This window comes from Rhinoderma darwinii, chromosome 11 (genome assembly GCF_050947455.1).
Source record: "Rhinoderma darwinii isolate aRhiDar2 chromosome 11, aRhiDar2.hap1, whole genome shotgun sequence".
In the NCBI taxonomy this organism is placed as follows: Eukaryota; Metazoa; Chordata; class Amphibia; order Anura; family Rhinodermatidae; genus Rhinoderma; species Rhinoderma darwinii.
In genome coordinates, this window is record NC_134697.1 from 86,578,107 (window position 1) to 86,650,195 (window position 72,089).

The 72,089-nt window shown below is 47.3% G+C and overlaps 5 protein-coding genes and 1 long non-coding RNA gene across 6 annotated transcripts in view; 5 read left to right on the top strand and 1 right to left on the bottom strand.

Annotated features, from left to right (window-relative positions):
* Positions 1–24,066: 24,066 nt before the first annotated feature.
* On the bottom strand, positions 24,067–24,460 carry LOC142663776 (histone H2A type 1-like). The gene has a single exon (XM_075842610.1). It carries the CDS (start codon positions 24,458–24,460, stop codon positions 24,068–24,070), a length of 393 nt encoding a protein of 130 aa, XP_075698725.1. The 3' UTR covers position 24,067.
* A 319-nt stretch (positions 24,461–24,779) lies between these two features.
* On the top strand, positions 24,780–25,160 carry LOC142662985 (histone H2B 1.1). Its single transcript, XM_075841277.1, has one exon. It carries the CDS (start codon positions 24,780–24,782, stop codon positions 25,158–25,160), a length of 381 nt encoding a protein of 126 aa, XP_075697392.1.
* Positions 25,161–31,223: 6,063 nt separating this feature from the next.
* LOC142662986 (histone H2A type 1-like) lies at positions 31,224–31,616 on the top strand. The gene has a single exon (XM_075841278.1). The coding sequence runs from the start codon at positions 31,224–31,226 to the stop codon at positions 31,614–31,616; it is 393 nt and encodes a 130-aa protein (XP_075697393.1).
* Positions 31,617–51,045: 19,429 nt separating this feature from the next.
* LOC142663789 (histone H4) lies at positions 51,046–51,814 on the top strand. The gene has a single exon (XM_075842624.1). It carries the CDS (start codon positions 51,046–51,048, stop codon positions 51,355–51,357), a length of 312 nt encoding a protein of 103 aa, XP_075698739.1. The 3' UTR covers positions 51,358–51,814.
* An 8,599-nt stretch (positions 51,815–60,413) lies between these two features.
* LOC142663765 (histone H2A type 1) lies at positions 60,414–60,806 on the top strand. Its single transcript, XM_075842597.1, has one exon. It carries the CDS (start codon positions 60,414–60,416, stop codon positions 60,804–60,806), a length of 393 nt encoding a protein of 130 aa, XP_075698712.1.
* A 1,570-nt stretch (positions 60,807–62,376) lies between these two features.
* LOC142663812 (uncharacterized) overlaps positions 62,377–72,089 on the top strand; it is a 9,801-nt gene continuing 88 nt past the window's right edge. The window contains exons 1-3 of the long non-coding RNA XR_012851142.1: positions 62,377–62,453; positions 62,594–62,693; positions 71,988–72,089. The exon at positions 71,988–72,089 is cut by the window's right edge and continues 88 nt beyond it. This is a non-coding gene — a long non-coding RNA (uncharacterized LOC142663812). The remainder of the gene's footprint in view (positions 62,454–62,593; positions 62,694–71,987) is intronic.

Sequence of the window (72,089 nt, forward strand, 5' to 3'; positions counted from 1 at the left end):
TAATGTATATAAGTGTCCAGCATATAATGTATATAAGTGTCCTGCATATAATGTATATAAGTGTCCTGCATATAATGTATATAAGTGTCCTGCATATAATGTATATAAGTGTCCCGCATATAATGTATATAAGTGTCCCGCATATAATGTATATAAGTGTCCCGCATATAATGTATATAAGTGTCCCGCATATAATGTATATAAGTGTCCTGCATATAATGTATATAAGTGTCCCGCATATAATGTATATAAAAGTGTCCCGCATATAATGTATATAAGTGTCCCGCATATAATGTATATAAGTGTCCCGCATATAATGTATATAAGTGTCCCGCATGTAATGTATATAAGTGTCCCGCATATAATGTATATAAGTGTCCCGCATATAATGTATATAAGTGTCCTGCATATAATGTATAAGTGTCCCGCATATAATGTATATAAGTGTCCTGCGTATAATGTATATAAGTGTCCCGCGTATAATGTATATAAGTGCCCTGCGTATAATGTATATAAGTGCCCTGCGTATAATGTATATAAGTGTCCCGCATATAATGTATATAAGTGTCCTGCATATAATGTATATAAGTGTCCCACATATAATGAATATAAGTGTCCCGCATATAATGTATATAAGTGTCCCGCATATAATGTATATAAGTGTCCTGCATATAATGTATATAAGTGTCCCGCGTATAATGTATATAAGTGTCCCGCGTATAATGTATATAAGTGTCCCGCATATAATGTATATAAGTGTCCCGCATATAATGTATATAAGTGTCCCGCATGTAATGTATATAAGTGTCCTGCATATAATGTATATAAGTGTCCCGCATATAATGTATATAAGTGTCCCGCATATAATGTATATAAGTGTCCCGCATATAATGTATAGAAGTGTCCCGCATATAATGTATATAAGTGTCCCGCATATAATGTATAGAAGTGTCCCGCATATAATGTATATAAGTGTCCTGCATATAATGTATAGAAGTGTCCCGCATATAATGTATATAAGTGTCCTGCATATAATGTATAAGTGTCCCGCATATAATGTATATGTGTCCCGCATATAATGTATATAAGTGTCCCGCATATAATGTATATAAGTGTCCCGCATATAATGTATATAAGTGTCCTGCATATAATGTATATAAGTGTCCCGCATATAATGTATATAAGTGTCCCGCATATAATGTATATAAGTGTCCCGCATATAATGTATATAAGTGTCCCGCATATAATGTATATAAGTGTCCTGCATATAATGTATAAGTGTCCCGCATATAATGTATAAGTGTCCTGCATATAATGTATAAGTGTCCTGCATATAATGTATATAAGTGTCCCGCATATAATGTATATAAGTGTCCCGCATATAATGTATATAAGTGTCCCGCATATAATGTATATAAGTGTCCTGCATATAATGTATATAAGTGTCCCGCATATAATGTATAAGTGTCCTGCACTTCTTTTGACGAGGCTGACAGCTGTCAAACGACGACGCGTAAAAATACAAACGACGACGCGTAAATGACAGGTCGTCGTATTGTAGCCTTATTTTCAGACGTAAGACGAGGCATAATACGCCTCGTTTACGTCTGAAAATAGGTCGTGTGAACCCAGCCTTACACTTGAAGATCTCTGACCAAAAATGGAGCCAACTCAGCGTTCTGTAAACAAGTCAACTTTATGGTCGAGTCAGGTAATGTCCTTGTCAGAGGTTATAATGTTGTCGGTCATTATAATGCCTGAACTGAAGTGTCCACATCTCACCTGACCCAGCTGCTCTCCAGACACTGATACCTTCAACATGCTCAGAACTGACGCTGTGCCGAGAAAATCCTGACAATCCACCAAAAACTTTCACCAAATATTTGTTATCAATGCCAGATTAGGGGCCGTTCACATATGACCGTTGCTCCTGTCAGTTTCCCTCCGGCGTGTTGCAGAACAGCCATAGTGAAACTGATGCTAGAACGGATCCCATAGCTTTCTATGGGATCTGTCCTGGCACAGGGAACATCAGTTGTGGCTCCGTACAGTGATAGACCAGTGCAGGAACCAGGATCCAAAAACGTTACCTGCAGTGTTTTTTTGTCTGGCTCCCAGGATGTCCGGCGCCGTATCCTATCTATTTTAACTGTGGCCGGATGAACGCCAGGTGCTGCCGCATCCACCTTCCAGCAGCACCCGGCGGAAAGGCGGCCAGGGGTATGTCCCGCTGTCAACTGTATCTGCATCCTAAGGATGCAGATAGAGTTGAACCCAATTCTGAAGCAGGGAACCATCAGCTCCCTGCTTCAGAATTAGTTCAGAGCGGAGAAGCAGAGGGAGCTCCTCCGCTTGCTGAGGACTCTCTGGCCACAGCGCTACCTACGGGGAAGCCCTTGACGCCACTGTCCATATATGGACAGTGACGTCAGTGGCTACGGATTGGGCGGAATCCCCGTTGCCGATGATCTTGGCTCCTAGAGGAAACCCCTGAGGTTAATGTCCATATTTGGACATTGACGTCAGGGGTCTCCTCCTGGAGCGGAATCTCTGGCCAGAGTCGGCAAGGGGATTCCACTCAAGGAGTAGACACTGACGTCAATGTCCATATATGGACAGTGGCGTTAGGGGGTCCTTATGGAGGCAATCCCCGGCCACAGCATTGGTAATGCTGTGGCCGGGGATTCCGTTTGAGTAACCCCTGACGCCACTGTCCCTATATGCTAGAGGGAGCTTGAGTGGTGCTATCTACAGGAGAAGGGGGGTAGCGCTACAAACAGTGGAGGTGACGCTATCTACAGGGGGGCGCTGTGTGGCACAATCTACAGTGGGCGCTGTGTGGCATTATCTACAGGGGAGTGTGGCATTATATACAGAGGGCACTGTGGCATTATCTACAGGGGGTGTGGCATTATATACAGAGGGCACTGTGGCATTATCTACAGGGGGTGTGGCATTATATACAGGGAGTACTATGTCATTATATACAGAGGGCACTGTGGCATTATCTACAAGGGGTGTGGCATTATATACAGGGAGTACTATGGCATTATATACAGAGGGCACTGTGGCATTATATACAGGGAGTACTATGGCATTATATACAGAGGGCACTGTGGCATTATCTACAGGGGGGGGTGACATTTTCAGACCCTAGACGACCTTTTTGGTGGACCATTGTGGTAAAAACTGATGTTAAATACGGATGACAACGAACGACAACTGAAGGTTTTGTAGTAAAAATTGTGAAAAAGTCTGATGCAACTGATACATTTTTGAATCGGTTTTTGCATCAGTTGTAATCACTTGAGACAAAAAAACTGATGATGATTCAATTGATATATGTGAACGCACCCTTAGATGGAACTTCAAACAATGTAACAGTGGCCATCAGCTGTTAATCAACTGTTATGGGGGACTTTGACTGTTGCTGTTATGTGGGCACTGTGATTGTCACTGTTATGGGAGCACTATGGCTGTCACTTTCCTGGGGGAGAGTTGGTTGTCCCTGTTATGGAGGACTTTGACAGTTACAGTGCCCACATAACAGCAACAGTCAAAGGCCTCCATAACAGGGACAGCCAACTCTCCCCCAGAACAGTGGCAGCCATAGTGCTCCCATAACAGTAACACTCACAGTGCCCACATAACAGCAACAGTCAAAGGCCTCCATAACAGGGACAGCCAACTCTCCCCCAGAACAGTGGCAGCCATAGTGCTCCCATAACAGTAACACTCACAGTGCCCACGTAATGGGAGCACTTTGGCTGTCACTGTTCTGGCAGAAAGGTGGTTGTCCCTGGTATGGGGGCCCTTGACTGTTGCTGTTATGGGAGCACTATGGCTGTCACTGTTCTGGGGGAAGAGGTGGTTGTCCCTGTTATGGGGGCCCTTGACTGTTGCTGTCATGTGGGCACTGTGACCGTCACTGTAAGGGTATGTGCACACGACCTGTTTTCAGACGTAATGGAGGCGTTTTACGCCTCGAATAACGCCTGAAAAGACGGCTCCAATACGTCGGCAAACATCTGCCCATTGCCTGCAATGGGTTTTACGATGTTCTGTTCCCACGAGGTGTAATTTTACGCGTCGCTGTCAAAAGACGGCGCGTAAAATTATGCCCGCGTCAAAGAAGTGCAGGACACTTCTTGGAACGTATTTGGAGCCGTTTTTCATTGACTCCAATGAAGAACAGCTCCAATTACATCCGTAAAAGACGCCGCAAAAAACACGAGTACATGCAAAAACGTCTGAAATTCAGGAGCTGTTCTCTTCTGAAAACAGCACCGTAATTTTAGACATATTTTGCGCTGTCGCGTGAACATACCCTTAGGGTATGTTCACACGGTCTATTTTCGGACGTTTTTTCCGGCCGTAAACTAGCAAAAAGCGGCCGAAAGATCGAAAGCAGAAACATTGATTTCAATGGGAAAATGGTGTTCTGTTCCGACAGAGAGTTTTTTGCAGCGTTTATTTACGCATAAAAAAACAGCCGCGAAAAAGAAGACAGGTCACTTCTTGGGACGTTTTTAGAACCGTTTTTCATTGATTCTAGCGAAAAAAGCTCCAAAAACGGCCGTAAAAAAGCAGCGAAAAACGCAGTGAAAATCGCGAGTGGCTTAAAAAACTTCTGAAAATCAGGAGCTGTTTTCAAGGGAAAACAGCTCCTGATTTTCAGACGTTTTTTGAGCCACTCACGTTTTTGCGACGTTTTTATGGCCGTTTTCTGATCTGTTTTCAATAGTCAATGAAAAACGGCTCCAAAAACGCCCCAAGAAGTGACCTGCACTTCTTTTGACGAGCCGTCATTTTAAGCGCCGTATTTTGACAGCGACGCGTAAAATTACACCTTGTCTGAACAGAACATCGTAAAACCCATTGCAAGCAACGAGCAGATGTTTGTAGGCGTAATGGAGACGGTTTTTCAGGCGTAAATCGAGGCGTAAGGCTGGGTTCACACAGAGTTTTTTGCAGGCGGAATTTCTGCCTCAAAATTCCGTTTGGAAGTTTAAGGCAGATTTTCCTCTCCCTGTACGCCGATTTTCACTGCGTTTTTCGCCCGCAGCCATTGAGCGCCACAGGCATAAAACGCCGCGAAATACGCTTTCTCTGCCTCCCATTGAAGTCAATGGGAGGTCAGAGGCGTAAACGCCCGAAGATTGGGCATGTCGCTTCTTTTTCCCGCGAGGCGGTTTTACCGCTGGCGGGAAAAAGACACCTCCTCCTCCCATTGAAATCAATGGGAAGAATTTTCGAGCCGTTTTTGACAAGTCTTTTTGGCGCGGTTTCCGCATCAAAAAACTTGTCAAAAAAACTCTGTGTGAACATAGCCTAAAATGCCTGAATTACATCTGAAAATAGTTTGTGTGAACATACCCTTATGGCTACACTGGTGTTAACACGGTTACATAGGAGAGGGGGGTGTCACAGGGGCTCTGAAAAAAGATCAAATATCTGTTTTATATCTCCAAAAAGTGTGAGGTTTGATTCTGGAACATGTAAATGGTAATAATATAATAATGTTATGTCATAGCGCCACCTGGTGGCCATAGTACAGACTGCGTTCATCATCCGCCTGATAAGCATTTTAGTAAAAATCTCACATACAAAGAAGCTGAATATGTTTATACTACGCGCATCATGCGTCACACACTGACACGTAATAAACGGACAGGAAAGATTCTGACTGTAAATACCTGAATGATTGCCTCGCTTCAACCCAGAAGTCATAAACGTCATTTCCTGTTTGTGTGTTCCAGTCATTTTTCTTCCGGGTACTCAGATGGCCTACCAAGACAGTTGCCACAGTGACCACACGAGGCCGCTGTTGCTACTGCACATCTTTTGTGCTGTCTGCATCATATAAAACTAGGTCTATAAATTCCCTGCAGTATTGCTATATTATTGATTAATATATACCATATCGGAATAACTTGAAAGTAAAAAGTTCCCTGCAGTGACCACACGATGGCGCGCTGCTGCTCCTTGTATCACTAGGCTGCCTGCATTAAATTGAATTTAGTGAGCATTTCACAGCATTGACCACACAATGGCGCTGCTGCTCAGCGTATACCTAAGGCAGCCTGAATTACATTGAATTTATTGTGCATTTCTCAGCATCGACCACACGATGGCGCTGATGCTCAGCGTATCACTAGGCTACCTGCATTATATTGAAATTATTGTACATTTCTCAGCATCGACCACACGATTGCGCTGCTACTGCATGAATTACATTGAATAAAGTGAGAATTTCCCAGCATTGATCACAAGATGGCGCTGCTGCACAGTGTATCACTAGGCTGCCTGCATTACATTCAATTTAGTGAGATTTCTCAGCATTGACCACACGATGGCGCTGCTGCTTAGCGTATCACTAAGGCTGCCTGCAATACAATGAATTTAGTGAGCATTCCCCAGCATTGACAACACAATAGCGCTATTGCGCCGTATAGCCAATGCAGCCTTCCATAAGTAATAAGGTCGTAAAATATAGTCAGTAGTACCAGTGATGACCACATAATGGCGCTATTACTTCATCCATGAAAGTAAACAGTTCCCCGCGGTGACCATACCGTGGCGCTCTACATTATACTTTGTAAGTTTTTTCCTGCAGCGCATCATCTATAGAGGCTGTTCCACTTGCATTATATAACTAGACGAGACACTAGAGTCTGCTGAGGGGCGTAACTAGGAAAGACTGGGCCCCATAGCAAACTCTTGGCCCGGGACCCCCCCTTATAAATAGTGCCCCCTGTAGAATGTGCCATACAGCCCCCCTGTAGACAGTGCTATATAGCCCCTCCTATAGACAGTGTCACCCCATTTGTAGATAGCACCCCCACCTCTCCCTTGTAGAATGCCATAAAGCCCCACTGTATATAGTGCCACACAGCCCCCCTTAGTAGAAAGTGCAGCACAGCCCCCCCTTAGTAGATAGTGCCACACACAGACACCTGTAGATTGTGCCACACTCAGCCCCCTGTAGATAGAGCCACATCCCTCCCCCTTGTAAATAGTGCCATACAGTTCCCCCATGTGTATAGTGCCACACAGCCCCCCTATGTGTATAGTGCCACACAGCTCCCCCTTGTGTATAGTGCCACACAGTCCCCCTTTGTGTATAGTGCCACACATCTCTCCCCCTTGTGTATAGTTCCACAAGGCAATGGCGCATCCGAGAAAATTGTATCAGCCAGGGAGATGTCACTCAAACATGGAAAGGTGGGTTTGGAGGCAGGACTATGTGACTCGTGAGGATATCGGCACCGCTCCATGACCCTCTAATGAGTAATTTGCATATAGTGTGCGTCGTTTTAAAAGTGGATTTTAAGGATTTTGCTGTATCTGAAAAAAACATACAGGGGAATACTGTCAGATCATGTATTAACGCATGGTGACGGTTCAAGGGGTTAAAACTACCAGACAGGTTCCCATGAAATATACAATGAATTGAGAAAAATGCCATCTGCCCTACAATTTTGTTATAAATATATCCTATATAATTACAGCTCCAGAACCAAGCTCTGACATATATACAGCACCAGAACCAAGCTCAGTACATATATATACAGCAATAGAACCAAGCTCAGTACATATATACAGCAATAGAACCAAGCTCTGACATATATACAGCACCAGAACCAAGCTCTGACATATATACAGTACCACAACCAAGCTCAGTACATATATACAGCACTAGAACCAAGCTCAGTATATAAAAAGAGCACTAGAACCAAGCTCTGACATATATACAGCACTAGAACCAAGCTCTGACATATATACAGTACCACACCCAAGCTCAGTACATAAATACAGCAATAGAACCAAGCTCAGTACATAAAAAGAGCACTAGAACCAAGCTCAGTACATAAAAAGAGCACTAGAACCAAGCTCTGACATATATACAGTACCACACCCAAGCTCAGTACATATATACAGTACCACAACAAAGCTCAGTACATAAATACAGCACTAGAACCAAGCACAGTACATATATACAGCAATAGAACCAAGCTCTGACATATATACAGTACCACACCCAAGCTCAGTACATATATACAGCACTAGAACAAAGCCCAGTACATAAAAAGAGCACTAGAACCAAGCTCTGACATATATACAGTACCACACCCAAGCTCAGTACATAAATACAGAACCACACCCAAGCTCAGTACATAAATACAGAACCACAACCAAGCTCAGTACATATATACAGCACTAGAACAAAGCTCAGTACATAAAAAGAGCACTAGAACCAAGCTCTGACATATATACAGCACCACAACCAAGCTCAGTACATAAATACAGAACCACAACCAAGCTCAGTACATAAATACAGCACTAGAACAAAGCTCTGAAATATATACAGCACCAGAACCAAGCTCAGTACATACATACAGCACTAGAACCAAGCTCAGTACATAAATACATCCCCAGAACAAACCTCAGTACATAAATACAGCACCAGAACCAACCTCAGTACATAAATACATCCAGCACCAGAACAAAACTCATTACATATATACAGCACCAGAACAAAGCTCAGTACTTACATACAGCATTAGAACCAAGAGTAGTACATATATACAACACCAGATCAAATACAACTCAATTTAGTGCAACCCCTGCCGTATAGGTTTGTACGGTGTAAAACTACAGCTCCCAGCATGGCCTGAACATGGTGAGGATATTCTGGGAGATGCTGTTTCACACAAAAAATATCATACCACCCATCATCTCGCTGCAGATCATACAGGGACTACAGTGCTGATTAGAGGCAGAATAAACATTCACATTAAGTGACTCACCGGTGACGTCTCAGATTCGAGTTCTTCTCTTCTCCCTCCGGTCCAGACCTCTATGATGGATTTCTACCGGCCATGACCCATTTCTGCAGTTTTCCGCTCAGATATCTTCAGCTTCTCACTTCCAAAATTCTCAACACCTCTAAATATAATAAAGCACCATACACTGCACCTCTAACTATAATAGCGCCATACACTGTGTCCCTGATTATAATCGTACCATACACTGTCACACACACCGTGCCCCTGTAAATAGTGCCCCCATAGCCCCCTATAAATAGTGACCCCCATAGAGCCTCTGTAGAAAGTGACCTACATAGAAGCCCCTGTAGATAGTGTCCCACATACAGCCCTCTGTAGATAGTGCCAACATATGGACTCCAGAGCTGCAAGGCAATAGTGCTAACCACTGAGCCACCATACATATAGCTTCCCCTATAGACAGTGCCCAATGTATAGCCCACATCTGTAGATAGTCTCACATATAGCTCCCCCTGTATATAGTGTCCCAAATATAGCCCACCCCTGTAGACAGTGCCCTACATATAGCCACCCTGTAGCTAGTGCCCCACAGGTAACCCACCCCTGTATATAGTGTCCCACATATAGCCCACCCTTATAGAAAGTGCCCGAAAAATAGCTCCCCTATAGATAGTGCTCTACATATAGCCCAGCCCTGTATAGTCTCACATATAGCTCCCCTGTATATAGTTCCCCGCATATAGACCCCCTGTATATAGTGGCCCACATCTCCACATATAGACCCCCCTGTAGACAGTGGCCCAAATATAGACCCCCTGTATGTAGTGGCCCTCATATAGACCACCCCAGTATAAGGTGGCCCAAATATAGACCGCCCTGTATATAGTGGCCCACATCCCCACATATAGACCCCCCTGTATATAGTGGCCCACATCCCCCACATATAGACCCCCTGTAGATTGTGCCCCACATCCCCCACATATAGACCCCCCTGTAGATTGTGCCCCACATCCCCACATATAGACCCTCCCCTGTATATAGTGCCCCACATCCCCACATATAGACCCCCCTGTATATAGTGGCCCACATATAGACGACCCCCCTGTATATAGTGGCCCACATATAGACGACCCCCTGTAGATAGAGCCCCCACTATAGATAATGCTACTCACAGATTTATGAGAAAAAAACTTTACATACTCACATGACCCCGTTCCCACCCTGTCCGCTGACAATGCAGACATGCTCTCTTCTGAGCGGGTCTGCAGGAGCTGAACGACGCGTCGTTCAATGACGCTGATTGGCGGGGCAGAATTACTTGCCCCGTCAATCAGCACCTTTCAAGCACGGAAGCGGCGCGATGATGTCATCGTGCCGCTAGCCAATCAGTGTGATTGTAAGGCGCTGAATGGTCAAGCACGAAACATGCCCGGCCATTCAGCGCTAATGCATGTATTTGACTGTCGCTAGTATCGGGATCCCCTCCGGTGGTAGCGATGTCTACGGGCATGAGAGGGCCTGTGTCGTCCTGCCCATACTTGTTAGAGGCTCGGAGGCGTGGGCCCCATAATAGCAGCACTACCGCTGTACTAGCCATAATGGCTGCTAGCGGCGCCACCGAGCATATGGGGGGAGCGTGTCAGCTGGCGGCACTGGCCCCCACAAGCCGCGGGCCCCGTAGCGGCTGCTACCGCGGTAGTTACGCCAAACAGTCTGCTGCTACTTTTCTACAACAAACCAGCACAGACGAGACACCACAGTCTGCTAATCATGTGTAACAATAAAGATATGTTCACACGCAAACGCAAAATACGTCTGAAATTACGGAGCTGTTTTCAGGCGAAAACAGCTCCTGAATTTCAGACGTAATTGCAAGAACTCGCGTTTTTCGCGGCGACTTTTACGGATGTAATTGGAGCTGTTCTTCATTGAAGTCAATGAATAACGACTCCAAAAATGTCCCAAGTAGTGTCCTGCACTTCTTTGTCGCGGGTGCCGTCTTTTGACAGCGACGGGTAAAATTACAGCTCGTCTGCGCAGAACATCGTAAAACCCATTGCAAGCAACGGGCAGATGTTTGCAGACGTAATGGAGCAGTCTTTTCAGGCGTAATTCGAGGCGTAATACGCCTTAATTACGTCTGAAAATAGGTTGTGTGAACATACCCTAACAAGACATACAAAACACCATAGTCTGCTCCACCTGTACTACAATAACTTGACAGACAAGACACTGCAGTCTGCTTCATCTGTATTACAATTACACGACATAGTCTTCTTCACCTGGATTACATTAGGGGACACACTGCAGTCCACATATCCGGCACCTCACTGGAAGACCGACGTGATACTGAAGCCCCTACCCCCGTGTATATAGAAGTAGAAGGTCGCTGCTCAGATTATACACGAGCGGTCACCAGCAGACATCATAGCTGATCTATAGAGGATGTGGCGGCTCTGAGAAGAGCCTTTGTGTTGTGTAAGATGGAGCAGAGCAGGAGCGGAATTAACCTCCGAAGCCGTAGAGAGTGCGGCCCTGGCGTTTGAGCGCGTACACCACGTCCATAGCGGTGACGGTCTTCCTCTTAGCGTGCTCGGTGTAGGTGACGGCGTCACGGATGACGTTCTCCAGGAAAACCTTCAGGACGCCGCGAGTCTCTTCATATATGAGACCGGAGATGCGTTTGACGCCTCCCCTGCGAGCTAGACGGCGGATTGCAGGCTTGGTGATGCCCTGGATGTTATCACGGAGCACCTTCCTGTGCCGCTTGGCACCGCCCTTTACGAGTCCTTTTCCTCCTTTACCACGACCAGACATCCTGTAAGCTGGAGCTAAAGAGAACTATTGTACCGACAACCGCGGGGCGCGTCTTTATATAGACCCTGGGAGGACCAGAGAGAGAACTGTAATACATGTCACTTCCGGGGCGTTTCTCTCAGCAAATTCACATTACCGATCCCTCCCGCTGATTGGCTTAGCGATCGGGCGGGGTGTCAGAAGTTTGGGGGTCGGAGCACTGCCGTCACTATCACCTGTCAGAATTTATTTGACCGTTCAGTTACCCTGTAATCCAGGTGAAGAAGACTCTGGTGTCTTGAGTGTATGTCGTGTAATTGTAATACAGGTGAAGCAGACTGCAGTGTGTTCTCTCTCAAGTTATTGTAGTACAGGCGGAGCAGACTATGGTGTTTTGTATGTCTTGTTATTGTTACACATGATTAGCATACTGTGGTGTCTCATCTGTGCTGGTTTATTGTAGAAGAGTAGCAGCAGACTCTAGTGTCTCGTCTAGTAATTGTAATACAATTGGAACAGCCTCCAGTTCAGGGGTCTCAAACTCGGCCGGGTAAGTGGGCCACATATAGGAATAAATAGAAGTTGACGGGCTGCATTTCAGCAATTAAGTGTCGCTAAGCGTTTGGCAGATACACAAATGCCATGATTGGGCAGCCCCTTTTAATATAGTGCCACAGAGCCCTCGGTAGATGCTGCCACAGTGCCCTCTGTAAATTATGCCACAGTGTCCTCTGTAGATACTGCCACACATCACCCATAGATAATGCCACAGTGTCCTCTGTAGCTGCTGCCACAGTGTCCTCTGTAGCTGCTGCCACAGTGCCCTCTGAAGATGCTGCCACAGTGCCCTCTGTATATACTGCCACAGTGCCCTCTGTAGATGCTGCCACAGTGCCATATATGGACAGTGATGTCACAGAATCCCGGAGCAGAGCCTATACTAGCGCTCTGCCTTGGACTCCGGCTCTAGGAAAGCCCTAGACATTGCGTGTCTATATATGGACAGCGATGTCAGGGGATTCCACAGAGTCCTGGCGCAGAGCCTATACTAGCGCTCTACCCGGGACTCCGCTCTGGGGAAGACCCTGACAACACTGTCCATATATGGACAACGATGTCAGGGAATTCCACAGAGTCCCGGAGCAGAGCCTGTATTAGCGGCTCTGTGTCCCGCGGGCCAAGTGCTTGACACCCCTGCTCTAGTTCTAGTCTTTTCCGGCTCATTATAGTAAAATAGGAGCATTCTGGTGTCTTGTCTGTGCTGGGTAATTTGAATACAGGTGGAGCAGACTATGGTGTCTTGTCTGTGCCTGGTCATCTATTACGAAAGGAGCAGTCTCTGGTTTCTTTCCTGTGCTGGGTTATTGTAATACAGGTGGAGCAGATTCTAGCATACTGTATGTGCTGGGACTTGGGATCTTGTAATACAGGTGGAGCGTACTCTAATGTCTTGTCTGTTACAGTACACTAGAATCTGTTCCATCTGTATTACATCAATACGTATGTGCTGGGTTTTATGAATACAGGTGAAGTAGACTCTTGTGTATATTCTGTGCGGGGTTATTGTGTTACATTTGAAGCAATCTATAGTTGCTCGTCTGTTCCGGGTTATTGTAATACAGGTGGAGCAGACTATAGCTTCTTGTCTGTGCCGGGTTATTGTAATACAGGTGGAGCAAACTTTGTTGTTTCTTTTTTTTGGTGCACGGTTATTGTAGCCGCAAACTCTAGTGTGTTTAGTCGTTATTGTAATTGCCTGGTTATTGGAGGAGCAGTCTCTGGTTTCTTCCACACGCTGTAATAGAATAGGGACATAATGCGGTAATAGGAGGGAACAGGGACATAATGCCGGTAATAGGAAGTAACAGGAACATAATGCCGGTAATAGGAAGGAACAGGGACATAATGCCAGTAATATGAGTGAATAGGGACAACATGCAGGTAAGATGAGGGAACAAGGACATAATGCCGGTAATATGAAGGAGCAGAGACATAATGCCTGTGATATGAAGGAATAGGGACATAATGCTGGTAAGATGAGGGAACAGGGACATAATGCCGGTAATATGAAAGAACAGGGACATAATGCCGGTAATATGAAGGAACAGGGACATAATGCCTGTGATATGAAGGAATAGGGACATAATGCTGTTAGATGAGGGAACAGGGACATAATGCCGGTAATATGAAAGAACAGGGACATAATGCCGGTAATATGAAGGAACAGGGACATAATGCCAGTAATATGAAGGAACAGGGACATAATGCTGGTAAGATGAGGGAACAGGGACATAATGCATGTAATATGAAGGAACAGGGATATAATGCCGGTAATATGAAGGAACAGGGACATAATGCCTGTAATATGAAGGAACAGGGACATAATGCCGGTAATATGAAGGAACAGGCACATAATGCTGGTAAGATGAGGGAACAGAGACATCATGCATGTAATATGAAGGAACAGGGAAATAATGCCGGTAATATGAAGGAAAAGGGACATAATGACGGTAATATAAAGGCACAGGGACATAATGCCTGTAATATGAAGGAACAGGGACGTAATGCCGGTAATATTAAGGAACAGGGACATAATGCCGGTAATATGAAGGAACAGGGACATAATGCCGGTAATATGAAGGAACAGGGACATAATGCCGGTAATATGAAGGAACAGGGACATAATGCCAGTAATATGAAGGAACAGGGAAATAATGCCGGTAATATGAAGGAACAGGGACATAATGCTGGTAAGATGAGGGAACAGGGACATAATGGCGGTAATATGAAGGAACAGGGACATAATGCCTGTGATATGAAGGAATAGGGACATAATGCTGTTAGATGAGGGAACAGGGACATAATGCCGGTAATATGAAAGAACAGGGACATAATGCCGGTAATATGAAGGAACAGGGACATAATGCCAGTAATATGAAGGAACAGGGACATAATGCTGGTAAGATGAGGGAACAGGGACATAATGCATGTAATATGAAGGAACAGGGATATAATGCCGGTAATATGAAGGAACAGGGACATAATGCCTGTAATATGAAGGAACAGGGACATAATGCCGGTAATATGAAGGAACAGGCACATAATGCTGGTAAGATGAGGGAACAGAGACATCATGCATGTAATATGAAGGAACAGGGAAATAATGCCGGTAATATGAAGGAAAAGGGACATAATGACGGTAATATAAAGGCACAGGGACATAATGCCTGTAATATGAAGGAACAGGGCCGTAATGCCGGTAATATTAAGGAACAGGGACATAATGCCGGTAATATGAAGGAACAGGGACATAATGCCGGTAATATGAAGGAACAGGGACATAATGCCGGTAATATGAAGGAACAGGGACATAATGCCAGTAATATGAAGGAACAGGGAAATAATGCCGGTAATATGAAGGAACAGGGACATAATGCTGGTAAGATGAGGGAACAGGGACATAATGCATGTAATATGAAGGAACAGGGATATAATGCCGGTAATATGAAGGAACAGGGACATAATGCCTGTAATATGAAGGAACAGGGACATAATGCCGGTAATATGAAGGAACAGGGACATAATGCCGGTAATATGAAGGAACAGGGACATAATGCCGGTAATATGAAGGAACAGGCACATAATGCTGGTAAGATGAGGGAACAGGGACATAATGGCGGTAATATGAAGGAACAGGGACATAATGCCGGTAATATGAAGGAAGAGGCACATAATGCTGGTAAGATGAGGGAACAGGGACATAATGCCGGTAATATGAAGGAAAAGGGACATAATGACGGTAATATAAAGGCACAGGGACATAATGCCTGTAATATGAAGGAACAGGGACGTAATGCCGGTAATATTAAGGAACAGGGACATAACGCCTGTAATATGAAGGAACAGGGACATAATACCGGTAATATGAAAGAACAAGGACATAATGCCTCGAAGATGAGGGAACAGGGACATATTACCGGCATTATGTCCCTGTGCCCTCCTACATGGGACATAATGCCAGTAATATGAGGGGACAGGGACATAATGCCTGTAATATGAAGGAACAGGGACATAATGCCTGTAATATGAAGGAACAGGGACATAATGCCTGTAATATGAAGGAACAGGGACATAATGCTGGTAATATGATGGAACAGGGTCGGGACATAATGCCTGTAATATGAAGGAACAGGGACGTAATGCCGATAATATGAAGGAATAGAGATATAATGCCGATAATATGAAGGAACAGGGATATAATGCCGGTAAGATGAGGGAACAGGGACATTATGTCCTTGTACTTTCATATTACTGGCATTATGTCCTTGTACTTTCATATTACCGGCATTATGTCGGTAAGATGAAGGAACAGGGACATAATGGCGGTAATATGAGGGAACAGGGACATAATGCCGGTAAGATGAGGGAACAGGGAAGTAATGCAGATAATATGAAGGAGCCGGGACGTAATGCCGGTAATATGAAGAAACAGGGACGTAATGCCGGTAATATGAAGGAACAGGGACATAATGCCGGTAAGATGAATGAACAGGCACATAATGCCGGTTCAGATGAGGGAACAGGGACATAATGCCGGTAAGACGAAGGAACAGGGACATAATGCCTGTAATATGAAGGAACAAGGACATAATGCCGGTAAAATGAAGGAACAGGGACAAAATGCCTGTAATATAAAGGAACAGGGAAATAATGCCGGTAATACGAAGGAACAGGGACATAATGCCAGTAAGATGAGGGAACGGACATATTGCCGGTAAGATGAGGGAACAGGGACAAAATGCCAATAAGATGAGGGAACAGGGATGTAATGCCGGTAATATGAAGGAACAGGGACATAATGCCGGTAATATGAAGGAACAGGGACATCATGCCTGTAATATAAAGGAATAGGGACATAATGCAGGACAGGAGCCAGGGACAGCCGAGTGCAGAGAGAAAGTCAGGAGACAGGGACAGCCGAGTGCAGACAGACGGTCAGGAGTTAGGGACAGCCGAGTAGTAAGAAACGGTCAGGAGCTAGGGACAGCTGAGTGGAGTCAGACGGTCAGGAGCCAGGGACACCGAGTGCAGAAAGACAGTCAGGCGTTAGGGACAGCCGAGTGATAAGAAACGGTTAGGAGCCAGAGACAGCCGAGGGCAGAGAGACGGTCAGGAGCCAGGGACAGCCGATTGATAAGAAACGGTCAGGATCCAGGGACAGCTGAGTGCAGAGAGACGGTCAGGAGCCAGGGACAGCCGAGTGCAGGGAGACGTTTAGGAGCCAGGGACAGTCGAGTGTAGACAGACAGGCAGGAGCCAGGGACAGCCGAGTACAAAGAGACCGGTCAGGACCCAGGGACAGCCGAGTGCAGAGAGGCGGTCAGGAGTCAGGGACAGCCGAGTGCAGAGAGACGGTCAGAAGCCAGGGACAGCCGAGTGCAGAAAGACGGTCAGGAGCCAGGGACACTGAGTGCCGGGAGACGGTAAGGAGCCAGGGACAGCCGAGTGCAGAGAGACGGTCAGGAGCCAGGGACAGCCGAGTGCAGACAGACGGTCAGGAGCCAGGGACAGCTGAGTGGAGACGGACGGTCAGGAGCCGGTAATATGAAGGACCAAGGACATAATGCCGATAAAATGAAGGAACAGGGACATAGTGCCGGTAATATGAAGGAACAGGGACATAATGCCTGTAATATGAAGAAACAGGGACATAATGCCTGTAATATGTAAAATGGCGGTAAGATGCAGGGACATAATGCCTGTATTATGAAGGAACAGGGACATAATGCCTGTAATATGAAGGAACAGACATAATGGCGGTAATATGAAGGAACAGGAACATAATGCCTGTAATATGAAGGAACAGGGACATAATGCCGGTAAGATGAGGTAACAGGGACATAGAAGGAACAGGGACATAATGGCTGTAATATGAAGGAACAGGCACATTATGCCGGTAATATGAGGGAACAGGGACAAAATGCCTGTAATATTAAGGAACAGGGACATAATGCCGGTAAGATGAGGGAACAGGGATAAATTGCCGGTAATATGAAGGAACAGGGACATAATGCCTGTAATATGAAGGAACAGGGACATAATGCCGCTAATATTAAGGAACAGGGACATAATGCCGCTAATATTAAGGAACAGGGACATAATGCCGGTAATATGAAGGAACAGGGACATAATGCCGGTAAGATGAGGGAACAGGGATAAATTGCCGGTAATATGAAGGAACAGGGCAATAATGCCGCTAATATGAAGGAACAGGGACATAATGCCGGTAATATGAAGGAACAGGGACATAAAGCCTGTAATATGAAGGAACAGGGACATAATGCCGGTAAGATGAAGGAACAGGGACATAATGCCTGTAATATGAAGGAACAAGGACATAATGCCGGTAATATGAAGAAACAGGGACATAATGCCTGTAATATGAGAAAACAATGACATAAAGCCGGTAATATGAGGGAACAGGGACATAATGCCTGTAATATGAAGGAACAGGGACATGAAGCCTGTAATATGAAGGATCAGGGACATAATGCCTGTAATATGAAGGAACAAGGACATAATGCCGGTAATATGATGGAACAGGGACATAATACCTGTAATATGAAGGAACAGGGACATAATGCCTGTAATATGAAGGAACAGGGACCTAATGCCTGTAATATGAAGGAACAGGGACGTAATGCCTGTAATATGAAGGAACTGGGACATAATGCCTGTAATATGAAGGAACAGGGACCTAATGCCTGTAATATGAAGGAACAGGGACCTAATGCCTGTAATAAGAAGGAACAGGGACCTAATGCCTGTAATATGAAGGAACAGGGACGTAATGCCTGTAATGCCTGTTATATGAAGGAACAGGGAGGTAATACCGATAATATGAAGGAACAGGGACATAATGCCGGTAATATGAAGGAACAGGGACATAAAGCCTGTAATATGAAGGAACAGGGACATAATGCCGGTAGTATGAAGGAACAGGGACATAATGCCGGTAATATGAAGGAACAAGGAAATAATGCCGGTAATATGAAGGTACGAGGACATAAAGCCTGTAATATGAAGGAACAGGGACATAATGCCTGTAATATGAAGGAACAGGGACATAATGCCGGTAATATGAAGGAACAGGGACATAATGCCGGTAAGATGAGGGAACAGGGACATAATGCCGGTAAGATGAGGGAACAGGGACATATTGCCGGTAATATGAAGGAACAGAGACATAATGCCGGTAATATGAAGGAACAGGGACATTATGCCGGTAATATGAAGGAACAGGGACAAAATGCCGGTAATATGAAGGAACAGGGACATAATGCCGGTAAGATGAGGGAACAGGGATAAATTGCCGGTAATAAGAAGGAACAGGGACATAATGCCGGTAAGATGAGGGAACAGGGATAAATTGCCGGTAATATGAAGGAACAGGGACGTAATGCCGGTAAGATGAAGTAACAGGGACATAATGCCGGTACTATGAAGGAACATGGACATAATACCGGTAATATGAAAGAACAATGACATAATGCCGGTAATATGAAGGAACAGGGACAAAATGCCTGTAATATGAAGGGACAGGGACATAATACCGGTAATATGAAAGAACAATGACATAATGCCGGTAATATGAAGGAACAGGGACAAAATGCCTGTAACATGAAGGAACAGGGATATGTCCCTGTTTCCTCATCTTACAGGCATTATATCCCAGTTCCTTCATATTATCGACTTTATGTCCCTGTTCCCTCATATTACAAACATTATATTACCGGCATTATGTCCCAGTACCCTCCTAGAGGGGACATAATGCCTGTAATATGAGGGAACAGGTACATTATGCCGGTAATATGAGGGAACAGGGACATAATGCCGTTATTATGAAGGAACAGGGACATGATGCCTGTAAGATGAGGGAACAGGGAGATAATGGCGGTAAGATGAGGGAACAGGGACATAATACCGGCATTATGTCCATTTTCCTTCCTACATATGACATAAAGCCTGTAATATGAAGGAACAGGGAAATGAAGCCTGTAATATGAAGGATCAGGGACATAATGCCTGTAATATGAGGGAACAAGGACATAAAGCCGGTAATATGAAGGAACAGGGACATAATGCCGGTAAGATGAGGGACCAGGGATAAATTGCCGGTAATATGAAGGAACAGGGACATAATGCCTGTAATATGAAGGAATAGGGACATAATGCCTGTAATATGAAGGAACAGGGACATAATGCCTGTAATATAAAGGAACTGGGACATAATGCCGGTAATATGAAGGAACAGGGACATAATGCCGGTAATATGAAGGAATAGGGACATAATGCCGGTAATATGAAGGAACAGGGACATAAAGCCTGTAATATGAAGGAACAGGGACATAATGCCTGTAATAGGAAGGAACAGGGACATAATGCCGGTAATATGAAGGAACAGGGACATAATGCCGGTAATATGAAGGAACAGGGAAATAATGCCGGTAATATGAAGGTACGAGGACATAAAGCCTGTAATATGAAGGAACAGGGACATAATGCCAGTAATATGAAGGAACAGGGAAATAATGCCTGTAATATGAAGGAACAGGGACACAATGCCGGTAATATGAAGAAACAGGGACATAATGCCGGTAATATGAAGGAACAGGGACATAATGATGGTAATATAAAGGCACATGGACATAATGCCGGTAATATGAAGGAACAGGGACATAATGCCGGTAATATGAAGGAACAGGGACATAATGCCACGAAGATGAGGGAACTGGGCCATATTACCGGCATTATGACCCTGTGCCCTCCTACACGGGACATAATGGCAGTAATATGAAGGAACAGGGAAATAATGCCTATAATATGAAGGAAAAGGGATATAATGCCTGTAATATGAAGGAACAGGGACATAATGCCGGTAATATGATGGAACAGGGACATTATGCCTGTAATATGAAGGAACAGGGACATAATGCCTGTAATATGAAGGAACAGGGACGTAATTCCTGTTATATGAAGGAACAGGGACATAATGTCGATAAGATGAAGGAACAGGGACAAAATGCCGGTAATATGAGGGAACAGGGACATAATGCCGGTAAGATAAGGGAACAGGGACGTAATGCCGATAATATGAAGAAGCCGGGACGTAATGCCGGTAATATGAAGAAACAGGGACGTAATGCCGGTAAGATGAAGGAACAGGGACGTAAAGCCGATAATATGAAGGAATAGAGATATAATGCCGGTTCAGATGAGGGAACAGGGAAATAATGCCGGTAATAAGAAGGAACAGGGACATAATGCCAGTAAGATGAGGAAACGGTGACATATGGCCGGTAAGATGAGGGAACAGGGACAAAATGCCGGTAAGATGAGGGAACAGGGAAGTAATGCCGATAATATGAAGGAACAGGGACATAATGCCGGTAAGATGAAGGGACAGGAACATAATGCCTGTTCAGCTGAAGGAACAGGGACATAATGCCTGGCAGATGAGGGAACAGGGACATAAAGCCTGTAATATGAAGGAACAGGGACATAAAGCCTGTAATATGAAGGAACAGGGACATAATGCCTGTAATATGAGGGAACAAGGACATAAAGCCGGTAATATGAAGGAACAGGGACATAATGCCTCGAAGATGAGGGAACAGGGACATAATGCCGGTAATATGAAGGAACAGGGAAATAATGCCGGTAATATGAAGGAACAGGGACATGATGCCTGTAATATGAAGGAACAGGCACATAATGCTGGTAAGATGAGGGAACAGGCACATAATGCTGGTAAGATGAAGGAACAGGCGCATTATGCCGGTAATATGAAGGAACAGGGAAATAATGCCTGTAATATGAAGAAACCGGGACGTAATGCCGATAATATGAAGGAACAAGGAGATAATGCCGGTAAGATGAAGTAACAGGGACATAATGCCTGTAATATGAAGGAACAAGGACATAATACCGGTAATATGAAGGAACAGGGACAAAATGCCTGTAATATAAAGGAACAGGGACATAATGTTGGTAATATGAAGGTACAGGGATATAATGCCGGTAATTTAAATAAATAGGGACGTAATTCCGGTAATATGAAGGAGCAGGGACGTAATGCCGGTAATATGAGGGAACAGAGACATAATGTCTGTAATATGAGGGAACAGGGACATAATGTCTGTAATATGAAGGAACAGGGACATGTCCCTCTTCCCTCATATTACAGACATTATATTACCGGGATTATGTCCCAGTACCCTCCTAGAGGGGACATAATGCCAGTAATATGAGGGAACACGGACATTATGCCTGTAAGATGAGGGAACAGGGACATATTACCGGCATTATGTCCTTTTTCCCTCCTACATATGGCATTATGCCTGTAATATGAGGGAACAGTGACATAATGCCTGTAATATGAAGGAACAGGGATATAATGCTGGTAAGATGAGGGAACAGGGATATAATGCTGCTAATATGAAGGAACAGGGACGTAACGCCGGTAATATGAAGGAACTGGGACATAATGCCTCGAAGATGAGGGAACAGGGACATATTACCGGCATTATTTCCCTGTGCCCTCCTACACGGGACATAATGCCAGTAATATGAGGGGACAGGGATATTATGCCGGTAATATGAGAGGACATGGAAATAATGCCGGTAATATGAACGAACAGGGACATCAGTGCTTAGCGCCATTTACACTATAACCAGTCCCCGTCTCTAGCACTCACGTTATCCGGCCCTTTCAGCAGTCCTGTCATGTGTTATGCCTGATGTCTGCGCTGTATTCATCACCTCCCTCTCCGGCTGTATCGCAGTGATAACCCGCCCCACTCCTCACTGATGACCGCACATCGCTTTTCCTATAATAATCGCCGCTGCTGCTGCTAGGAATGACGCCGTTATGTGCAGCTAATGATCCACCACTGACCAGTGTATGCGGAGTCCTTGTTCCCTACTCCTTGTAAAGGCAAACCAGGCTCAGCGTGTAGGTTGGGGGAGCAGGTATCCTCCGCCCGGTGTGAACACAAGCGCAGGGGAATTCTACTCTTATTCCGTGAGGTCATGATCATCGGGTGTAGTCCTGGTCACCGTTGTAAATCAGAGATCTAAACCCATTAACACTGCCCGAGTCCCCTAATAGCGTCCTAGAAGCAGCTGACTGAATTGGGTCTTAGACCAGGGAATGTTAATCTGAAGGGAAAGAGTGCCTTAGTGCTATACTTGCTGCCGAGTGATCCTCAGGCAGGAAAACACATCCTCGTAGCGGCGCTGCCGGACGCCGTTTGTGCCGATGCCTGCATGTACACGAGTGGCAGAAACTCACCGCTGAATATCCGCCCGAGCAGTGGATCAAACAGCTGACTTGCTGTGTTGCTGCTTCGGCGTCCAGCTTGCTGCTGGGCAACGTGCTTTCCGCAATCCTTGGAGAGAGGGCCAGTGTTTTCTTAGCTGCTGTCACTGCTACTAATGTTACGAGATTCTTACAACAAACAATAAATCTGTTACTGGGACCAACTTTGCCACACGTATCGGCTCGTATTGCTTCGTATCTCATTCTGCCGGACGGCTGGGATTAATAAGGCTGCTGGCAATAAATCTGTTAACCTCTAGTAGTAATAATGAATCTGTCTGCTGTCCCTATATAGGACTCACTTTATTACAGTAACGCGTGCAGTTTCTTGCAGAGCAATATTTAGTGAGACGCATTCAATGAATGAAAAAGGACAAACTGATGCAGCTGATACGGCATTTTTCAAGAGCAAAACCCAATGTTGGAGGGGCCGTGTTTTCCAAGCTGCTCTCATTGCTACAAATGTTACGAGATTTTCAAAACAAACTACCAATTTGTAGCACCAAGTTCCACATAAGTATCGACTTGCATTGTCTTGTATCTCACTTTGCCAGACTGCTGGTATAATCGCGCTGCTGGCAATACAATGACAGGAAACAGAATGCACCTATTTCTACTTCGTACTAACACTGTTCGTTGTCTATACTTAGGACTCACCTCATCCCACTAACGCATGAAGTTGCTGCAGAGTAACATTTACTGAGACGCATTCAGACTGGAAGATATAATTTAAGACACTATGTAGTCGGGGGCGGGTTGTAGATCATGAACATGAATCACTGGAGTAGTTGTACTATTAATGTGTCCTGTACAGTATAGTTAGTGCACCAATGAGGACAGCGCCACCATCTGCACGAGGCAGTAGTGAATGTATAGGTCATGAGTAACGCAGCAGTTCTACACCCACCCACCGTACGGCTTCTTTTTCAATGTGAAACCCTGCGGTATATGAATTCATATGACTAGATCTCTGTACAAGCAGAGCCACTTATCTGGCGCAGAACGTTTACATATCGGAGATCAGCGGTGAGAGCTCTGTTCGAAGGACCATGTGGGCGGCTCTTAAAAGAGCCTTTGTGGTTAAATGTGGGATAAGCGGCGCTCACTTGCTCTTGGCGCTTTTGCTGCTCTCGGTCTTCTTGGGCAGCAGAACGGCCTGGATGTTGGGCAGGACGCCTCCCTGAGCGATGGTCACACCACCCAGCAGTTTGTTGAGCTCCTCGTCATTGCGCACGGCCAGCTGCAGGTGACGGGGGATGATTCGGGTCTTCTTGTTGTCCCGGGCGGCATTTCCGGCCAGTTCCAGGATCTCAGCGGTCAGATATTCAAGCACAGCGGCCATGTATACCGGAGCGCCGGCGCCGACCCTCTGAGCGTAGTTGCCCTTGCGTAGAAGTCTGTGCACACGACCGACAGGGAACTGAAGTCCTGCCCGAGATGAGCGCGTCTTGGCTTTAGCCCGCACTTTGCCTCCCTGCTTACCACGTCCAGACATCGCTAAAACAGAGAAATCTTCTATCTGTATCGTAACAATCACACCCTTTCTGCTGCCTTTTATAAGCTACTGCACCGCTCATCAGCACCTGTGATTGGATAGATTTAACGCCACCAACAGAGAACAGACTTGTGGAAACCACCAATTAGCTGCACTGGGAGTGGCTTATGACGATTCCATAGGTCACATGACTTGCTCTTCCAGTAGAACAGAGGTCAGGCAGCGTTGCTCATTTGCATAGCCCGTGTATAAATACAGCAGCGGTGGGAGGGTAAAGCATTCCATTATCTCATTTGTGAGAAGATCGTCGTGTGTGATCATGCCTGAGCCCGCTAAATCTGCCCCGGCGCCCAAGAAGGGCTCCAAGAAAGCCGTCACCAAGACACAGAAGAAGGACGGCAAGAAGCGGAGAAAGAGCAGGAAGGAGAGCTACGCCATTTACGTGTACAAGGTGCTCAAGCAGGTTCACCCTGACACCGGCATCTCGTCCAAGGCCATGGGCATCATGAACTCCTTCGTCAATGACATCTTCGAGCGCATCGCAGGGGAAGCCTCCCGCCTGGCTCACTACAACAAGCGCTCCACCATCACCTCCCGGGAGATCCAGACTGCCGTGCGCCTGCTGCTGCCTGGAGAGCTGGCCAAGCACGCCGTGTCCGAGGGCACCAAGGCCGTCACCAAGTACACCAGCGCCAAGTAATCTGCCCCGTCCCTGCAGTAAGAACACAAAGGCTCTTCTAAGAGCCACCCACCTTGTCTACAACAGAGCTGTGCCTGCTATTGTCTGGCCTCCCGCTAGTCCCCCTGTTCTATGTGTTGCCGCTCTCGTGTCGGTGCAGATGCTGCTTCATACATTGTGGCTGCCGGACAGGGAGGGACATTGCCGCGTGTGATTAAGCCGGGACACGGATCCTGCGGGCAGATGACCCGTCATAATATCACACTGTCCAGAAGAAACGGAACATTGTACATTAGGAGACGGAAGGAAGCATGGGACATCTGTAAATAACAATGATGAGGGTAGTAGTCCGATTTATAACAGATGCCGGGGAAACTGCTTGACGATAGAGAGCAAGCAAACACACTGGCGAGGACTGGATAAAGGGTAATTATTGTAATACAGGCGGAGCAGACTGGTGTCTCCTCTGTGCCGGGTATTGTAATACAGGCGGAGCAGACTCTGGTGTCTCCCCTGTGCCGGGTATTGTAATACAGACTTTGCTGTTACAATAATCTTGCACAAAACACCAAAGTTTGCTGCACCGGTATTACAATGCCCGATAAAGAGGAGACACCAGAGTCTGCTCCACCTGCATTACAAAAACCAGTCAACCAGAGTTTGAGGCTACAATAACCTTGCACAAAGGTGTTTTTTTTGGGTGCTAGGTTAATGTAGCAGCAAACTCTAGTGTGTTGAGTCGTTATTGTAATACAGGAGGAACAGACTATTTCTTGTCTGTGAGGGCTTATTTTCTATACAGGTGGAGCAGACTCTGGTTTCTTCTACACCCTGTAATAGAAAAGGGACAATGCTAGTAATATGAGGGAACAGGGACATAATGCCGGTAATATGAAGGAACAGGGACATAATGTCTGTAATATGAGGGAACAGGGACATCATGCCTGTAAGATGACGGAAGAGGGACATAATGGCGGTAAGATGAGGGAACAGGGACATATTACCGGCATTATGTCCATTTTCCCTCCTACATAGGGCATAATGCCTGTAAAATGAGGGAACAGGGACATAATGTCTGTAATATGAGGGAACAGGGACATAATGCCTGTAAGATGAGGAAACAGGGACATAATACCAGTAATATGAAGGAACAGGGAAATAATGCCGTTAATATGAAGGAACAGGGACATAATAACGATAATATGAAAGTACAAGTAGAAGCGGGAAAAGAGCGGCCGTTATCGTAAAATGAGCTTGCAATTCAAAATCTGAGTTAAGCCAATCAACGGGAGGGGGAGGGATTGGTAATGTGAATTTACTGAAAGAAACGCCCCGGAAGTGACATGTCTTACAGTTCTCCCTCTGGTCCACACAAGGTCTATATAAAGACGCGCCCCGCGGTTGTCGGTGCAATAGTTCTCTTTAGCTCCGGCTTACAGGATGTCTGGTCGTGGTAAAGGAGGAAAAGGACTCGGAAAGGGCGGTGCCAAGCGGCACAGGAAGGTGCTCCGTGATAACATCCAGGGCATCACCAAGCCTGCAATCCGCCGTCTAGCTCGCAGGGGAGGCGTCAAACGCATCTCCGGTCTCATCTATGAAGAGACTCGCGGCGTCCTGAAGGTTTTCCTGGAGAACGTCATCCGTGACGCCGTCACCTACACCGAGCACGCTAAGAGGAAGACCGTCACCGCTATGGACGTGGTGTACGCGCTCAAACGCCAGGGCCGCACTCTCTACGGCTTCGGAGGTTAATTCCGCTCCTGCTCAGCTCTATCTTACACAACACAAAGGGCCTGTTCACACAGAGTTTTTTGACACGTTTTTTGACGCGGAAAACGCGTCGGAAAACGCGGCAAAAACGACCCAAAATGACTCCCATTGATTTCAATGGGAGACAGAGGCGTTTTTTTACCGCGAGTAAAAAAAACGCCTCACGGCAAAAAGAAGGGACATGACCCTTCTTGATGCGGTTTCCGCGTCCAAAACCGCATTGAAAGCAATGGGGACACGTCAAAAAACACCTCGAACTAGTGAGGTGTTTTCTGACGAGTATATTGCCGAGTGTTTTGGAGGAGTTTCTTGCAGGAGTCGTCTGCTGCTGCTAGTCCAGCCCAGCAAGGGGCTGTCATTTCCTGTCTGCTCGTGGAGCCTGAAAAACATCGTGGACAGAACTCAGGGATACAGAAAACCGAAGTCCTGCATCCAAATCGAATCCAAGTAAGTGCAATTGCTCCTATGTTCCATACATGCTATACATGTATGGAGCTGTGCATTTTTTTTTTTAGATTTTTTTTTTTAATTTTTTTTTTCAATTTTTTTTTTCAATTTTTTTTTTCAATTATTTTATTTTTCATTTTTTAATTTTGTTATGCAGTTGTTCATGTATGTCATCTCTTTTTTATTTTTTTTTAACATTTCAGGAACAGAAATGACGACAGCAGAGGTGTACCACCGAATGGACATTGATGTTGGGAAATTGATTCAAGAAGTAAGTATACTTTTTTTTTTTTAATGTGGGCCTGTTCACATCAGCGTGGTTTCCGCTGAGGGGTTCCGTCGGTGCTTTCAGTCAGGGGAACCCCTCAACGGAAAGGCAAGTGTGAAGTGGTGACAGATCCGTTGCTAATGGTTTCTGTTTGTCCCCGTTGTGCAAAGGGTTCTGTCGTTTCGACTGAACCAATACCGCAGTGTAGGGAATCCCATTAGCAACGGATCCATCAGCATTGAAGTCAATGATGATGCAAACAGAAAACAATGTTTTTTTTAATGTGGGCCTGTTCACATCAGCGTGGTTTCTGCTGAGGGGTTCCGTCGGTGCTTTCAGTCAGGGGAACCCCTCAACGGAAAGGCAAGTGTGAAGTAAGTTCCGTTTGCATCACCATTTATTTCAATGGTGACAGATCCGTTGACAGAAGGATGTCAGGCTGGGTTCACACGACCATGTTACGTCCGTAATGTACGGAACGTATTTCAGCCGGAAGACCCGGACCGAAGACAGTGCAGGGAGCCGGGCTCCTAGCATCATAGTGATGTACGACGCTAGGAGTCCCTGCCTCGCTGCAGGACAACTGTCCCGTACTGTAATCATGATTACAGTACGGGACAGTAGTTCCACGCAGAGGCAGGGACTCCTAGTGTCGTACATCACTATGATGCTAGGAGCCCGGCTCCCTGCACTGTCTTCGGTCCGGGTCTTCCGGCCGAAATACGTTCCGTACATTATGGACGTAACATGGTTGTGTGAACCCAGCCTCATGCGTGTGAAAACCTCGGCAAAAACAGCCTGAAAAACCGCCTGGAAAACCGCCTCAAAAACCACGTCAAAAACCACATCAAACATGAAAACCTCCAGGGTCAGTTTTTACAGGAGGAATTTTCCTCCTGCAAAAAACTCCGTGTGAACAGGGCCAAAGGCTCTTCTCAGAGCCGCCACATCCTCTATAGATCAGCTATGATGTCTGCTGGTGACCGCTCGTGTATCTGAGCAGTAACCTTCTACTTCTATATACACGGGGGTAGGGGCTTCAGTATCACGTCGGTCTTCTAGTGAGGTGCCGGATATGTGGACCGCAGTGTGTCCCCTAATAGCGTCCTAGAAGCAGCTGACTGAATTCCGTCTTAGACCAGGGAATGTTAATCTGAAGGGAAAGAGTGCCTTAGTGCTATACTTGCTGCCGAGTGATCCTCCGGCAGGAAAACACATCCTCGTAGCGACGCTGCCGGACGCCGTTTGTGCCGATGCCTGCATGTACACGAGTGGCAGAAACTCACCGCTGAATATCAGTTTAGTTGCTCATAGCGCTGTATAAGCGCACGAGCAGTGGATCGAACAGCTGACTTGCGGTGTTGCTTCTTCGGCGTCCAGCTTGCTGCTGGGCAACGTGCTTTCCGCAATCCTTGGAGAGAGGGCCAGTGTTTTCTTAGCTGCTGTCACTGCTACTAATGTTACGAGATTCTTAAAACAAACAATAAATCTGTTACTGGGACCAACTTTGACACAAGTATCGGCTCGTATTGCTTCGTATCTCATTCTGCCGGACGGCTGGGATTAATAAGGCTGCTGGCAATAAATCTATTAACCTCTAGTAGTAATAATGAATCTGTCTGCTGTCCCTATATAGGACTCACTTTATTACAGTAACGCGTGCAGTTTCTTGCAGAGCAACATTTAGTGAGACGCATTCAATGAATGAAAAAGGACAAACTGATGCAGCTGATACGGCATTTTTCAAGAGCAAAAACCAATGTTGGAGGGGCCGTGTTTTCCAAGCTGCTCTCATTGCTACAAATGTTACGAGATTTTCAAAACAAACTCCCAATTTGTAGCACCAAGTTCCACATAAGTATCGACTTGCATTGTCTTGTATGTCACTTTGCCAGACTGCTGGTATAATCGCGCTGCTGGCAATACAATGACAGGAAACAGAAAGCACCTATTTCTACTTCGTACTAACACTGTTCGTTGTCTATACTTAGGACTCACTTCATCACGAGCCGGTAATATGAAGGAAAAAATATATAATGCCGGTAAGATGAAGGAACAGGCACATAATGCCGGTTCAGATGAGGGAACAGGGACATAATGCCGGTAAGATGAGGGAACAGGGACATATTGCCGGTAAGATGAGGGAACAGGGACGTAATGCCGGTAAGATGAAGGGTCAGGCACATAATGCCGGTAATATGAAAGAACAAGGACATAATGTCGGTAAGGTGAAGGAACAGGTACATAATGCCTGTAATATGAAGGAACAGGGACAAAATGCCTGTAATATGAATGAACTGGGACATAATGTTTGTAATATGAAGGAACAGGGAAATAATAACGGTAATACGAAGGAACAGGGACATAAAGCCAGTAAGATGAGGGAACAGGGACATATTGCCGGTAAGATGTGGGAACAGGGACAAAATGGCGGTAAGATGAGGGAATAGGGACGTAATTCCGGTAATATGAAGGAACAGGGACATAATGCCGGTAAGATGAAGGGACAAGGACATAATGTCGGTAAGATGAAGGAACAGGTACATAATGCCGGTAATATGAAGGAGCCGGGACGTAATGCCGGTAATATGAGGGAACAGGGACATAATGCCGATAATATGAAGGAATAGAGATATAATGCCGGTAAGATGAAGGAACAGGCACATAATGCCTGTAATATGAGGGAACAGGGACATAATGCCGGTAATATGAAGGAACAGGGAAATAATGCCTGTAATATGTAGGAACAGGGACATAATGCCGGTAATATGATGGAAAAGGGACATAATACATGTAATATGAAGGAACAGGGACATAATGCCGGTAATATGAAGGAACAGGGAGGTAGTGCCGATAATATGAAGGAACAGGGATATAACGCCTGTAATATGAGGGAACAGGGACATTATGCCGGTCACATGAGAGGACAGGGACATAATGCCGGTAATTAGGGAACGATACGGATGTAATATAGACGTGTTACATGTTTGTACGTCCCCACCTTTATACTGGAGATTGGTAGCGGACGTTGGAATTGTGCGTTTCACGGTATCGTTGGATAGAGAAGAATCAGCCCGTGCAGCCCGCAGATAACAAGCCCCTAATGCAGCAGCAGCTCTGCGCTATCACACCCGGGAATGTCCCCCCATATCCTGCAGCACGAAGGAGCGGCTGCACGGACTGAACGACTCTTCCAGACATGGGAGACCAGCGGGAATAAAGACATGCGCACGAATAAGCACAAGATGGAGGCGGCAGCTCTGTTGTATACTTGGTGGGGGGCTCTTAGAAGAGCCTTTGGGTCCTTCCTGCAGGGACGGGGCACATTACTTGGCGCCTAATGAGAAGAATCCGCCGCTGCTGCTTTATTTCTGCTCCATTCGAGTTCAGGCGGGAGATGTTCCTATTGGTAGAGACGGAGGAAGGGGCGTGGTGTTATCTGCGAGTCTATAGAAATATTCTACTTCCTCATTGGCTACAGAGTCTGGCGTTGAATACAAGTTTTAGATGCGGCCAATCAGAGAAGAAGCCCTCTGCTCCATCCGGGTATAAGAAGTGACGGTCGGAGCGCAGCCGTTAGATCTGATCAGATAATATAGATGTCTGGAAGACGAAAGCAAGGAGGCAAAGTGCGGGCTAAAGCCAAGACCCACTCATCCCGGGCAGGACTTCAGTTCCCTGTCGGTCGTGTGCACAGACTTCTCCGCAAGGGCAACTACGCTGAGAGGGTCGGCGCCGGCGCTCCGGTCTACCTGGCCTCTGTGCTGGAATATCTGACTGCTGAGATCCTGGAGCTGGCCGGAAATGCCGCCCGGGACAACAAGAAGACCCGAATCATCCCCCGTCACCTGCAGCTGGCCGTGCACAATGACGAGGAGCTCAACAAACTGCTGGGTGGTGTGACCATCGCTCAGGGAGGCGTCCTGCCCAACATCCAGGCCGTTCTGCTGCCCAAGAAGACCGAGAGCAGCAAAAGCGCCAAGAGCAAGTGAGCGCCGCTTATCCCACATTTAACCATAAAGGCTCTTTTAAGAGCCGCCCACATGGTCCTTAGAACAGCTCTCACCGCTGATCTCCGATATGTAAACTTTCTGCGCCAGATAAGTGGCTCTGATTGTACAGAGAACTAGCCAGCAGGAAGGGGCGACAACCTCCATTATTAATTCATGTACCGCTAGTTTTCACATTGAAGAGGAAGCCGTAGGGTGGGTGGGTGTAGAACTGCTGCATTACTTATGACCTACACATTCACTACTGCCTCGTGCAGATGATAGCGCTGTCCTCATTGGTGCACTAACTATACTGTACAGGACACATTAATAGTACAACTACTCCAGTGACTCATGTTCATGATCTACAACTCGCCCCCGACTACAGTGTCTTAAATTATATCTTCCAGTCTCAAGAGCGTTGTCACAATTCGGTCCTCCTGGAGTATAACCACCATCATCCCAGGTGTTTAGACGAAGATTCCATCCCCGCGTCATGTACCGATAAGAGCAGTTCCTAAACTACAAAGGAGAAGTCCTACGAGGGGTCTGCGGCAATGCTTTATATATACAGGAGACGCTATTAGGGTAACAAACCATTCCTCTCAAGGACTCTTAGCTTCTAATTCAGCCCTGGTGTACACCACCAACTAAATGTCAACAAATGAAAAAGGGAGGGGAAGAGAAGGGCAAGAAGCAGACGGATCAAATGATCTCTTGTATTAAGAAAAATTATAGATCAATAAAACAACGAGGTTAGAGAGGTATATTCTACCTAACAGGGAAGGGGTGAACGGTCCCTATGTAGAGAACACCCCATTTAATGAACAAAGCCCATTCAGCATTGTGACTTATCGTAGATGAAGGGGAATAAAAGGGAAAGGTACATAAATCAAATATCAAAAGTGGGGGCATAAAGGGGACAAACTGGGCTGTAATGTTTGTCTCCCTCAAGTACCGCACTATTGGAGCTCTGATATTAGATTTTACTTCTGAATAGAGCTGCATCAATTTGTACTTTTCATTCTTTAATGCGTCTCACTAAAAGTGAGGACTACTGGGAATGCTGGGACATTATATAGTAACGCTACGAAGGTGTCGGGATGATGACTGTCTCATTGTGTGTCAGGTTCCTATAAGGTGTCAGGATGTCACCGTCTATTTCTCCATGGAGGAGTGGGAGTATATAGGACACAAGGATCTGTACAAGGACGTCATGATGGTGGACCACCAGCCCCTCACATCACCGGGTAAGAGGGATCAGTACAAGGACGTCATGATGGATGACCACCAGCCCCTCACATCACCGGGTAAGAGGGATCTATACAAGGACGTCATGATGGAGCACCACCGGCCCCTCACATCACCGGGTAAGAGGGATCTGTACAAGGACGTCATGATGGAGGACCATCAGATCCTCACATCACCGGGTAAGAGGGATCTGTACAGGGACGTCATGATGGAGGACCACCAGCCCCTCACATCACCGGGTAAGAGGGATCTGTACAAGGACGTCATGATGGAGGACCACCAGCCCCTCACATCACCGGGTTAGAGGGATCTGTACAGGGACGTCATGAAGGAGCACCACTGGCCCCTCACATCACCGGGTAAGAGGGATCTGTACAAGGACGTCATGATGGAGGACCACCAGCCCCTCACATCACCGGGTAAGAGGGATCTGAACAAGGACGTCATGATGGAGGACCACCAGCCCCTCACATCACCGGGTAAGAGGGATCTGTACAAGGACGTCATGATGGAGGACCACCGGCCCCTCACATCACCGGGTAAGAGGGATCTGTACAAGGACGTCATGATGGAGGACCACCAGATCCTCACATCACCGGGTAAGAGGAGACTTTTTATTGATCGTAAAGGATCAGATTTCAAAGTTAACTGGATTTACATATACACAAGATATTACGTCTTTTCATTTGTGTTTTTTTTTACAACAGAAAGATGGTCCAGTCCTCGGTATTCCCAGGAGTGTCCAAAAATAAATCACAATGTCCCACAGGGTCAACAGGTAGATGGATCTTCGATCTGAACAAATACAAAATCTCCTGTGTGTCTTGTGCTGTTGATCCTTCAGATTGGAACGTCTTTGTTTACTTCCTATTACATTAGACTTTATTATGTTATATATTTACTTTCTTGGTTATTTAGGATGAAGGCCTAGTCATAGTGAAAGTAGAAGTAGAGCAAGAGAAGTATGTGTGGCAGGATCAACAGTGTAAGGAGGAAATAACAGCAAACATCAGCCCGGGTGAGTAATGACCATTCAATGCAGCCATTTTTCAGATTTTAATTTTTTCCTCCCGCCTTCCAAAAGCCATAACTTTTTGTTTTTCTATTGACATAACCGTATGATTTCTTGTTTTTTGCGGGACGAGCAGGGGCGTAGCTAAAGGCTCATGGGCCCCGATGCAAAAGTTCTTATTGGGCCCCCCACCCCCCGCAAACTCCTCATGGCCGACGGTCCGCAGCTTTCAGCTGCATCGCTGGGTCTCCTAAGTGACCCAACAATGCAGCACTAGCAGCCGGGGCGTCACTAAGGCTGGGTTCACACACACTATTTACGGACGTAATTCGGGAGTTTTAGCATTGAATTATGTCCGAAAATGCGGCTCAAAAGCGTTGGGACACATCTGCCCATTCATTTGAATGGGTTTTACGATGTTCTGTGCCGACGGTAATTTATTTTAGGCGCCACTGTCAAAAGGCGGCGCGTAAAAAAGACGCCCACGTCAAAGAAGTGCCTGTCACTTCTTCAGACGTAAATGGAGCCGTTTTCCATGGACTCCATGGAAAAACAGCTCCAATTACATCCGTAATGGACGCTGCGAAAAACGCCTGCACATGCCATTACGTCTGAAATTCCGGAGCTGTTTTCTCCTGAAAACAGCTCTGTAATTTCAGCCGTAACGGACGCTGCCGTTAATAGGAGCACAAAGATGGCAGACCTGGGGGCCTTCATTAGGCCCCCAGGCAGCCATAGCAACCATCGCCACCCCGCGGTTGCATTGAGGGGGGTGCAATGAGCCCCCCTCATTGTAAGCATTTAAATGCCGCCGTTGCTATTGAACACAGCATTTAATTGGTTAAACGAGTGGGAACGCGCTCGATCGCGATCCCGCTCGTTACTGTGAAGTGTCGGCAGTAACATACAGCCGACACCCGCATCGAATGGTGCGGGCTCACTCTGTGAGCCCGTTCCATACTTCTCCCTACCCGGCTATGGCGTAACCAATCGTCAATTGTCGGGAAGGGGCTTTCCCACCAGGGACATTTATGACATATCCACAGGATATGAACAGGGTTTAGGGGGCCCCGTTCTACCGATAGGTGCGGATCTCAGAGGTGCGACCCTCATCAATCTGACATTTATGACATATCCTGTAGATATGCCATAAATGTCCCTGGTGGGAAAACTCATTTAAATGGTCACTAACTTTTCAACAAACTTTCTATAAGTTAATAGCACAAGCGAATATAAGAAACTTTGTAATATTTCTTATTACAGAAAAATGTCCCTTTCAGCACTTATCAGGTTCCTTTTCTCCCCTCCATCTCCTAACTGTTCACTCACTCTAAATTTACTGCTAAATCCGTCTTCTCAAGAAGAGTTGATGTAATGATGGGGATAGGGAAACAGACAAGTGAGCCCTAATCTACCCGCCACTCAGTCCCTGCCTACTTGCAACGACCCACCCTAGGTGACGGGGTACAACTGGACGACAGTCCCTACACTCAATAGGTGCACGACAGACAAACAGACAAGGGTACAAAAAAGCAAGGGCAATGGGGAAGTTTCCCACGGAACACCGTGAGCAACAAGCGAGGTGAACGAGCCGAGTCAAACCAGGAGATGAGCGAGGTACAAATACGCAGAGCAGAAGAGTGGTCAGAAAAGCCAAGGTCAATCACAAGCAGAGGGTAAGTAGTTCTAGAAGCTGCAGCAGGGCCAGGAAACCAACAGAAAAGAATCACAAGCAAGGAGGAACAGGAAAGGCAGGTATAAATAGACAGAGGGCGGGAGCTAGCTCCGTCTGGCCAGGCTGTGATAGGCTCTCCCACTCCTAAGCCTACCATTCTGAGTGGTAGAAGATGGAGTCAATCTCACAGACATAGAAGCAGGTGCAGACTGATTACCTATGGGCGTTGACACAGAAGCTGTGCCTGGCAGATCCTTTACAGTACCCCCCCCCCCCTTTTATGAGGGGCCACCGGACCCTTTCTAGGTGGACCTGGTTTATTGGGGAAACGAAGGTGGAACCTCCTGACCAATACCCCAGCGTGAACATCCCGGGCGGGTACCCAAGTCCTCTCCTCAGGCCCGTATCCTCTCCAATGGACCAGGTACTGGAGGGAGCCTTGGACCATCTTGCTGTCCACAATCTTGGCCACCTCGAATTCTACCCCCTCAGGGGTGAGAACAGGGATCGGAGGTTTCCTCGAGGGAGCCAAGGACGGGGAGCAGCGTTTAAGGAGGGAGGCATGAAACACGTGGTGTACTCGAAAAGATGGGGGCAACTCCAGTCGGAAGGAGACGGGATTGAGGACTTCAATGACCTTGTACGGCCCTATAAACCGGGGAGCAAACTTCTTGGACGGAACTTTAAGGCGCAAATTTTTTGACGATAGCCACACCAGATCCCCGACCGTAAACAAGGGGTTAGCAGAACGTCTTCTATCTGCCTGAGTTTTTTGTATGCTCTGGGACGCCTCTAGGTTCTTCTGAACCTGGGCCCAGACAGTGCACAGTTCCCGATGAACGACCTCTACCTCGGGATTGTTGGAACTACCAGGTGAAACGGAGGAGAACCGTGGATTAAACCCAAAATTACAGAAAAAGGGGGAGACCCCGACGAGTTACTGACCCGGTTATTAAGAGAAAATTTGGCGAGGGGAATGAATGAGACCCAATCATATTGACAGTCAAGAGATAAAACACCTTAAATATTGTTCTAGAGACTGATTAGTCCTCTCAGTTTGGCCATTAGTTTCAGGATGGAAGGCAGAGGAGAAGGACAGATCCATCTCCAAATTTTTACAGAAGGCTCTCCAAAACAATGAAACAAATTGTACCTCTCTGTCAGAAACAATATTGACAGGGACCCCATGGAGACGCAGGATGTGTTTGACAAACAAGGTAGCTAACGTCTTAGCATTGGGTAGTTTCTTGAGGGGCACAAAGTGGCACATCTTATTGAAGCGGTCTACTACAACCCACACCACCGACTTGCCTTGAGATGGAGGCAAATCGGTGATAAAATCCATGGAGATATGGGTCCAAGGTCTCTGGGGAATGGGCAAAGAACGTAGTAAGCCCGCTGGTCGGGACCTGGGAGTCTTGGACCTAGCACAAACTTCACAAGCGGCGACGTAGGCCTTAACGTCTTTAGGCAACCCAGGCCACCAATAGTTTCTGGCAATGAGATGCTTGGTACCCAGGATACCTGGATGACCAGATAGTGCGGAGTCATGATTTTCCCTAAGTACCCTTAGCCGGAATTGCAGGGGAACAAACAGCTTGTTCTCAGGAAGGTTCCCGGGAGCTGAACCTTGATCAGCTGCAATTTCAGAGACTAAATCAGAATCAATAGAGGAAATGATTATGCCTGGAGGCAAAACTCAAGCAGGATCTTTCTCCGAAGGAGGGCTGGCCATGAAGCTACGCGACAGTGCATCAGCCTTAATATTTTTAGACCCAGCCCTATAGGTGACCAAAAAGTTCAATCTGGTAAAAAATAACGCCCATCAAGCTTGTCTTGGGTTTAGCCTCCGGGCAGATTCTAGGAAAACCAGATTCTTGTGGTCGGTAAGGACCGTTACCTGGTGCCTAGACCCCTCCAGGAAGTGGCGCCACTCTTCAAATGCCAATTTAATGGCTAAGAGTTCGCGGTTGCCAATATCATAGTTACTCTCAGTGGGCGAAAACTTCCTGGAGAAGTAGGCACAGGGACGGAGATGGGTGGGGGACCTGGTACCCTGGGACAAGACAGCACCCACTCCCACCTCGGAGGCGTCAACCTCCACGATGAATGGCTCCATTTGGTTGGGCTGAACCAGCACTGGGGCCGAGATAAAGCACTTCTTAAGGACCTCAAAAGCCTGGACAGCCTCAGGAGGCCAGTGGAGGAGATTAGCACCTTTGCGAGTGAGATCCGTAAGAGGCTTAGCGATGACCGAGAAGTTAGCAATAAATCTCCTGTAATAATTCTCGAATACCAGGAAGCACTGTAACGCCTTCAGGGAGGCAGGTTGGACCCATTCAGCCACAGCCTGGACCTTGGCGGGGTCCATGCGGAATTCATGAGGAGTGAGGATTTGACCCAAAAATGGTATCTCCTGCACCCCAAACACACATTTTTCTGTCTTAGTAAACAGTTTGTTTTCCCGAAGGGCCTGGAGCACCTTCCTGACATGCTCAATGTGGGTGGACCAGTCCTTGGAAAACACAAGTATGTCATCAAGGTACACTACAAGAAATACCCCCAGGTAGTCTCTTAAAATCTCATTTATGAAATTCTGGAAGACCGCGGGAGCATTACACAACCCAAAGGGCATGACGAGGTATTCGAAATGACCTTCGGGCGTGTTAAACGCAGTCTTCCACTCATCCGCCTCTCTGATCCGGATAAGGTTATAAGCCCCCCGAAGATCGAACTTAGAGAACCATTGGGCCCCCTGAACCTGAATGATGAGATCAGGAATCAAAGGAAGGGGGTACTGGTTCCTTACAGTGACCTTATTCAAGTTCCGGTAGTCAATGCACGGACTAAGACCACCATCCTTCTTCCCTACGAAGAAGAAGCCAGCACCTACCGGAGAAGTAGAGGGGCGAATGTAACCCTTGGCCAGGCATTCCTGGATATAGTCTCTCATGGCTTCACGTTCGGGACAAGAGAGATTAAATATCCTACCCTTAGGGAGCTTAGCTCCTGGTACCAAATCGATTGCGCAATCGTATTCTCTATGAGGAGGTAACACTTCGGAGGCCTCTTTAGAGAAAACATCAGCGAAGTCCTGAACAAAGTCAGGTAGAGTGTTCACCTCCTCAGGGAGAGAAATAGAATTAACAGAAAAACATGACGTCAAGCATTCATTACCCCATTTGGTGAGTTCCCGAGTATTCCAGTTAAACGTGGGATTATGCACCTGCAACCAGGGAAGGCCTAAAACCAAATCGGACGATAATTCCTGCATCACCAGTATAGAGCACTGCTCCAAATGCATGGAGCCAACAAGGAGTTCAAAAACAGGGGTAAGCTGTGTAAAATAACCATTAGCAAGAGGAGTGGAGTCGATACCCACTACCGGGACAGGTTTAGGCAAATCAATCAATGGCATAGCTAGAGACATAGCAAATTCCACAGACATAATATTAGCAGAAGACCCTGAATCCATGAAGGCACTGCCGGTAGCAGACCTACCACCAAAAGAGATCTGAAAGGGAAGCAAGATTTTATTACGTTTCATATTTACGGGAATTACCTGTGCGCCCAAGTGACCTCCCCAATGATCACTTAGGCGCGGAAGTTTTCCGGCTGCTTATTCTTACGCCTAGGACAGTTGTTCACTTGATGCTTGTCATCCCCACAGTAGAAGCAGAGACCATTCTTCCTGCGGAACTCTCTACGTTGTTGGGGGGACACGGAGGCCCCGAGTTGCATAGGTACATCCGAGTCTTCCGTGGAAGAACGAAGCAACGGAACCTTGGGAGGCATCATGGGGGAGTCAGAGGAGAAGGTACAAAAACGTTCAAGTCATCGTTCCCTGAGACGTCGGTCAAGTCGTATTGCTAAAGCCATAACCTGATCTAGGGAGTCAGAAGAGGGATAGTTAACTAGCAGGTCTTTCAGGGCGTTCGACAGACCCAACCTAAACTGGCAACTTAAGGCAGGGTCATTCCACCGAGAAGCTACACACCACTTCCTAAAGTCAGAACAACACTCCTCAACAGGTCTCTTACCCTGACGTAAGGTCACCAGCTGACTCTCGGCAAAGGCAGTCTTGTCAGTTTCGTCATAAATGAGCCCGAGAGCAGAAAATAAAAGATCAACGGAGGAATGTTCAGGGGCGTCAGGAGCCAAGGAGAAGGCCCATTCTTGGGGCCCGTCCTGGAGCCGGAACATAATTATACCCACCCGCTGGCTCTCAGAACCTGAGGAGTGGGGCTTTAAGCGAAAATAGAGCCTACAACTCTCCTGAAAGGAGAAAAAAGTATTCCGGTCCCCTGAGAACCGGTCAGGCAACTTGAGGTGGGGTTCAAGAGGTGAGGTGGGGGGGCACTACCAGGGTAGCATCATGCTGGTTGTCCCTCTAAGCCAGGGCTTGGACCTGTAGGGAGAGGCCCTGCATTTGCTGAGCCAGGGTCTCAAGGGGGTCCATAGTTGTATCAGGGACCAGGGTAGACTAGGTATATGGGCCTGTGGTTATGTAATGACGGGGTAGGGAGACAGACAGGTGAGCCCTAATCTACCCGCCACTCAGTCCCTGCCTACTTGCAATGACCCGTCCTAGGCGACGGGGTACAACTGGGCGACGGTCCCTACGCTCAGTAAGTGCACGACAGATAAACAGACAAGGGTACAAAGAAGCTAGGGAAACGGGGCAGCTGCCCACGGAGACACCGTGAGCAACGAGAGTAGTGAACGAGCCGAGTCAAACCAGGAGTGCACGAGGTACAAAACGCTGAGCAGGAGAGTGGTCAGTAAGCCAAGGTCAATAACAAGCATAGGATAAGTAGTTCAAGAAGCAGCAGCAGAGCCAGGAAACAAGCAGAGCAGAATAACAGGCAAAGGAGGAACAGGAAAGGCAGGTATAAATAGACAGTGGGCGGGAGCTAGCTCCGTCTGGCAAGGCTGTGATAGGCTCTCCCACTCCTAAGCCTGCCATCCTGAGTGGTGGAAGATGGAGTCAGTCTCACAGACATAGGAGCAGGTGCAGACTGATTACCCACGGGCGTCGACACAGAAGCTGTGTCTGGCAGATCCTTTACACAAGCTCTGAAATATATACAGCACCAGAACCAAGCTCAGTACATACATACAGTACCACAACCAAGCTCAGTACATAAATACAGCACTAGAACAAAGCTCAGTACATAAATACAGCACTAGATCAAAGCTCAGTACATAAATTCATCCCCAGAACCAACCTCTGTACATAAATACAGCACAAGAACCAACCTCAGTACATAAATACATCCAGCACCAGAACCAAACTCATTACATATATACAGCACCAGAACCAAACTCATTACATATATACAGCACCAAAACAAATCTCATACGTATATACAGCACCAGAACCAAGCTCAGTACTTACATACAGCATTAGAACCAAGAGTAGTACATATATACAACACCAGATCAAATACAGCTCAATTTAGTGCAACCCCTGCCGTATAGGTTTGTACGGTGTAAAGCTACAGCTCCCAGCATGGCCTGAACATGGTGAGGATATTCTGGGAGATGCTGTTTCACACAAAAAAATCATACCACCCATCATCTCGCTGCAGATCATACAGTGACTACAGTGCTGATTAGAGGCAGAATAAACATTTACATTAAGTGACTCACCGGTGATATCTCAGATTCGAGTTCTTCTCTTCTCCCTTCGGTCCAGACCTCTGTGATGGATTTCTACCGGCCATGACCGATTTCTGCAGTTTTCCGCTCAGATATCTTCAGCTTCTCACTTCTAAAACATTTCTGCACCTATAAACGAAGTTAAAATTCTCAACACCTCTAACTATAATAGCGCCATACACTGTGTCCCTGATTATAATCGTACCATACACTGTCACACACACCGTGCCCCCTGTAAATAGTGCCCCCATAGCCCCCTATAAATAGTGACCCCCATAGCCTCTGTTGAAAGTGACCTACATAGAAGCCCCTGTAGATAGTGTCCCACATACAGCCCTCTGTAGATAGTGCCCACATATGGACTCCAGAGCTGCAAGGCAAAAGTGCTAACCACTAAGCCACCATACATATTGCTTCCCCTATAGACAGTGCCCAATGTATAGCCCACATCTGTAGATAGTCTCACATATAGCTCCCCTGTATATAGTGTCCCAAATATAGCCCACCCCTGCAGACAGTGCCCTACATATAGCCACCCTGTAGCTAGTGCCCCACAGGTAACCCACCCCTGTATATAGTGTCCCACATATAGCCCAACCCTATAGAAAGTGCCCTAAAAAAATAGCATCCCTATAGATAGTGCTCTACATATAGCCCAGCCCTGTATATTCTCATATATAGCTCCCCCTGTATATAGTTCCCCGCATATAGACCCCCTGTAAATAGTGCCCCACATCCCCACATATAGACCCCCCTGTAGACAGTGGCCCAAATATAGACCCCCTGTATATAGTGGCCCACATCTCCACATATAGACCCTCCTGTAGACAATGGCCCAAATATAGACCCCCTGTATGTAGTGGCCCTCATATAGACCACCCAAATATATAGTGGCCCAAATATAGACCACCCTGTATATAGTGGCCCACATCCCCACATATAGACCCCCCTGTATATAGTGGCCCACATCCCCACATATAGACCACCCCTGTAGATAGTGCCCACATCCCCACAAATAAACCCCCCTGTATATAGTGGCCCACATATAGACCCCCCTGTAGATTGTGCCCCACATCCCCACATATAGACCCTCCTCTGTATATAGTGCCCCACATCCCCACATATAGACCACCCCTGTAGATAGTGCCCACATCCCCACAAATAAACCCCCCTGTATATAGTGGCCCACATATAGACGAGCCCCCTGTAGCTAGAGCCCCCACTATAGATAATTCTACTGACAGTTTTATGAGAAAAAAACTTTACATGCTCACATGACCCCATTCCCACCCTGTCCGCTGACAATGCAGACATGCTCTCTTCTGAGCGGGTCTGCAGGAGCTGAACGACACGTCGTTCAATGACGCTGATTGGTGGGGCAGAATAACTTGCCCCGTCAATCAGCACCTTTCAAGCACGGAAGAGGCGCGATGATGTCATCGCGCCGCTAGCCAATCAGCGTCATTGTAAGGCGCTGAATGGTCAGGCACGAAACATGCCCGGCCATTCACCGCTAATGCATGTATTTGGCTGTCGCTAGCACCGGGGCCCCCTCCGGTGGTAGTGACGCCTACGGGCATGAGAGGGCCTAGGTCGTCCTGCCCATACTTGTTAGAGGCTCAGAGGTGTGGGCCCCATAGTAGCAGCACTACTGCTGTACTAGCCATAACGGCTGCTAGCGGCGCTACCGAGCATATGGGGGGAGCGTGTCAGCTGGCGGCACTGGCCCCCACAAGCCGTGGGCCCCGTAGCGGCTGCTACGGCTGCTACCGCGGTAGTTACGCCAATGAGTCTGCTGCTACTCTTCTACAACAAACCAGCACAGACGAGACACCACAGTCTGCTAATCATGTGTAACAATAAGGATATGTTCACACGCAAACGCAAAATACGTCTGAAATTACGGAGCTGTTTTCAGGCGAAAACAGCTCCTGAATTTCAGACGTAATTGCAAGTACTCACGTTTTTCGCGGTGTCTTTTACGGACATAATTGGAGCTGTTCTTCATTGGAGTCAATGAATAACGACTCCAAAAACGTCCCAAGAAGTGTCCTGCACTTGTTTGACGCGGGCGTATTTTTACACACTGTCTTTTGACAGCGTAAAATTACAGCTCGTCTGCACAGAACATCGTAAAACCCATTGCAAGCAACGGGCAGATGTTTGCCGACGTAATGGAGCAGTCTTTTCAGGCGTAATTCGAGGCGTAACACGCCTGAATTACGTCTGAAAATAGGTCGTGTGAACATACCCTAACAAGACATACAAAACACCATAGTCTGCTCCACCTGTACTACAATAACTTGACAGACAAGACACTGCAGTCTGCTTCATCTGTATTACAATTACACGACATAGTCTTCTTCACCTGGATTACATTAGGGGACACACTGCGGTCCACATATCCGGCACCTCACTGGAAGACCGACGTGATACTGAAGCCCCTACCCCCGTGTATATAGAAGTAGAAGATCGCTGCTCAGATGATAAACGAGCGGTCACCAGCAGACATCATAGCTGATCTATAGAGGATGTGGCGGCTCTGAGAAGAGCCTTTGTGTTGTGTAAGATGAAGCAGAGCAGGAGCGGAGTTAACCTCCGAAGCCGTAGAGTGTGCGGCCCTGGCATTTGAGCGCGTACACCACGTCCATAGTCCAGAGAGAGAACTGTAAGACATGTCACTTCCGGGGAGTTTCTCTCAGCAAATTCACATTACCAATCCCTCCTGCTGATTGGCTTAGCGATCGGACGGGGTTTCAGAAGTTTGGGGGTCGGAGCACTGCCGTCACTATCACCTGTCAGAATTTATTTGACCGTTCAGTTAGGGTATGTGCACACACACTAATTACGTCCGTAATTGACGGACGTATTTCGGCCGCAAATACCGGACCGAACACACTGCGGTCTTCCTCTTAGCGTGCTCGGTGTAGGTGACGGCGTCACGGATGACGTTCTCCAGGAAAACTTTCAGGACGCCGCGAGTCTCTTCATAGATGAGACCGGAGATGCGTTTGACGCCTCCCCTGCGAGCTAAACGGCGGATTGCAGGCTTGGTGATGCCCTGGATGTTATCACGGAGCACCTTCCTGTGCCGCTTGGCTTCCTGAGTCATTTTCCTCCTTTACCATGACCAACTATTGTACCGACTACCGCGGGGCGCGTCTTTATATAGACCTTGGGTGGACCAGAGAGAGAACTGTAAGACATGTCACTTCCGGGGAGTTTCTCTCAGCAAATTCACATTACCAATCCCTCCTGCTGATTGGCTTAGCGATCGGACGGGGTTTCAGAAGTTTGGGGGTCGGAGCACTGCCGTCACTATCACCTGTCAGAATTTATTTGACCGTTCAGTTACCCTGTAATCCAGGTGAAGAAGACTCTGGTGTCTTGAGTGTATGTCGTGTAATTGTAATACAGGTGAAGCAGACTGCAGTGTGTTCTCTGTCAAGTTATTGTAGTACAGGCGGAGCAGACTATGGTCTTTTGTATGTCTTGTTATTGTTACACATGATTAGCATACTGTGGTGTCTCATCTGTGCTGGTTTATTGTAGAAGAGTAGCAGCAGACTTTAGTGTCTCATCTAGTAATTGTAATACAAGTGGAACAGCCTCCAGTTCAGGGGTCTCAAACTCGGCCGGGTAAGTGGGCCACATATAGGAATAAATAGAGTTTGACGGGCTGCATTTCAGCAATTAAGTGTCGTTAAGCGTTTCGCATACACACAAATGCCATGATTGGACAGCCCCTTTTAATATAGTGCCACAGAGCCCTCTGTAGATGCTGCCACAGTGCCCTCTGTAGATGCTGCCACAGTGCACACTGTAGATGCTGCCACAGTGCCCTCTGTAAATTCTGCCACAGTGCCCTCTGTAGATAATGCCACACACCCCTAGATAATGCCACAGTGTCCTCTGTAGATACTGCCACACACCCACCTATAGATACTGCGACAGTGCCCTCTGTAGCTGCTGCCAGTGTCCTCTGTAGATGCTGCCACAGTGTCCCCCTGTAGATACTGCCACACACCACCCATAGATAATGCCCCAGTGCCCTCTGTAGATGCTGCCACAGTGCCCTCTGAAGATGCTGCCACAGTGCCCTCTGTAGATGCTGCCACAGGGCCATATATGGACAGTGATGTCACGGAATCCCGGAGCAGAGCCTACACTAGCGCTCTGCCTGGGACTCGGGCTCTAGGAAAGCCCTAGACATTGCGTGTCTATATATGGACAGCGATGTCAGGGGATTCCACAGAGTCCTGGTGTAGAGCCTATACTAGCACTCTACCCGGGACTCCGCTCTGGGGAAGACCCTGACAACACTGTAGAATATATATTGAATATATGAACAGTGTTGTCACGGTCTTCCCCAGAGCGGAGTCCCGAGCAGAGCGCTAGTATCGGCTCTGCTCCGGGACTCGGTCCATATATGGATGTCACGGAATTCCACAGAGTCCAGGAGCAGAGCCGATACTAGCGCTCTGCCCGGGACTCCGCTCTGGGGAAGACCGTGACAACACTGTCCACAGTGGCGTAGCTATAGGGGTCGCAGCGGTCGCAATTGTGACCGGGCCCCTAAGCCTGGGGGGCCCACGTTGCCATACAGCATGTTTTCTAACTGAATCTTCTGTCCGTGAAGCCGGCACTTCCTGGTCCACTGCCCCAGAGGAAGCCGGAAGGGCGAAACCCAGGGTCGGGCGAGAGTGTTTGGCGTGCCGCCTAGAAATTTTAAAGATTTTACTTACCTTGATGCTTTTATTTCTTGTTACTTCTGTGAGTATGGATTAAACTTGGCGTGGAGCAATCTTTTTGCAGAGGGTGTTGCACTATGTGTCTTCCTTTTTCCATCTATTAGAGACATAAGATCCTTTTCCTACCAGGAGTTCTTTGAATGTGGAGAGAGACGATAAGGAGCTTGGTGGAACTACAAGGATAAGAATTACCATCCACACCCTCATTGGATTGCGGACTGTCCACTGCATTTTTCTGGGAGAGAGTCCATACTGAATGATATTGGACTGTTACCAGTGCCGTCTGAGCGGTAAACTTCACTGTACTTTATATATGTTATTTAGGGTATTTGTTGGATCATACCCAATTTAGTTTTGCCTGCTCCGGTCTGAGAGAGATTTTGTGGGTATTTGAGCCAAGAGAAACCACCATTATAAAAGTAAAAACAAAGTAATGTTAAATTAAAAAAATACACATACACCTTTTTTATAATAAACATTAAAATAAGTCTCAATACATAAAACATACACATAATCGGTATTGGCGCGCCCGTAATAACCTGCACAACTATTTTTTTGCATCATTTATGATGTGTACTCTGTAAAAAAATTAAATAAAAATTGCTTTCTATCACTTAGGCCCCATTCACACGACCGTGCCCGCAATCACGGCCCGCGATTGCGGGCACGGCCGGCCGCCCACTGCCACCCGCATTTTCAGGCCGTGCTCCCATACAAAGTATGGGAGAACGGCCCGCAAAATGCAAAAGGACGGACATGTTCCATAATTTTCGGAACATTTCTACGGCACGGACACCCATCCGTAGCGCTACGGAAATGTGTCCGCGCTCAATGAAAGTGAATGGAGGTTATTTACGGTCGTGTGCATGGGGCCTAATTATGAGGCACAAGGTGCGATGATGAATTTAACCTCCATGTGCCTCACATTAATAGTAATTAACTCCATCATGTACCTTACATATTAACCCATTATGGCTGAGAAACATGATGGGATTAATTACTATTAATGTGAGGCACATTCAAAATTCATAATCACACCTCCTGCCTCACATCAGAAAATGGAAGAACTTTTTTTTATTTTTATTACTGTTGGCAAAGTAAACGAAATATCGGTATCGAAGTCCAAATTTTGGTATCGTGACATCCCTACACTGTGGGTCGCGTCCCCCTGGGGGTTCGTGAGTCACTCACCGAGGTCCCGGTTCCAATCAATGCTGGAGCAAGGAGCTGACATCTCCTTGATCCAGCATTCCCTGTGCCGTGAGCGGCTCGACGCAGGCAGGCGGGATGTAGCGACATCATCGCGCCTGCCTGCGCTGAGTCACTCATAGTACACACCGGAGGAGGCGAAGGATCCTCCACTCAACGTGGGAACGGGGATAGGTAAGTAATTATGCACATATGGGGGCATTATACTGTATGGGGGGCCTGATATTGTGGGGGGGGGGCATTATACTGTATGGGGGGCTGATATGGGGAGCATTATACGGTATGGGGCTATTATGGGGGGGCAGTATACGTTATGGGGCATTATACTATGTGGGGGCAGCTATGGGAGTATTAACTGTGTGGGGGCATTATACTATGGGGGCTGTTGGGCAAGGCATCTGGGCATAGGAGCGCGCAGGGGTCTGATGATGATGGTGGTGCTGGGGAGGGGTAGGGGGGCCCAAGCTGAATTCTTGCACCCGGGCCCATGAGCCTTTAGCTACGCCCCTGACTGTCCATATATGGACAACGATGTCAGGGAATTCCACAGAGTCCCGGAGCAGAGCCTGTATTAGCGGCTCTGTGTCCCGCGGGCCGAGTGCTTGAGACCCCTGCTCTGGCTCTAGTCTTTTCCGGCTCATTGTAGTAAAATAGGAGCATTCTGGTGTCTTGTCTGTGCTGGGTAATTTGAATACAGGTGGAGCAGACTATGGTGTCTTGTCTGTGCCTGGTCATTCTATTACGAAAGAAGTGGTCGCTGGTGTCTTTCCTGTGCTGGGTTATTGTAATACAGGTGGAGCAGATTCTAGCGTACTGTATGTGCTGGGACTTGGGTTCTTGTAATACAGGTGGAGCGTACTCTAATGTCTTGTCTGTTACAGTACACTAGAATCTGTTACATCTGTATCACATCAATACGTATGTGCTGGGTTTTATGAATACAGGTGAAGTAGACTCTGGTGTCTATTCTGTGCGGGGTTATTGTATTACATCTGAAGCAAACTATAGTTGCTAGTCTGTTCCGTGTTATTGTATTACAGGTGGAGCAGACTTTGTTGTTTCTTTTTATTGGTGTAAGGTTATTGTAGCCACAAACTCTAGTGTGTTTAGTCATTATTGTAATTGCCTGGTTATTGGAGGAGCAGTCTCTGGTTTCTTCTACACGCTGTAATAGAATAGGGACATAATGCGGTAATAGGAGGGAGCAGGGACATAATGCCGGTAATAGGAAGGAACAGGGACATAATGCCGGTAATAAGAAGGAAAAGGGACATAATGGCGGTAATATGAAGGAACAGGGACATAATGGCGGTAATATGAAGGAACAGGGACATAATGATGGAAATATGAAGGAACAGGGACATAATGCCAGTAATATGAAGGAACATGGAAATAATGCCGGTAATATGAAGGAACGGGGATATAGTGCCTGTAATATGAAGGAACAGGGACATAGTGTCGGTAATATGAAGGAACAGGGACATAATGCCGGTAATATGAAAGAACAGGTACATAATGCCGGTAATATGAAGGAACGTGGATATAGTGCCTGTAATAAGAAGGAACAGGGACATAATGGCGGTAATATGAAGGAACAGGGACATAATGCCGGTAATATGAAGGAACAGGGACATAATGCCAGTAATATGAAGAAACAGGGACATAATGCGGTAATATGAAGGAACAGGGACATAATGCCCGTAAGATGAGGGAACAGGGACAAAATGCCGGTAAGATGAGGGAACAGGGACGTAATGCCGATAATATGAAGGAACAGGGAGATAATGCCGGTAAGATGAGGGAACAGGGACATAACGCCGGTAAGAGGAGGGAACAGGGGCATAATGCCGGTATGATGAGGGAACAGGGAGATAATGCCTGTAAGATGAAGGAACAAGGACATAATGCCTGTAATATGAAGGAACAGGGACATGAAGCCTGTAATATGAAGGAACAGGGAAATAATCCCTGTAATATGAAGGAAGAGGAACGTAATGCCGTTAAGATGAGGGAACAGGGACAAAATGGCGTTAAGATGAGGGAACAGGGACATAAAGCATGTAAGATGAGGGAACAGAGACAAAATGCCGGTAAGATGAGAGAACAGGGACGTAATGCCGGTAATATGAAGAAACAGGGACGTAATGCCGGTAATATGAAGAAACAGGGACGTAATGCCGGTAATATGAAGGAACAAGGACATAATGCCGGTAAGATGAAGGAACAGGGACATAATGCCGGTAATATGAAGGAACAGGGACGTAATGCCGATAATATGAAGGAACAGGGACATAATGCCGGTAAGATGAAGGAACAGGCACATAATGCCGGTTCAGATGAGGGAACAGGGACATAAAGCCGGTAAGATGAAGGAACAGAGACATAATGCCTGTAATATGAAGGAACAAAAACATGATACCGGTAATATGAAAGAACAAGGACATAATGTCGGTAATATGAAGGAACAGGGACATAATGCCGGTAATATGAAGGAACAGTGACATAATGCCTGTAATATGAAGAAACAGGGACGTAATGCCGATAATATGAAGAAACAGTGACATAATGCTGGTGAGATGAGGGAACAGGGACATAATGCTGGTAATATGAAGAAACAGGGATATAATGCCGGTAAGATGAGGGAACAGGGACATAATGCCGGTAATATGAAGGAACAGGGACATAATTACGGTAATATGAAGGAATAGGAACGTAATTCCGGGAATATGAAGGAGCAGGAACGTAATGCCGGTAATATGAGTGAATAGGGACATAATGTCTGTAATATGAGGGAACAGGGACATAAAGCCGGTAATATGAAGGAACAGGGGCATAATGCCAGTAATATGAAGGAACAGGGACATAAAGCCTGTAATACGAAGGAACAGGGACATAATGCCTGTAATATGAGGGAACAGGGACATAATGCCTCGAAGATGAGGGAACAGGGACATATTACCGGCATTATGTCCCTGTGCCCTCCTACAGGGGACAGAATGGCAGTAATATGAGGGGACAGAGACAATACTACGGTGTCTTGTCTTTTGCCGGCTTACAGTTATACAGCTGGAGAAGCCTCTAGTGTCCTGTCTGTGTCCGGGTAATGTACTGCTGGAGGAGCAGGTTCTGGGGTCTGGCCTGTGTCAGGTTATTTTAGTAAAGGATGAGCAGACTTGTGTCTTTTCTGTGCTGGGAAATTGTAATACAGGTGGAGCAGACGCTGGTGTCTCCTCCGTGCCAAGTTACAATAAGACAGGCGGAAGACACTCCGACATTTTGTCTGTGCCGGGTTACCCTTCTGGGCTCTCTGCAGCTCCAGGTCGCCACTGCATCGGACAATCAGCTTCCCGCACGTTAGACATTGTGGTAAAGAACCCTGTGATAGTGACAAATGCCGGGAATACAGGGAACGAGCTCCCGCAAACACATATATCTTGTCCGATCACAGCGATGTGCAGATCGGCAGGACTATGGCAGAGATCCCGGGGCCTCCTCCCGGCTCCTTCCCAGCATCTCTGCCAGTGAAGGCTAGAAATGAGTAGGGGGAATGTCAGGGAGGGGGAAGTCACGTAGAGTGCCCGCTCGCCCGGCCGCTTCTGTTTACCTTTAGATTTGGGGCATATAGAAATTACACAGCAGTCGCGCTAGACGCGGGAAAAGAGCGGCCGGAATTGTAAAATGAGCGTGAAATTCAAAATCTGAGTTAAGCCAATCAACGGGAGGGGGAGGGGTTGGTAATGTGAATTTGCTGAGAGAAACGCCCAACCGGAAGTGACATGTATTACAGTTCTCTCTCTGGTCCACCCAAGGTCTATATAAAGACGCACCCCGCGGTTGTCGCTACAATAGTTCTCTTTAGCTACAGCTTACAGGATGTCTGGTCGTGGTAAAGGAGGAAAAGGACTCGGAAAGGGCGGTGCCAAGCGGCACAGGAAGGTGCTCCGTGATAACATCCAGGGCATCACCAAGCCTGCAATCCGCCGTCTAGCTCGCAGGGGAGGCGTCAAACGCATCTCCGGTCTCATCTATGAAGAGACTCGCGGCGTCCTGAAGGTTTTCCTGGAGAACGTCATCCGTGACGCCGTCACCTACACCGAGCACGCTAAGAGGAAGACCGTCACCGCTATGGACGTGGTGTACGCGCTCAAACGCCAGGGCCGCACTCTCTACGGCTTCGGAGGTTAATTCCGCTCCTGCTCTGCTCTATCTTACACAACACAAAGGCTCTTCTCAGAGCCGCCACATCCTCTATAGATCAGCTATATCACGTCGGTCTTCCAGTGAGGTGCCGGATATGTGGACCGCAGTGTGTCCCCTAATAGCGTTCTAGAAGCAGCTGACTGAATTCCGTTTTAGACCAGGGAATGTTAATCTAAAGGGAAAGAGTGCCTTAGTGCTATACTTGCTGCCCAGTTATCCTCCGGCAGGAAAACATCCTCGTAGCGGCGCTGCCGGACGCCGTTTGTGCCGATGCCTGCATGTACACGAGTGGCAGAAACACCGCTGAATATCCGCACGAGCAGTGAATCAAACTGCTGAGTTGCTGTGTTGCTGCTTCGGCGTCCAGCTTGCTGCTGGGCAACGTGCTTTCCGCAATCCTTGGAGAGAGGGCCAGTGTTTTCTTAGCTGCTGTCACTGCTACTAATGTTACCAGATTCTTACAACAAACAATAAATCTGTTACTGGGACCAACTTTGACACACGTATCGGCTCGTATTGCTTCGTATCTCATTCTGCCGGACGGCTGGGATTAATAAGGCTGCTGGCAATAAATCTATTAACCTCTAGTACTAATAATGAATCTGTCTGCTGTCCCTATATAGGACTCCCTTTATTACAGTAACGCGTGCAGTTTCTTGCAGAGCAACATTTAATGAGACGCATTCAATGAATGAAAAAGGACAAACTGATGCAGCTGATACGGCATTTTTCAAGAGCAAAAACCAATGTTGGAGGGGCCGTGTTTTCCAAGCTGCTCTCATTGCTACAAATGTTACGAGATTTTCAAAACAAACTAGCAATTTGTAGCACCAAGTTCCACATAAGTATCGACTTGCATTGTCTTGTATGTCACTTTGCCAGACTGCTGGTATAATCGAGCTGCTGGCAATATAATGACAGGAAACAGAAAGCACCTATTTCTACTTCGTACTAACACTGTTCGTTGTCTATACTTAGGACTCACCTCATCACACGAACGCATGAAGTTGGGTGAAGGAACAGGGACATAATGGCGGTAATATGAAGGAACAAGGATATAATGCCGGTAATAAGAAGGAACGGGGACGTAATGCCTGTAATATGAAAGAACAGGGACATAATACCTGTAATATGAAGGAACAGGGACATAATGCCTGTAATATGAAGGAACAGGGACATAATGCCGGTAATATGAAGGAACAGGGAAATAATGCCTGTAATATGTAGGAACAGGGACATAATGCCGGTAATATGATGGAACAGGGACATAATACCTGTAATATGAAGGAACAGGGACGTAATGCCGATAATATGAAGGAACAGGGACATAATGCCGATAATATGAAGGAGCCGGGACGTAATGCCGGTAATATGAAGGAACAGGGACGTAATGCCGATAATATGAAGGAAAAAAGATATAATGCCGGTAAGATGAAGGAACAGGGACATAATGCCGGTAAGATGAAGCAACAGGGACATAATGCCTGTAATATGAAGGAACAAGGACATAATGCCGGTAATATGAAGGAACAGGGACAAAATGCCTGTAAGATGAGGGAACAGGGACGTAATGCCGGTAATATGAAGGAACAGGGACATAATGTCGGTAAGATGAAGGAACAGGTACATAATGCCGGTAAGATGAGGGAACAGGGACGTAATGCCGATAATATGAAGGAGCCGGGACGTAATGCCGGTAATATGAAGAAACAGGGACGTAATGCCGGTAATATGAGGGAACAGGGACATAATGCCGATAATATGAAGGAATAGAGATATAATGCCTGTAATATGTAGGAACAGGGACATAATGCCGGTAATATGATGGAAAAGGGACATAATGCCTGTTATATGAAGGAACAGGGAGGTAATGCCGATAATATGAAGGAACAGGGATATAATGCCGGTAATATGAAGGAACAGGAACATAATGCCGGTCACATGAGAGGACAGGGACATAATGCCGGTAATATGAGGGAACAGGAACATAATGCCGGTCACATGAGAGGACAGGGACATAATGTCGGTAATTCGGGAACGATACGGATGTAATAAATACGTGTTACATGTTTGTACGTCACCACCTTTATACTGGAGATTGGCAGCGGACGTTGGAATTGTGCGTTTCACGGTATCGTTGGATGGAGAAGAATCAGCCCGTGCAGCCCGCAGATAACAAGCCCCTAATGCAGCAGCAGCTCTGCGCTATCACACCCGGGAATGTCCCCCCATATCCTGCAGCATGAAGGAGCGGCTGCACGGACTGAACGACTCTTCCCGACATGGGAGACCAGCGGGAATAAAGACATGCGCACGAATAAGCACAAGATGGAGGCGGCAGCTCTGTTGTAGACTTGGTGGGGGCTCTTAGAAGAGTAATATAGGGAAGGGAAAGAGAAAAGATGTGGTCTAAACTAAATTGTAAAACAAAAAACTTTATTGGATATGCATTAATTAATTATTAAAAGTCCATTGGTGCAAACCTGTATGTGTGAGTGACCCCCAAACTCACATACCTTGGCCTGAATAGAAATTAGATATTGTATGAGAGATGCCACTACATAGAATATCAAGTGATTGCACTACCGCTGTTGAGCACTAGGTGGCACGTGTCACTGCACTATAATTGAGAAAAATAGCTCCCGATGGGACAATGGAATCAGTGATGATTTTGACCAATAAGTCAGCTAGTGAAGCTAGCCCGTACTGGAAAGATGTTCCGATACCATCGGGCAGCTGAGGGGACCGATATGGCCCACCACAAGTTTAATTGAATAATAAGAATATTGGCCACATACACACACAAAGATGTGCTGCGTTATAAATCGGCAGCTATCTAGACTTGAATGAAGTGAGTGTGATGTAGATGATTTCACTGTAAAGGATGTAGGGTAATTCCACTGTATTCCATTGTGATGTACACGTTGTTGGATTGTGAATAAAGAAATGGTTTGATAGTATAAATTGTAACGATTGTGGTGGCTCAAAGTAATTGAGTTGGAATCCAATTCACAATTTGTAGCAATATATAAGCTGAAGGAGTTATAAGCTGCGCTGATGTGACAGCCAGCAGCTGTAGAAAGTTTGGAAATAGTATTAATTCGAGCTGCGCTGTTAAAACAGCGAACAGCTAATAGGGCTCAGAATTGACCCTACATTAAATGGGTGACCAGATGTGATCTGGCCACTTGCACATTCAGCGTTTTTGTTGCGTTTATATTGGACAATTTATGAGTGCAGGAAAGCCTAAACGCCGCTATCTGCCTAGGAAGCAGCGAATTGGAAAGCGGCTGTGAGGTGTGCCGCTGTCACTGTTGGATGTCAACCCAAACGCGGTAATAAGCAACCGTTCACTGGGTTTTGTCTTATACTGGAGCGGTTAGAATAATTCCGCCCAGTAAACTCAGTGTATGGACCGAGCTGATTAGTGGAACAGTGAGGGTTCGATTGTCTAAACCCCACAGACTCACTGCCAGGGCCGCCATCAGGGGGGTATTAGGGGTAGTGGTGTGAGGGGCCCGGCCAAACCTAATTGAAAGGGGGGCCCGGCAACTGCCTCGACATTCTTTTGGTAGGAAAAAACGGGCCCCTGCAATGGGGCCCGTTTTTTTTCACCAAAAGTATGTCGTGAGCTGCTGCTGCTGCTGCTGCTGCTGCTGCGGGCCCCCTCCCCTCGTCATGCCGGGCCGTCAAACCGTCCGCCCGCGCGCGCGCGCACCCGATCGCGCGCACAATGAAACTCCCGCGCGTGCGCACTCGCGAGCGCGCATCCACGAACGCCCGCACTGGAGACCGCCCGCGCGCGCACCCGCGGTCGACCGCGCGCGCACCCGCGAACGAAGCGCGCGCAGCCGCGGACCCACATGGACAAAACTTACCTGGCTGGAGGTGAAGGACTGGACGTCTGGACCGAAGACCTCCCCTGGAAGACATCGCCGGAAGAGGACTGGAGTGGGAGCAGCTCTTCTGACAGTGAGTAAATTATCTCAAAGTGTTGTTTATGTATGGCCCTGTTCACACAGTATTTTGCAGGCAAAAAAAAATCTGCCTCAAAATTCCTTAAAGAATTTTGAGGCAGATTTTGCCCTGCCCACACTATCTTGCCGCGTTTTTTTGCTGCGTTTTTTGCCCGCGGCGATTGAGGACAGCAGACAAAAAACGCAGCGAAAAATGCATTTTCTGCCTCCCATTGATTTAGATGGGAGGTCAGAGGCGGAACCGCGGCAAGAAAGGACGTGCTGCTTTTTCTTTTTTCCGCGACTGGCTCCCATTGATTTCAGATTAAATCAATGGGAGGCGGTTTTGGAAGTTGTTTGGTGCTGATTCTGACGCAGTGTCCGAGTCAATATCAAGGCCCAAAAACTCTGTGAACTGGGCCTTATTGTTAGGGCTTATTCAGACGAACGTGTAATACTTCCATGCAACGTGCGTGATTTTCACGCGCCTCGCACGGACCTATGTTACTCTATGGGGCCGTGCGGACTGTCAGTGATTTTCACGCAGCGTGTGTCCGCGTGTCCGCTGCGTAAAACTCACGACATGTCCGATATTTGTGCATTGTTCGCGCATCACGCACCCATTGAAGTCAATGGGTGCGTGAAAATCACGCCCAGCACTTCCGCAGCCGTATAAACTATGAATGAAATTAGAAAAGCACCACGTGCTACAAACATACAAACAGAGTGTCATAATGATGGCGGCTGCGCGGAAATCACGCAGCCGCGCATCATACGCTGATGACACACGGAGCTGTTATGGACCTTTTGCATGCGCAAAACGCCACGTTTTTTGCGCGTGCAAAAAGCACACGCTTGTGTAAATCCGGCCTTAGGGTAGGAACACACTAGTCATGAACACTGCGCATTTTATGCAACACATTTTATTGTGGAAAATCCGCAGCGTATTACAGTCGCAGCAGAGTGGATGAGGTTTAAACAAATCTCATCCACACGCTGCAAAAATAATGGACCTGCAGTGTGGCTTTGGCTTTTTAAGCCGCAGCGTGTCAATTTATTCTGTGGAATCGCCGCTCCTCTGTTGCGGAAATGCTGCGGTTCTGCCGCAAAAATCACACAAGAGAAGAAAAAAAAGGTACTTTTTTAAATTGATAAAGTTTAGACTTGCCCCGGCCGTAGTCCTGGTGACGCGATCCTCTATTCTTAGCGCAGCTCGGCCTCCTGTCATGACGTTTCATCCCATGTGACTGATGCAGCGGTCACATGGTCTACAGCGTCATCCCAGGAGGCGGGGCTACGTTCAGAAGAGAGAGATGCGTCACCAGGACTACGGCCGGGGCAAGTCTAAACTTTTTTTTTCCTGCAGGATTCCCGCAGCGGACACGCCTCACGAAACTTGCGCCGCTATTTGGTGCGGTTTTGCTGGCAGAATTCCCTGCGGCTACCGAGGCGGATAAGCTGTGTAGTTTTACTCAGCATATCCGCCTAGTGTGTCCCTTATGATGTCGCTCCTGGAGCTGCTGCCGCTCTCCACATAGGCAGTTGGTTCAGTAGAATTTGGAAATATTTTTTTTTGTGAACCGGCTTAAAAAAATACAAAACTTTTGTGTTAGGGCCTGTTCACATCACTGTTCGCTTCCGCTCCGGGGTTCCGTCTGAGGTTTCTGTCGGGTGAACCCCGCAACCGAAAGTGAAAGTGACAGCACAGCTTCCGTTTCAGTCACCATTGATCTCAATGGTGACGGAAACATCGCTAATGGTTTCCGTTCGTCACCATTCCGGCTGGTTTTCGGACGGAATTAATAGCGCAGTCGACTGCGCTAATGGTGATGGAAACGGAAGCTGTGCTGTCACTTTCACTTTCCGTTGCGGGGTTCACCCGACAGAAACCTCAGACGGAACCCCGGAGCGGAAGCGAACGGTGATGTGAACAGGCCCGAACACAAAAGTTTTGTATTTTTTTAAGCTGGTTCACAAAAAAAAATAATTCCAAATTCTACTGAACCAACTGCCTATTTAGAGAGCGGCAGCAGCTCCAGGAGCGACATCATAAGGGACACACTAGGCGGATATGCTGAGTAAAACTCCACAGTTTATCCCGGGAGCCGCAGGGAATTCCGCCAGCAAAACCGCACCAAATAGTGGCGCAGGTTTCGTGAGGCGTGTCCGCTGCGGGAATCCTGCAGGGAAAAAAAAGTTTAGACTTACCCCGGCCGTAGTTTAAGTGACGCATCTCTCTCTTCTGAACGTAGCCCCGCCTCCTGGGATGACGCTGTAGACCATGTGACCGCTGCAGCAGTCACATGGGATGAAACGTCATGACAGGAGGCGGGGCTACGCTAAGAATAGAGGATCGCGTCACCAGGACTACGGCCGGGGTAAGTCTAAACTTTTTTATAAATTTAAAAAAGTGCCTTTTTTTTTTTTTCTCATTTGTGATTTTTGCGGCAGAACCGCAGCATTTCTGCAACAGAGGAGCAGCGATTCCACAGAATACATTGACACGCTGCGGCTTAAAAAGCCACACTGCAGGTCCATTTTTTTTGCAGCGTGTGGATGAGATTTGTTCAAACCTCACCCACTCTGCTGCGACTGTAATACGCTGCGGATTTTCCACAATAAAATGTGTTGCATAAAATCTGCAGTGTTCATGCCTAGTGTGTTCCTACCCTAAGGCCGGATTTACACGAGCGTGTGCTTTTTGCGCGCGCAAAAACGTGGCGTTTTGCGCATGCAAAAGGTCCATAACAGCTCTGTGTGTCAGCAGCGTATGATGCGTGGCTGCGTGATTTTCGTGCAGCCGCCATCATTATGACACTCTGTTTGTATGTTTGTAGCACGTGGTGCATTTCTGTTTTCATTCATAGTTTATACGGCTGCGGAAGCGCTGGGCGTGATTTTCACGCACCCATTGACTTCAATGGGTGTGTGATGCGCGAACAATGCACAAATATCGGACATGTCGTGAGTTTTACGCAGCGGACACACGGACACACGCTGCGTGAAAATCACTGACAGTCTGCACGGCCCCATAGAGTAACATAGGTCCGTGCGAGGCGCGTGAAAATCACGCACGTTGCATGGAAGTATTACACGTTCGTCTGAATAAGCCCTAACAATAAGGCCCAGTTCACAGAGTTTTTGGGCCTTGATATTGACTCGGACACTGCGTCAGAATCAGCACCAAAAAACTTCCAAAACCGCCTCACATTGATTTAATCTGAAATCAATGGGAGGCAGTCGCGGAAAAAAGAAAAAGCAGCACGTCCTTTCTTGCCGCGGTTCTGCCTCTGACCTCCCATCGAAATCAATGGGAGGCAGAAAATGCATTTTTCGCTGCGTTTTCTGTCTGCTGTCCTCAATCGCCGTGGGCAAAAAACGCGGCAAGATAGTGTGGGCAGGTCAAAATCTGCCTCAAAATTCGGTGCGCGGTTCCAGGCGGTCGCCGGTGCGCATGCGCGGGAGTTTGCGGGTGCGCGTGATCGGTCGCACAGGCGGCGGTGTTTGACGGCCCCCATGACGACCCCATGCTACCCAGGGCCGCCATCAGGGGGGTATTAGGGGTACTGATGTGAGAGGCCCGGCCAAACCTAATTGAAAGGGGGGCCCGCAGCTCATGACATTCTTTTGGTGAAAAAAACGGGCCCCATTGCAGGGGCCTGTTTTTTTTCTACCAAAGGCAAGTCGCGGCAGTTTGCCGGGCCCCCCTTTCAATTAGGTTTGGCCGGGCCTCTCACATCAGTACCCATAATACCCCCCCTGATGGCGGCCCTGGGTACCATGATATAGTACTGGACGGAGTACCGTTAACAGGCGGTGCCACGGTAGGGGGGCCCAGAAAATATAGCTGTAGGGGGCCCTGAAATTCCTGATGGCGGCCCTGCTCACTGCACCTCGCCTGTGGTCAGACTCGAGGATAGTGAATTGCAACCTCGGGTAGACTATGCCTGGAGTTACCAGCCGTCAGACCATATCGTGGTGAGAGGTGAGGGAGATATCCCAGCTGATCAGGATTAGGATTAGACAGCGAGACACGCAAGCGGTGTAGCGCAGTGAGACAGCTGACAACTGTCAGCCGTGTTGTGTGGCGTGATCAATTGAGAGCTGAACAGGGACAACTCTGGCCATGTGAAGGCACCAAGGATAAAGGATTAAAAACCCGACGCGCGTTTCGCCAGCATTCTGGCTTCTTCCAGGGGTGGGAGGCCGCCATTGAAGTGCCCTATAAATAGGGTCCTTCCTGATTGACAGTCTCAGAGACCAATCAGAGACCTCAGTCTCGACTGGTATGATATAGGTAAGATTCTCTATAAATTATTATGAGAAATTGCAAAAATTATTAACAGAACACCATGACTGCAAAAAGCTATAACCAAATTATGGAAAATGAAAGAAATGAGGAGGATATATGTTTAATTTTTACTTTCTAAAAAAAGCTGTCATTTTAATTTTATTTTAACTTTACAAAATAAAGTGGATTGTATAATGAATGGCATGTAAATCCTATGATGGTGATAATGGTATACCTCGGACATAATTTTTCTTCATACATCCATGGAGAGATATGTACATATTGGAGAAAGTATACATTGATATAGATCTATTACAGAAAGCATCCGAAGCCAAAATTTTCATTAAGTCCAAATGGACTCACTGTTTTCATGTTGAAAATCCATTCACTTTCCTTTTTCAAGAGTGCTTGATCTAAATTGCCCCTTCTAATGCCCAGGCGTATTTCGCACAAGGCCCAGCCTTTGAGGGTTGTCCAGTCGGAGAAGAGCCTTTGGGTTCTTACTGCAGGGACGGGGCACATTACTTGGCGCCTAATGAGAAGAATCCGCCGCTGCTGCTTTATTCCTGCTCCATTCGAGTTCAGGCGGGAGATGTTCCTATTGGTAGAGACGGAGGAAGGGGCGTGGTGTTATCTGCGAGTCTATAGAAATATTCTACTTCCTCATTGGCTACAGTGTCTGGCACTGAATACAAGTTTTAGATGCGGCCAATCAGAGAAGAAGCCCGCTATTCCATCCGGGTATAAGAAGTGACGGTCGGAGCACAACCGTTAGATCTGATCAGATAATAGAGATGTCTGGAAGAGGAAAGCAAGGAGGCAAAGTGCGGGCTAAAGCCAAGACCCGCTCATCCCGGGCAGGACTTCAGTTCCCTGTCGGTCGTGTGCACAGACTTCTCCGCAAGGGCAACTACGCTGAGAGGGTCGGCGCCGGCGCTCCGGTCTACCTGGCCGCTGTGCTGGAATATCTGACTGCTGAGATCCTGGAGCTGGCCGGAAATGCCGCCCGGGACAACAAGAAGACCCGAATCATCCCCCGTCACCTGCAGCTGGCCGTGCGCAATGACGAGGAGCTCAACAAACTGCTGGGTGGTGTGACCATCGCTCAGGGAGGCGTCCTGCCCAACATCCAGGCCGTTCTGCTGCCCAAGAAGACCGAGAGCAGCAAAAGCGCCAAGAGCAAGTGAGCGCCGCTTATCCCACATTTAACCACAAAGGCTCTTTTAAGAGCCGCCCACATGGTCCTTAGAACAGAGCTCTCACCGCTGATCTCCGATATGTAAACGTTCTGCGCCAGATAAGTGGCTCTGCTTGTACAGAGATCTAGCCATATGAATTCATATACCGTGGGGTTTCACATTGAAGAGGAAGCCGTAGGGTTGGTGGGTGTAGAACTGCTGCGTTACTTATGACCTGCACATTCACTACTGCCTCGTGCAGATGATGGCGCTGTCCTCATTGGTGCACTAACTATACTGTACAGGACACATTAATAGTACAACTACTCCAGTGATTCATGTTCATGATCTACAACCCGCCCCCGACTACATAGTGTCTTAAATTATATCTTCCAGTCTCAAGAGCTTTGTCACAATTCGGTCCCCCTGGAGTATAACCACCATCATCCCAGGTGTTTAGACGAAGATTCCATCCCCGCGTCATGTACCGATAAGAGCAGTTCCTAAACTACAAAGGAGAAGTCCTACGAGGGGTCTGCGGCAATGCTTTATATACACAGGAGACGCTATAAGGGTAACAAACCATTCCTCTCAAGGACTCTTAGCTTCTAATTCTGCCCTGGTGTACACCACCAACTAAATGTCAACAAATGAAAAAGGGAGGGGAAGAGAAGGGCAAGAAGCGCACGGATCAAAGGATCTCTGGAATTAAGAAAAATTATAGATCAATAAAACAACGAGCTTAGAGAGGTATATTCTACCTAACAGGGAAGGGGTGAACGGTCCCTATGTAGAGAACACCCCATTTAATGAACAAATCCCATTCAGCATTGTGACTTATCGTAGATGAAGGGGAATAAAAGGGAAAGGTACATAAATCAAATATCAAAAGTGGGGGCATAAAGGGGACAAACTGGGCTGTAATGTTTGTTTCCCTCAAGTACCGCACTATTGGAGCTCTGATATTAGATTTTACTTCTGAATAGAGCTGCATCAATTTGTACTTTTCATTCTTTAATGCGTCTCACTAAAAGTGAGGACTACCGGGAATGCTGGGACATTATATAGTAACGATATGAAGGTGTCGGGATGATGACTGTCTCATTGTGTGTCAGGTTCCTATAAGGTGTCAGGATGTCACCGTCTATTTCTCCATGGAGGAGTGGGAGTATATAGGACACAAGGATCTGTACAAGGACGTCATGATGGTGGACCACCAGCCCCTCACATCACCGGGTAAGAGGGATCAGTACAAGGACGTCATGATGGATGACCACCAGCCCCTCACATCACCGGGTAAGAGGGATCTGTACAAGGACGTCATGATGGAGCACCACTAGCCCCTCACATCACCGGGTAAGAGGGATCTGTACAAGGACGTCATGATGGATGACCACCGGCCCCTCACATCACCGGGTAAGAGGGATCTGTACAGGGACGTCATGATGGAGGACCACCAGCCCCTCACATCACCGGGTAAGAGGAGACTTTTTATTGATCGTAAAGGATCAGATTTCAAAGTTAACTGGATTCACATATACACAAGATATTACGTCTTTTCATTTGTGTTTTTTTTTTACAACAGAAAGATGGTCCAGTCCTCGGTATTCCCAGGAGTGTCCAAAAATAAATCACAATGTCCCACAGGGTCAACAGGTAGATGGATCTTCGATCTGAACAAATACAAAATCTCCTGTGTGTCTTGTGCTGTTGATCCTTCAGATTGGAACGTCTTTGTTTACTTCCTATTACATTAGACTTTATTATGTTATATATTTACTTTCTTGGTTATTTAGGATGAAGGCCTAGTCATAGTGAAAGTAGAAGTAGAGCAAGAGAAGTATGTGTGGCAGGATCAACAGTGTAAGGAGGAAATCCCAGCAAACATCAGCCCGGGTCAGTAATGACCATTCAATGCAGCCATTTTTCAGATTTTCATTTTTCCCTCCCGCCTTCCAAAAGCCATAACTTTTTGTTTTTCTATTGACATAACCGTATGATTTCTTGTTTTTTGCGGGACGAGCAGGGGCGTAGCTAGAGGCTCATGGGCCCCGATGCAAAAGTTCTTATTGGGCCCCCCGCAAACTCCTCATGGCCGACGGTCCGCAGCTTTCAGCTGCATCGCTGGGTCTCCTAAGTGACCCAACAATGCAGCACTAGCAGCCGGGGCGTCACTAAGGCTGGGTTCACACACACTATTTACGGACGTAATTCGGGAGTTTTAGCATTGAATTATGTCCGAAAATGCGGCTCAAAAGCGTTGGGACACATCTGCCCATTCATTTGAATGGGCTTTACGATGTTCTGTGCCGACGGTAATTTTTTTTAGGCGCCACTGTCAAAAGGCGGCGCGTAAAAAAGACGCCCACGTCAAAGAAGTGCCTGTCACTTCTTCAGACGTAAATGGAGCCGTTTTCCATGGACTCCATGGAAAAACAGCTCCAATTACATCCGTAATGGACGCTGCGAAAAACGCCTGCACATGCCATTACGTCTGAAATTCCGGAGCTGTTTTCTCCTGAAAACAGCTCTGTAATTTCAGCCGTAACGGACGCTGCCGTGTGAACATACCCTCAGGGCTTAAAATGTCAGGGGAAATAGCCCCAATACATATGTGTCCGCCTAAAAAAAATGTGTGTATAGGAGACAGCATAGCATATCTATAGCACTACGACCCTATCAACTATGGATAGGATTAGATACAGAGGCTCAGCAGACAGTATCACACATGATAGGATTAGATACAGTGGCTGAGCAGACAGTATCACACATGATAGAATTAGATACAGTGGCTAAAGCAGACAGTATCACACATGATAGGATTAGATACAGTGTCTGAGCAGACAGTATCACACATGATAGGATTAGATACAGTGGCTGAGCAGACAGTATCACACATGATAGAATTAGATACAGTGGCTGAGCAGACAGTATCACACATGATAGGATTAGATACAGTGTCTGAGCAGACAGTATCACACATGATAGGATTAGATGCAGTGGCCCAGCAGACAGTATCACACATGATAGGATTAGATACAATGACTCAGCAGACAGTATCACACATGATAGGATTAGATACAGTGGCTGAGCAGACAGTATCACACATGATCGGATTAGATACAGTGGCTCGGAAGGCAGTATCACACATGATAGGATTAGATACAGCGGCTCAACAGACAGTATCACACATGATAGGATTAGATATAGGGCCCAGCAGACAGTATCACACATGATAGGATTAGATATAGGGCCCAGCAGGCCAAAAACAGTGGCCCCTACCACCCTGGTAATGCTGCTGCTGCTGCTGTGTTGTATCTGGCTGGTTATGAAAATTGGGGGGCCCAGACACCGTTCTTTCCAATTATTTTTTTTTAAATTACGTGGGGTCCCCCCATTTTTCATAACCAGCCAGATACAATAAAGCAGCAGCAGCCTAGCATTACCAGGGTAGGAAGTGCCACTGTATCTGGCCTTTCCCCTCCTGATAATACCAGCCTGCGGCCACCCCAGTGGCCGACCATCACTACAGATGGTCAAGTACTGGATTATACCCGGCTCTTCCCAGCACCCCTGGTGGCGGTGGGTACCGGGGTAATAAAGGGGGTTAGTGTTAGCCTCTGCATCCGCTAACACTAAGCCCCGCCTTAGCAATGGATGTTGTCAATCAGCCGGCGGCCATTACTAAGGCGGTAGTAATATAGTTTAAAAAAAACCACAAAGACATCGAAAAAATATTTTATTGAAATAAAAAAAAAAGACCACACAACCCTCATTAACCATTTTATTGATAATAAAAAAAAAGCCGTCATCGAAGTAGTCCTGGAATCCGCCGTAGTCCAACGACCGAAACTGTAAGAAAACACACAAGAAAAACGATTAGTAACACATGTGCTAGGCTTAGATACAGGGCCCATGTGTGATACTGTCTGTGGGACCCTGTATCTAAGCCTACAACAACGTAGTATAAGATTACTGTGTGCTGGGGCCCTGTATCTAAACCTACAGTGTGGTAGGCTTATATACAGGGCCCATCAGACAGGATCACACATGGGCCATGTATCTAAGCCTACCATGTGATTGGCTTAGATACAGGGCCCAGCAGACAGCATCACACAATCTGTGATCCTGTCTCATGGGCCCCCTAAGCCTGCTACATCGTAGGCTTAGGGGTTGTGCAGTCCCTAAACATTGATGGCCTATCCACAGGATAGGCCATCAATATCTGATGTGTCTCCCGGGACCCGCAAATCAGCAGTTTTGAAGGGGCTGCAGCACTCGTACGAGAGCTGTTTCCCCTTCATTTCACTACTCGCTCACACTGTGAATCGCCGACACCGATTCACAGTGTGACCGGAATGAAGTGACCGGAATGAAGGGGAGCAGCTCTCGTACGAGTGCTGCGGCCCCTTCAAAACAGCTGATTGGCGGGTCCCGGGAGTCGGACCCCGCCAGTCAGGGCTAATCTTACCTTCCTCTTCAGCCGCGGCGGTAGGTCTGTCGTCTCGATGCTGTGCGCGGCGCATAGCGCTGTGACGTCATGCGCTGCGCACAGCGCTTGACGTCAGGACCTCCGCTGCGATCCGGAACCAGGAAGGTAAGTAAAGTCTGTTACTATAGTAACTTTTTATTGATGTGGTGCGGGGGGCTGTGGGCCCCCCTGGCTTCAGGGCCCGGTCGCAATTGCGACCGCTGCGACCCCTATGTGGGGACGAGTATATAAATGTCCCTGGTGGGAAAACCCCTTCCCGACATATGATGTATGGTCAATATACGTCAGGGCTTAATAGGAGCACAAAGATGGCAGACCTGGGGGCCTTCATTAGGCCCCCAGGCAGCCATAGCAACCATCGCCACCCCGCAGTTGCATTGAGGGGGGTGCGATGAGCCCCCCTCATTGTAAGCATTTAAATGCCGCCGTTGCTATTGAACACAGCATTTAATGGGTTAAACGAGCGGGAACGCGCTCGAGCGCGATCCCGCTCGTTACTGTGAAGTGTCGGCAGTAACATACAGCCGACACCTGCATCGAATGGTGCGGGCTCACTCTGTGAGCCCGTTCCATACTTCTCCCTACCCGGCTATGGCGTAACCAATCCTCAATTGTCGGGAAGGGGCTTTCCCACCAGGGACATTTATGACATATCCACAGGATATGAACAGGGTTTAGGGGGCCCCGTCCTACAGATAGGTGTGGATCTCAGAGGTGCGACCCTCATCAATCTGACCTTTATGACATATCCTGTAGATATGCCATAAATGTCCCTGGTGGGAAAACTCATTTAAATGGTCACTAACTTTTCAACAAACTTTCTATAAGTTAATAGCACAAGCGAATATAAGAAACTTTGTAATATTTCTTATTACAGAAAAATGTCCCTTTCATCACTTATCAGGTTCCTTTTCTCGCCTCCATCTACTAACTGTTCACTCACTCTAAATTTACTGCTAAATCCGTCTTCTCAAGAAGAGTTGATGTAATGATGGGAATAGGGAAACAGACAAGTGAGCCCTAATCTACCCGCCACTCAGTCCCTGCCTACTTGCAACGACCCACCCTAGGTGACGGGGTACAACTGGACGACAGTCCCTACACTCAATAGGTGCACGACAGACAAACAGACAAGGGTACAAAGAAGCAAGGGCAATGGGGAAGTTGCCCACAGAACACCGTGAGCAACAAGCGAGGTGAACGAGCCGAGTCAAACCAGGAGATGAGCGAGGTACAAATACGCAGAGCAGAAGAGTGGTCAGAAAAGCCAAGGTCAATCACAAGCAGAGGGTAAGTAGTTCTAGAAGCTGCAGCAGGGCCAGGAAACCAACAGAGAAGAATCACAAGCAACGAGGAACAGGAAAGGCAGGTATAAATAGACAGAGGGCGGGAGCTAGCTCCGTCTGGCCAGGCTGTGATAGGCTCTCCCACTCCTAAGCCTACCATCCTGAGTGGTGGATGATGGAGTCAATCTCACAGACATAGAAGCAGGTGCAGACTGATTACCTATGGGTGTTGACACAGAAGCTGTGCCTGGCAGATCCTTTACAGTACCCCCCTTTTATGAGGGGCCACCGGACCTGGTTTATTGGGGAAACGAAGGTGGAACCTCCTGACCAATACCCCAGCGTGAACATCCCGGGCGGATACCCAAGTCCTCTCCTCAGGCCCGTATCATCTCCAATGGACCAGGTACTGGAGGGAGCCTTGGACCATCTTGCTGTCCACAATCTTGGCCACCTCGAATTCTACCCCCTCAGGGGTGAGAACAGGGATCGGAGGTTTCCTCGAGGGAGCCAAGGACGGGGAGCAGCGTTTAAGGAGGGAGGCATGAAACACGTCGTGTACTCGAAAAGATGGGGGCAACTCCAGTCGGAAGGAGACGGGATTGAGGACTTCAATGACCTTGTACGGCCCTATGAACCGGGGAGCAAACTTCTTGGACGGAACTTTAAGGCGCAAATTTTTTGACGATAGCCACACCAGATCCCCGACCATAAACAAGGGGTTAGCAGAACGTCTTCTATCTGCCTGAGTTTTTTGTATGCTCTGGGACGCCTCTAGGTTCTTCTGAACCTGGGCCCAGACTGTGCACAGCTCCCGATGAATGACCTCTACCTCGGGATTGTTGGAACTACCAGGTGAAACGGAGGAGAACCGTGGATTAAACCCAAAATTACAGAAAAAGGGGGAGACCCCTGACGAGTTACTGACCCGGTTATTAAGAGAAAATTCGGCGAGGGGAATGAATGAGACCCAATCATATTGACAGTCAAGAGATAAAACACCTTAAATATTGTTCTAGAGACTGATTAGTCCTCTCAGTTTGGCCATTAGTTTCAGGATGGAAGGCAGAGGAGAAGGACAGATCCATCTCCAACTTTTTACAGAAGGCTCTCCAAAACAATGAAACAAATTGTACCCCTCTGTCAGAAACAATATTGACAGGGACCCCATGGAGACGCAGGATGTGTTTGACAAACAAGGTAGCTAACGTCTTAGCATTGGGTAGTTTCTTGAGGGGCACAAAGTGGCACATCTTATTGAAGCGGTCTACTACAACCCACACCACCGACTTGCCTTGAGATGGAGGCAAATCGGTGATAAAATCCATGGAGATATGGGTCCAAGGTCTCTGGGGAATGGGCAAAGAACGTAGTAAGCCCGCTGGTCGGGACCTGGGAGTCTTGGACCTAGCACAAACTTCACAAGCGGCGACGTAGGCCTTAACGTCTTTAGGCAACCCAGGCCACCAATAGTTTCTGGCAATGAGATGCTTGGTACCCAGGATACCTGGATGACCAGATAGTGCGGAGTCATGATTTTCCCTAAGTACCCTTAGCCGGAATTGCAGGGGAACAAACAGCTTGTTCTCAGGAAGGTTCCCGGGAGCTGAACCTTGATCAGCTGCAATTTCAGAGACTAAATCAGAATCAATAGAGGAAATGATTATACCTGGAGGCAAAACGCAAGTAGGATCTTTCTCCGAAGGAGGGCTGGCCATGAAGCTACGTGACAGTGCATCAGCCTTAATATTTTTAGACCCAGCCCTATAGGTGACCAAAAAGTTGAATCTGGTAAAAAAACAACGCTCATCGAGCTTGTCTCGGGTTTAGCCTCCGGGCAGATTCTAGGAAAACCAGATTCTTGTGGTCGGTAAGGACCGTTACCTGGTGCCTAGCCCTCTCCAGGAAGTGGTGCCACTCTTCAAATGCCCATTTAATGGCTAAGAGTTCGCGGTTGCCAATATCATAGTTACTCTCAGTGGGCGAAAACTTCCTGGAGAAGTAGGCACAGGGACGGAGATGGGTGAGGGACCTGGTACCCTGGGACAAGACAGCCCCCACTCCCACCTCGGACGCGTCAACCTCCACGATAACTGGCTCCATTTGGTTGGGCTGAACCAACACCGGGGCCGAGATAAAGCACTTCTTAAGGACCTCAAAAGCCTGGACAGCCTCATGAGGCCAGTGGAGGAGATCAGCACCTTTGCGAGTGAGATCCGTAAGAGGCTTAGCGATGACCGAGAAGTTAGCAATAAATCTCCTGTAATAATTAGCGAACCCCAGGAAGCACGGTAACACCTTCAGGGAGGCAGGTTGGACCCATTCCACCACAGCCTGGGCCTTGGCGGGGTCCATGCGGAATCATGAGGAGTGAGGATTTGGCCCAAAAATGGTATCTCCTGCACCCCAAACACACATTTTTCGGTTTTCGCAAACAGTTTGTTTTCCCGAAGGACCTGGAGCACCTTCCTGACATGCTCAGTGTGGGAGGACCAGTCCTTGGAAAACACAAGTATGTCATCAAGGTACACTACAAGAAATACCCCCAAGTAGTCTCTTAAAATCTCATTTATGAAATTCTGGAAGATCGCAGGAGCATTACACAACCCAAAGGGCATGACGAGGTATTCGAAATGACCTTCGGGCGTGTTAAACGCAGTCTTCCACTCATCCCCCTCTTTGATGCGGATAAGGTTATAGGCCCCCCGTAGATCAAACTTAGAGAACAATTGGGCCCCCAGAACCTGATTAAAGAGATCAGGAATCAAAGGAAGGAGATACTGGTTCCTTACAGTGACCTTATTCAAGTTTCGGTAGTCAATGCATGGCCTAAGACCACCATCCTTCTTCCCTACGAAGAAGAAGCCAGCACCTACCGGAGAAGTAGAGGGGCGATTGTAACCCTTCGCCAGGCATTGCTGGATATACTCTCTCATGGCTGGTACCAAATCGATTGCGCAATCGTATTCTCTATGAGGAGGTAACACTTCGGAGGCCTCCTTAGAGAAAACATCAGCGAAGTCCTGACCAAACTCAGGTAGCGTGTTCACCTCCTCAGGAGGAGAAATAGGATTAACAGAGAAACATGACGTCAATAATTCATTACCCCATTTGGTAAGATCCCCAGTATTCCAGTCAAATGTGGGATTATGCAACTGCAACCAGGGAAGGCCTAAAACCAAATCGGACGATAATCCCTGCATCAACAGTACAGAGCACTGCTCCAAATGCATGGAGCCAACAAGGAGTTCAAAAACAGGGGTATGCGGGTGTAAAATAACCATTAGCAAGAGGAGTGGATTCGATACCCACTACCGGGACAGGTTTAGGCAAATCAATCAAAGGCATAGCTAGAGACATAGCAAATTCCACAGACATGATATTAGCAGTAGACCCTGAATCCACGAAGGCACTGCCGGTAGCAGACCTACCACCAAAAGAGACCTGAAAGGGAAGCAAGATTTTATTACGTTTCATATTTATGGGAAATACCTGTGCGCCCAAGTGACCTCCCCGATGATCACTTAGGCGCGGAAGTTCTTCCGGCTGCTTATTCTTACGCCTAGGACAGGTGTTCACTTGATGCTTGTCATCCCCACAGTAGAAGCAGAGACCATTCTTCCTGCGGAACTCTCTACGTTGTTGGGGGGACACGGAGGCCCCGAGTTGCATAGGTACCTCCGAGTCTTCCGTGGAAGAACAAAGCAACGGAACCTCGGGAGGCATCATGGGGGAGTCAGAGGAGAAAACACAAAAACGTTCAAGTCGTCGTTCCCTGAGACGTCGGTCAAGTCGTACCGCTAAAGCCATAACCTGATCTAGGGAGTCAGAAGAGGGATAGTTAACTAGCAGGTCTTTCAGGGAGTTCGACAGACCCAACCTAAACTGGCACCTTAAGGCAGGGTCATTCCACCGAGAAGCTACGCACCACTTCCTAAAGTCAGAACAGTACTCCTCAAAAGGTCTCTTACCCTGACGTAAGGTCACCAGCTGACTCTCGGCAAAGGCAGTCTTGTCAATCTCGTCATAAATGAGTCCGAGAGCAGAAAAGATCAACGGAGGAAAGTTCCGTGGCGTCAGGAGCCAAGGAGAAGGCCCATTCTTGGGGCCCTTCCTGGAGCCGGGATATAATTATACCCACCCGCTGGCTCTCAGAACCTGAGGAGTGGGGCTTTAAGCGGAAATAGAGCCTACAACTCTCCCGAAAGGAGAAAAAAGTCTTCCGGTCCCCTGAGAACCGGTCAGGCAACTTGAGGTGGGGTTCAAGAGGTGAGGTGAGGGGCACTAGCATGGTGAGCGAGGTACAAATACGCAGAGCAGAAGAGTGGACAGAAAAGCCAAGGTCAATCACAAGCAGAGGGTAAGTAGTTCTAGAAGCTGCAGCAGGGCCAGGAAACCAACAGAGAAGAATCACAAGCAAGGAGGAACAGGAAAGGCAGGTATAAATAGACAGAGGGCGGGAGCTAGCTCCGTCTGGCCAGGCTGTGATAGGCTCTCCCACTCCTAAGCCTGTCATCCTGAGTGGTGGAAGATGGAGTCAATCTCACAAACATAGAAGCAGGTGCAGACTGATTACCTATGGGCGTTGACACAGAAGCTGTGCCTGGCAGATCCTTTACAGTTGAACTATCAACTCACTGAAGGATCACAGCTGCCAATAGAAGTCTATGGAGAGGGGGAGGAGTAAGAGAGAGGCTGAGATACACACACATAGATGCTGTAGCATCTGGTAAGTGCTCTCTCTAACCTAGTACTGGGTTTATAGCTACACTGCTGTGTAATTTCCTCCATGCTGCTGCTTCTGAGAGTGAGCTACAGAGCGATAGGAGAGCGGTACTCCTCTCTATGTGTACAGTGCATGGGAGACATCATAGAAGTTAGGCTCCACCTGCTAGCTCAGGGAAAACTGAGGATTTAAAGCCTTAGGCCTCATGCACACGACCGTGGTGTTTTTCTGGTCCGCAAATTCCAGGACCGTGTTCCGTGGAATGTCATCCGCAGTTCATCCGTATGTAATCCGCAGTTCATCCGTATGTAATCCGCAAAATGCGGATGAAAAAAAAAAAGCCTAGGTAAAACAGGATGACGACAGAACTCATTCCCGGTCGTCGCCTAGCAACACTTCCGCAAATCCGCAAACTGCGGATGACACACGGAGGTGTATCCGCAATTTCCACGGGCCCATTGACTTCTATTGGCATGTCCGCAGCGCATTTGCGGCCCGTAATAAGACATGTCCGGAGTTTCTGCGGCACGGATGTGCGGACATGCGGAGAGCCGTGAAAACACGGATAGTGGGTATGGCCACATAGAAATGAATGGGTCCGCAATTAACCCGTGGATTTGCGGTGGAATTGCGGACGCAAAAACACGGTCGTGTGCATGAGGCCTTAAAGGTGTATTTTTTTTCAGCAGATGGAGAGAGGAACACGTCAGAGGAACGACTTGTTTTATCCTGTGAAATTGAAGATAGCCCCGTACCGACTTACATCCAGGAGTCTCCAGGAGAAAAGT

What these genes read in the sequence shown, in the direction of transcription:
- LOC142662986 (XM_075841278.1), top strand. Translation starts at nt 31,224, where the DNA reads ATGTCTGGAAGACGAAAGCAAGGAGGCAAAGTGCGGGCTAAAGCCAAG.
- LOC142663776 (XM_075842610.1), bottom strand. Translation starts at nt 24,460, where the DNA reads ATGTCTGGACGTGGTAAGCAGGGAGGCAAAGTGCGGGCTAAAGCCAAG.
- LOC142663765 (XM_075842597.1), top strand. Translation starts at nt 60,414, where the DNA reads ATGTCTGGAAGAGGAAAGCAAGGAGGCAAAGTGCGGGCTAAAGCCAAG.
- LOC142662985 (XM_075841277.1), top strand. Translation starts at nt 24,780, where the DNA reads ATGCCTGAGCCCGCTAAATCTGCCCCGGCGCCCAAGAAGGGCTCCAAG.
- LOC142663789 (XM_075842624.1), top strand. Translation starts at nt 51,046, where the DNA reads ATGTCTGGTCGTGGTAAAGGAGGAAAAGGACTCGGAAAGGGCGGTGCC.